Source organism: Coffea arabica, chromosome 11e (genome assembly GCF_036785885.1).
Source record: "Coffea arabica cultivar ET-39 chromosome 11e, Coffea Arabica ET-39 HiFi, whole genome shotgun sequence".
Taxonomy (NCBI): Eukaryota; Viridiplantae; Streptophyta; class Magnoliopsida; order Gentianales; family Rubiaceae; genus Coffea; species Coffea arabica.
In genome coordinates this window covers 54,540,314-54,610,734 of record NC_092331.1, presented here as the reverse complement: position 1 = coordinate 54,610,734, position 70,421 = coordinate 54,540,314, and the positions used below count along the sequence as shown (strand labels likewise).

Below are 70,421 nucleotides of genomic sequence, written 5' to 3'. Positions count from 1 at the left end.
TGACCAAAATCATTACCACTATATATATACTATGTGGCAATCAAATCTCATATTAAGTTTTCAATGCATCAAGTATTCAAGATACGTCTCATAACATATACCAAGTAAATTGACATAATTCATTATAAACTAAAATGTTTTATAAATTGACATTGTTTGACAATGCTTAATTCTGTACTAGTAATATTTCGTGATTAATTATTTTTTCCACATTTTACCTATCACTACATTCTTTAATTTTATTAAAGGTTTTTTCCTATATAAGTAAACAAGAAAAGAGGGTGGAGTCCACTATCAAAGTTTGAGATTAATCTCACCCTTTGTTGTGCATACACTACTATTACGTAAAAACTTTAAACTTTTAAAGACAAAATACACCTTCGCCTTTAGAATTCAAAATAAAAGAATCCTCTATAAAATGTGTACCCTTTTTTTAAAATTTTTTTTTTTCTCTGGAGAGGAGTGAAACTTAAAAAATGGGAAGGCGGTAGACTCGGTACCGAAATTTGAACCAAAAACCCTCTAACACCTAGATCTATATACTTGAAAATTAAGAAAATTAGAGTCATAAATTCTCTACCCCTTGAAACGTACCAGTCTGCTAATATTCACTAACACCTAATGTATATAATTATGTAGGAATTCAAGCAAAAAATGCGACTGAAAATCACCGTATTTTTAAGTGATAGACGCAAAGGGAATTCCTTTAATTAAGAAGGTGAATCATCATCTAATTTGTGTCTGTCTTTTAAATCGAAATGTAGTTTAGCGTAGGATTTTTCCAACTTGTTAGTTGTCACAACCAATGCTCCATTAGCAGTTAAAGAGTTTTCTTGTAATCAGGATTAGAGTTACTCAAACATGCCCTCGTAGACTCTGAGAGCTACTAAAGAGAGTACATTATCAAGGGACCATCAATCTGCTAAATCCAAGGCATCTTCCTAGAAGTAAAGCACATGGTACGGTCCTTTGCATCTTGAATCTTTATCCCCACATCCACAGCTGTGATAATCATCACATCTCAATGCAAAATTCTCAAAAAGTCAAAACTCAGGTCAGCCAACCAATTGAAAATCTGGGCCCACCTAAATTACTCCTTACTATAGCGACGTGCTCCTCAAGTACACCATATCACAAACTCCCCCACCAAAATCCCAATCCAATTGACCCAAACCCGACCCCTTTTACGTGGGTCCCCTCTGCTTCCATCATTCGAATGCGGACCCCAGTTTCACGCACTCGCATGTTAGACCGAAGATCCCTTAGATAATAGTACTCCTCTGCACCCTTCTTCACCCTACTCCAAGGTTTCCTACTAGGCCATTGGATTATCTTCAATCTATCCAATAAAATTTCGACACGTGGCAACGTTGATCAATTTTTCGTGCACTTGATTTCATCGCAATATTTTAAAAACCTGACGTTGAATTCATTAAAATCGAGGAGCATTTTGGTAATTTCAACAGAATAAAAAAAAGATTTTGAAATAGATAAAGAAATGGACAGCCACGTCATCGATCCGGGTAAAGAAAATTGAAAGGAACGAAAACCGTTGGATTAAAACTGCGATAGCCAATCCCCAGCCGTTGGATCAGCTCAGAAAAACACTACTGAAAGTCTGAAGCCCCTTCTTTACTTTCTCCTCAACGATCCCATTTCCGATCTCTCCCTACATAACTCTTTCCTCTCTCTATCTCTCTCGTTTCACAGTTCCCTTTAAATAAATCTCATCCTTTCCTATTTCTTTCAACCAAATCCAATTTTCCTCTCCTCAGTCCTCCCTCCTAGAAGGAAAAAAAAATTTAATTTTGATTTTTTAAAAAAATTTTTGTGTGGCGTTTTTCTTTGAATTTTCTGGAATTTCTCCTGTAGCAGCATGGCTACTGAAGAGCCCAAAAGTAATAATGAAAATATTTGCTCAGCCCCAGTTCCTCCTCCTCCAGCTTCAGCCCCAGCCCCAGCTCCAGCTCTCCCTCCTTACCCTGAGGTGAATTTATCAAACCCTTTTTTTCTTTTTTTTTTCCCTAGAGAAATAACTTTATTTACTTTTTTTTTTCCTTTTTTTGGGGTTTTAAATGGGGTTTTTTTGTTTAAAAAAATTTATGTTAAGTTAAAAAAATTTGAAATTCAACTGGGATTTTTTCCCAAAAATTTTCAGTTTTTTCTTTTTTTTTGGTGGGAAGTAAAGGGAACCCATTTCAACATTTTCCCCCATTTTCCTTTTCTTTTTTGTTCTTTTTCCCCTCATTTTCTGCTAAGAAACCAGCATTTACTCCCGAGATTTACTGCATTTTCTTGTTCTTATCCATTTTTTGGGGGCCAAAATGACCTTTTTTCACCTAATTCTTAGCTTAAAAAACATACTTTTCTCAAAAGAATCTGACTGATAATTTCGTTAAATCTGGATTTTTCCTTTGGCAGATGATCTTATCAGCAATCGAAGCATTGAACGACAAGAACGGCTCCAACAAATCCACAATCTCAAAGCACATCGAATCCACCTATGGAAACCTCCCCCCTGCTCACTCCACGTTGCTGACCCACCATCTCAATAGAATGAAGGCCACCGGCCAGCTCGCCATGCTCAAAAACAACTACCTCAAGCCCGACCCGAATGCCCCTCCCCGCCGTGGCCGAGGCCGTCCACCCAAGCCCAAGCCAGCTCTCCCACCCGGCTACGTCCCACCTCCTCCCCGCCCCCGCGGCCGCCCGCCCAAGGTCACGGATCCCCTCGCACCTCCGGCTCCGCCGAAGAAGAAAACCGCTCCGAGCTCGACGGGGTCCGGGAGGAAGCGCGGACGGCCCCCCAAGGCGGCAAAGACTGGAGCTGGGCCTGTTTCGACGTCCACCGGAGCTCCGAGTGGGGCTCCCAGGGGTAGAGGAAGGCCGCCGAAAGTGAAACCTGCTGCGACCGCTACCGTAGGGGCTTGATTGAAAGGCGAAGTAGTTTTTAGGGGTCGTAGTGCTAATTGTCGGGTTAAATTTTAATTTTTTTTTGAGTTTTCCTTTTTTTAATTTTTTAGTCCTTGTAGTTTGGGTTAATTTAATTTAGGCCGTGTTTTCTGGTTGGATGGGGGCCGAGACAGGAGGGGTGCCCTTTAGGGGGTGTTGTTGTGACTTTGTGACGATGTAATTGGGCCGATGTATGTAAATTTAATTAATGGAGCGGCAGTTGAGGGAGGCTTCTTTAGCCTCTTTTATTTTAAATTAACTTTGTTTTTCCTACTTTTTCTTTTTCTTTTCTTTTGTGTTTTTCATTCTTTGTGAAAAAGTGACATTCTGGGATTTTTTTTTTTTTTACTTTTAACTTTTTGCTTTTTTTTTTTTTTTTAACTTCTGCATTGATTGATAATTGTACTAGTAGAAATTTAAGAGAGGAAGGTTTTGAGGACATGGGTGGACTTGGCTCTTTGTTTGTTTCTTTAATTGGATTTGTCATCATTACGTGAGTGGTTAGATCTGAAATGGGGTTGGTGCCTTGTGTTTATTCAAAAGGAGAAAAAAACACAGGCTGGAAAATGAAGGGGGGGGAGGGGATTTTGTTGGCGGTCTGAATTTTGGTTGAAGCGGGAGAGCAAAGCATTTGAATTTTGGTGAAATTGTTTGAATTTTATGGGACAAACAAGTCCTCTTTTTTTTTTTCTTTTTTTTTTTTTTTTTCAGTTGGGGGTGTCCGGGCCTACACCCGACTAGTCCCCCAACCCTCGAGGAGAGCGGGTCCCACCGATCCCCAGGAAGATACCCCGGTTTGAATTTTAGTACGCTGCTAGGAGTATTTCTTTTTCCTTTTGAGGATGGGAACCTAACCTGGGCGCTTTTTTAATTGGATGGGTACAAACACAAACAATAGAGGTGTTTAATTTTGGGCTGCTGTTATTTTATGATAGAATGTAGAGTATTTTCTTGGTTTATGTCTTCATCTCAGAAGGGTTGTCTGAAGTGATATCATATTTTCAATTGACAGCAATTGATTGGATGGATATTTAACAGTAAAGGCTTATTTTATTCCTTTTTTGACAATTATTCAAGTTGTTTGGATTGTTAGTTTTCGCCGAAAAATTGTTACGTTTGTTGTGAATATATTTCTCAATTAATACAAGTAGTTTGGATTGTTTAGTTTTCGCAGAAAAATTTTTACGTTTGTTGTAAATATATTTCTCAATTACTTTTTTTATCTCATGTACATCAAATCGTTATAGTATATTTTTTTATAAAAACTCTTTAAAATAACAATCTAAACGATCATGCCAAACTCATATAGTTGTATATTATTTTGCTTTTCTCTATAGAAACCCAACTTAGTATAGCCATACAAACAATTTAAAGCCTGCAAGTTTTTGGAGTTTTTAAAGAAAAATATACTGTAACTATATAATATATGTGAGACAAAAAAGTGATTGAAAAAAATATATCATAACTATGTGATGTATGGCAGTTTGAATTTTTTGTTTCCTTTCTGGTTTGGTTAAAGAATAATACATGCTTCAAAGTTCAACCAATCTAATATCATGAAAACTATAATTGCAAAAGTTACAATAATATAGGCCACAATTTATATTTTAGTCATGTCATTAGTTTCATTGGTGGTTTTGTTGATTATTATTATTTTCGTATAGAAACACTACTCATTGCTACAAGTAGGCTTGGGTTTGAGAAGCCATATGGATGCCAAACACGGGTTTTGCTGAAGCAAATTTGGGATTAATGGGGTTTATTTTTTGGCATAATTGAACACAATTAGTATAGTTTTTTTTTCCCTTTTTCAAGATTGAATGTACATTCACGTGCATAACATTGAATTAAGATACGCAAACACACATCAAATAAAACTACATTAGTAGACACTAAATCAAATAATAAAAACAACAAATGTACAACTGTAACAAAACTTCAATCCTAAGTATCGTGAATCCATGGGCAAACACGAATGGGAACTAAACCAAGGAGGCGAAAGTACATCGCTGTCACTTTCCTCATTTTTTGTTGGCTTCATGTCCTAATGGTTGTGGACAAATATTCAAAGTTGGATTGATGAATGACTCATCAGTTGCTAACTGGCTTTTTAGTACACTATTTTGTCAAAACAAGCCATACTGAGATGGATTTAGATCCAAAAACTTGTTTTTATCAGTTGTTACCCGTTTGGATTGTATTTTCCGTCATTTTCCATGGAAAAATTACTGTAGCGATTTGATGTATGTGAGGGAAAAAGATAATAGAGAAATGTGATCACGGAAAACGACGTAATTTTCTGGCAGAAAATGGCAATCAAAATAGTAAATGAATTACTTACAAATCCTACTCCAATCAGCTTTAATATTTACGGTGGAGATTAGATTTCAACGTCATTATGTTAATATGGTCAAATACTGTAGCACTTTTTTTTATGTAAATATCTGTAAAATAAAAAGGTAATTGAGAAATGTGTTAATGACGTAAACAAATAAGTTTTAGCAAATAATTCACTTTCCAGACAATAGAGTTTGGAAGCTTTTTTAATGTTCTAATTTACAAAGTTAAAAATCTTAAAATTCTGCATATATGTATATATATATATATATATCTATATGAGCAAATAATCTTGTATGTTGCATATTGTTTTGCTAACAAAATTCTCATAGCTGACTAATATTTTGTTGCTTTCGGTTTTGTTTCATTTCACATGAATGAAAGAGAACCTTAGTCCAATCAGAAACAACAGTCCCGAGTAGATTCAAATCATTGGTCTTTGAAAACGAGGCCTAGGATATGTTTATTACTGCTAAACTTTAAATGCGCTTAATTGTAGTAATCTGATTTAACCACTAACTCATTATTAAACATGGTCCATGAGTTCATTGTTTGTTTTCTTGCGGATTGAAGTTGTTTTCATAACATTTTGTTGGCTATGGTTGGTCAGGATTTTTTGGACTCGTTTGCTGGTTTCAAGTCATCAGTTTTATCAACAAAAGCGTTTTTATTCTACTACTACTATGAAGATATGTGGGGAAGGACTGTTTACAATAATAAATTCGGCAAGCTAATTATGTGTTTATTAGATGGAGCTAGATTAAACACATCATAATTTCATCAAAAAACGAAATCTGCACTAATAACAGGTCAAAAAAGGGAGCTAGATTGATTACACCATTTATCTAGTGAAGATTTTTTAAGAATGAGTATTTTTTCACTGATTGTAAGATCTTTTTTAACAAGGTCTGTCTAATGCGTGTATTCATGTAACAGGGTAAGCAAATAAATATTTTGAAAAAAAGAAAGTGAAATTGGATAAGTTGATTAATACAAAATGGGTAATAATTATTGAATGTTTCTAATGAATGCCTATTAGGTACATGTTAACACATCTAATATATTAGTAATAATTATTACCCTTCATTTCATTAAGATACTTTTCCTATTTAATATTATATACCTTCCCTTATATTTATTTATTTTCCTTTTATAAATGAGCACCCGTCAGACAAACCCACAATTATTAGTATGTATATTCATATAGTTGGATAAGTGTGATTTAGATAAATATTTTGGAAAAAAAGAATGCTAAATTGGAAAAGTTGATAAATATAAAGTATGATAATAATTATTAATATGTATATTCACGTAATAGATTAAATGTGATTTAAATGTGTTAACGAATACACGCCGACATCAGTTAAATAAACCCTTAAGAGTTAAATGCTTCCAAATAAGTTAACAAAATAAAAGGTAGCATTTTGCATTTGGACTCCAAATCGTTTTGCAGCCGTGACAAAGTGTTATTATTATTATTATTTTTTGCCCAATACGATAGATTTTAATCTACACCTACTCCTACTCTATATTAGACAGACCTTGTTATTGGATTGGTCTTTGAGTTCGCTCTAGTACGGGTTGGTATCTGATTGGGTACTTTAGGCTGTTTACGTTTTGGATCTTCTCGAATCTCGATGACATGTCCGTGTTCTATTGTCAATTTCTCGTAAACTGCCATGACGCAACGTTTGAAGCTTTAAACACTGCGTTTCATGTTTTGATTGGATAGCTCATAATTTGGGAAGAAATTTGTTTTAGTGCATTACAGGCATGTTTTTATGCAGTTCGTGGATCAAATTGGACAATCAATGCACGTAATTCAAGAACATGCTACGAGAACTTTTTAGTGTAAACCAGTTATATTTTCCTAGTCAGAACTTTTGTACCAACTATCTGGATGAGTAAATAAGTTATATTTTCATTTCAAAAATAAGGGATAATTTCAAAAACCTTACTTGAGATTTTTTAACAATTTTACTTAGTTCTCTTGAGGTTTGAAAAATTACATATACCTCTCCTAAATTTACTGTTTTCGTAACAAAAACTATTTAATGGTCAAATTTTTGAATGAATAACCCAAAATGCTCTCATAAAATTGTGAAGTTCATTTTACTTTCTTATAAAATTGTTTAAAAATTATGGAACATGCACAAAATCTCAAATTTATTTTCAATTCTCATATCTATTATTTTAAACCTTTCATATTACCTCATTTCAAATTAGTACCATTATCAACATGACCATTACTACCATCAATAACTAAATTCTAAAACCTCAGTCGAAATTAAAGAAAATTGTATTGTTGAACTCAAATAATTTCAATAACAACATCAATAAAACATCCTATCCCTCAAATATTGGATTACCAATACCAACCCAATCCTTTTTAAACCAAATTTACATCTTCTTCTATTCATCTCTAGATCCTTCAAGCAAACCTAAATTTAATTTTTAATATGTTAAAATTGTGTTTAGTACATAATTAGTTATTCTACAAGTGAATTGTATTTTGTTTCCATTAAATGTCTAATTATGTGATACATTCATATGAACGAGATTAAGAGTGGATTGTCTAATTACATGAAAAAATATTAATATGTTAGGGCTATTATGGTAATTTTGTAGGGCCAAGGGAGATAAGTGCATTATTGAAAAACACAAGGGTACTAGATGTAATTGTCAAAAATCTTGAGGGAGATTTTCAAAATTATCCCCAAAACAATTGACATTTATTATGATGGAATTAAGTTTTTTGTTTTGGTAAATAAAGATGCATTAAAATAAAGTCAAGTCAACAGAGTGCAAATTAAGGTACAGTCATCCGTGAGGTGGTAACTCCCTTTAAGTCATGCAAAAGTAAGGGAAGTACAAAATTAGGACATAATTTAAAAAAAGTGAAGTCTTGAGTGTTGCTTCTTCCCTAGTTGGCAAGGATGTCTGCACATTTGTTTGCTTCTCGATAATTATGGTGAAAACATACTTTCCGGAATATAGTCAACAGCTCCCTGCAATCAAGAATAATAGGCGAAAGTTCATGAGAAATAAGGTTATTTAACTTACACAAGGAGATGATAATGGAAGAGTCCATTTCCACTTCGAGAGAGTGGATGTTGAGGTTTTTTGCAAGTTGTAAGCCTTCTCTAAGAGCCCAGCATTCAGTAGAAGGAACTGAACAGAAGCCTAAATTTCTTGCAAAGCCTGCAATCCATAACCCATATGAGTCACGAATTATGCCGCCAGCTCCTGCCTAGTTTGTTGGTCCAGAGACTGAACCATCAGTGTTGAATTTGGCAAAATCTATAGCAGGGGGGATCCATCTGATGAATTTTTCTTGTCTAGGGGATCTGGAGATGTGAGAACCAGGCCTTAGTAGGTAAAATTCATGAGCATGGTGGAGGCAAAACTTGATAGGATCATCAAATTTTTTTTGAAAGATTTTGGCATTGCGAGCTTGCCAGAGGCCCCCTAGGTGCTTGTCTCTGGTGATATTATCCCAACTGACCAAATGAATTTTTTGCTTATCATCTGTGGAGCCCCAAAGGAATCTTCTTTGCTCTTTATCAATCTCATGACAAATTTTTTGTGGTAGTGGCAGACATTGAGTGTAATAGGTTGAGATTGCGGAGATGGATTGCTAAGCAATTGTTTTTCTGCCTGCTAGGCACAAAAGTTTGGATTTCCAACCTTGAAGTTTATTTTTAACTTTGTCAAGAATAAAGGAGAAGTTGCTCACAGAGGACCTGAAGATGGTGAGGGGGATACCCAAATAGGTACCAAGGTCTTCAGTGGTGTTGATTTTGAGCATGTAAGAAAGAAGAGTTTTCTGGGCAGAAGGGGTATTGGGGGAGAAAAGGACTTTTGACTTCTCATAGTTAATGGTAAGTCCAGATTTGAGGCAAAAATCATTTAAGGCTGCTGTGACTGCCTGAATGGAGGAAGATTCAACAGTGCTGAAGAGAATTACATCATCTGCATAAAAACAGTGGGAGAGGGTGGGGCCCTGTCTACCAAATTTAATTGGTTTCCACAGCTTTTCTGAGCATAGGAGTTCTATTTTTTGAGATAGATACTCCATGCAGATAATGAAAAGGTATAGGGAGATAGGGTCTCCCTGTCTAATACCTCTAGAAGGGGTAAAAAATTCTGTGGTTTGGTCATTTATGATTAAGGCCAGCCTAGAAGAAGAGATGCAATTCAGGATTAGATTGATGAAAGAAGGAGGGAGTTGGAAATGGTAAAGGGCTTCTCTAATAAATCCCCATTCTAGTTTATCAAAGGCCTTTTCAAGGTCAAGCTTGATTGCACATAGGCCAGTTTTCCCACCTTTTTTTTTTCATCCTAAAGAGAGTTTTTTGCACAAGCAGAATATTGTCCGAACAGCTTCTGTTAGGAAGGAAACTTGCTTGAAGCGGGGAAATGATATCAGAGAGGATAGGTCTTAGACGGTTGATAATGATTTTAGCTAGGACCTTGTAGGCAGAGTTATTTAAGCCTATAGGTCTGAACTGTTTCAGGGTTTTAGGGTGTTCCACCTTCGGAATAAGGCAGAGTAGTGTATCATTGATACCAAGAGGGAAAGGTTTGAGCTCAAAGCAATCAGAGATCATTTTGATAAGGGATGGTGAGGTTTTATCCCAAAATTTTTGAAAGAAATAGGAGTGTAGCCCATCAGGTCCTGGGGATTTGAAAGGTTTGAGTTCAAAGAGGGCTTTTTTTATTTCTTGAGGAGTAGGTTTAAGTGCAAGAGTCCTAAAAAGTTCAAGATTTTGGTTTGCAAAGAGGATGGGAAAAGACTCAGGTTCTAAGAAGTTTAAGGTGAAGTCTGTGGTGAAAAGATTGGCAAAGTAGTTTTTGCAGATGTTTTTGATAAGAGAAGGATCAATGACCCAGTTACCTAGTTCATTTTTAAGACAAGAGATTTTGTTCTTGTTTCTCCTACACACTGCAATGGTTTGGAGAAATTTAGAACTGAGGTTGTCCCAACAGAGATAATTCATTCTAGATTTCATTGCCTAAAGATCTTTTTCTTGATTAAGGACATGATTATAATCACCTTGAAGAGAAATTTCCAGTTGGGCGAGAAAGTTTGAGTGATGGTTTTGAAGCGATGATTGAATTCTCTTCAATCTATTGAGAAGCTTCCCTTTTTTTTTGAAAAGATTCTCGAAGGTCATAGAACTCCAAGAAGACACCAAATCAGTAAACCGTTTAGTGGTATCAGGAAAGGGTTTGTTTGGGTTATTCCAAACTTGATCAACCAGGGAGGCAAAAGAAGGGTGTCTAAGCCAAAATCTTTCAAGCCAAAAAATTTTTAGAGCAGGACAAGAGAGATGGGGTTTGAGATTAATCAAGATGGGACAGTGATCAGATCTAGTGCGAAGGAGGTGCAACACATTGGCGGTATAAAAAAGGGTGCGCCACAAGTGATTGCAAAAAGCTCTATCAAGTCTTTCATGGACAAATTTTCTATTGAATCTTTTCCCAGTCCATGTGAACTTTGGACCGGAGAAGCCCATGTCCATGAGTCCACAATAGTCTAAACAACATTTAAACAAGGCAACTCTACTATTAATTAAAAGTTTCCCACCAAATTTGTCAGAGGGATTAAGCAATTCATTGAAATCACCAATGCAATCCAGGGGAGATTAACAGTATCAGAGGTGATTTTAAGATTTTTTCAGAGAATTTTTCTATTATTCAGAGAAGGGCTAGCATAAATAGCACTAATAAACCAAGGGGTATCATAAGGGTGTACCTTTGCCATAGCACGAATAACCTGGAGGTCATTTGATATGCTTTCAAGCTTCACTTGAGCATCATTCCAAAGTAGCTATATTCCTCCTTTGAAATCTTGTGCATCTACAATTTTGTAGTTGTTGAAGGGCAGGCTGTTACACATGGCAATTGCTCTGTCTCCACTCAATTTGGTTTCAACCAAAATGACAATACCCGGCTGATGAGTGTGAATGTGTTGAAAAAGGTGATTTCTAAATGCGGTACTACCCGCACCACGTACATTCCACATTAGTATCTTCATTAATGAAGAGTCATGTAGTTGAGTTGGAGAGAACAAAGATTTGTTCTTTCAAGATGGTCCTTGACTGGGTCCTACCAAAGCAGGAGTCCAAGTGTGCAGGCGAGATGCCCTTGGTTGAACCTCCATTTTGTAATGAAAGTGTTCTGGCAGAGGAAAGTCTAGGGGTGTGGGGCATGCAACAAATATCCTTGCCCCTTCGACCTCTCTTATAAGAGTAAGAGCCACCACCTTTTCTTCTAAAGAAAGGAAGTTTAAGATTAAGTGGGAGATAGAGAGGGTGTAATTTTCTGCCGGCGCTAATATGAGGACATGGTCTTCTACATGCGATTACGTTAGAAGTCTGCGATTCTTTTCTGGCATTTCTCTTATCCTAAGAGAGTGGTAAATTGGCAAATCATCTGTGGGATTTGGTCCTGAGAGGTTTGTGCTGGTCAGGTCGAAGTTGATGATGATTCTTGCACTTGTATCGTTGCTCCACATCTGGAGGTGACCCACGGGTGAACCCAGATCCATGGTTTCCTGGAATTTTTCTGGTCTTTGGTTTGAGACTGCCATTCTTTGGATAGGTTGAGGGGTGGGAGCAGTCCCCAGCAGGTGATTTCTTGGGCACCAAACTTGACGCATGAGAGGTTGATGTTGAGGGCGAGAGAACCAGTGTCTCCCTGGGAGGTAGGATGTCCCGTTTGGGAGTCTTTCCCCTCTTCTGGCTTCGTGACTGGAGGGGAGAGTGGTAGAGAGACGATCCATTGGATCTCTTCGGTGAAGTGGATTGAAACTGTTTCTTTGTTGGTGACGGCGATGAGAAAATGGAAAGGTCATGGTTGGCTTGAGTGCTAGGCGTATTTGTTGCGAGAAGATGAAGGTTGTGTGAAGGTGAAAGCTTTTGGAGTGTGTTTTGGTTTTGTTTTGAGGGGGGTGAACGAGGAGCCGAGAAGGATTTTTGAGGTAGCATATTGTATATTTTGCAGGTGGTACAGAGGGTGGAGAGAGAGTTTCTGCTTCCTATCTCAGGCAAAGGTTGTCTATTTTGGTGTAAAGTGCTAGCTGGAGAGGATGGTTTAGGTGTAAGGGAAACTTGGGGTTGAGAGTTTGACTTAGAAATGGGCGGAGTATTGGTATGCGTAACAGCAGAGTCAGAGATTGTTGTAGTCGAGGAAAGTTAATTTTGTGTAAAGGTTGGGATAGCATGTAGGTAGGAGTGAGTTGGTCAAAGAACGGATTGATTTTGAACCGTTTGAACTGGCTCGTGAAGGTTTTCGGCCCAAGATCGGAAAAATTTTTGGTTTCGGTGGGAGATAGTGGTGTTGTGAAGGAGAAATGACAACTGAACGGGAAAGCTCTGCTGCCTTTGTTGAGAAACTAATGCATTTGCCTTCATCATGTCCCAATAACCCGCAAACAGAGCAGAAATTTAGGCCTTCATAGAGAAGAGGCTGAAGGAGTTGATCAATTTTTATGGAAATTTTCAGGGGTCTGTCAAGGTCAATTTGGATACAAATTCTCGTATATCTGCGCCAATTCTTCGCGCCCAAACTTCTTAACTTATTTTTCACGAGTTGCTAATTTGGACAGCCAGCCAAAATGATCTATGTGTCAGCCCAACAGTATCCAAAAAGACGGATTTAGGGTTAACAATTTGTGTTTCATACAATTTTGCACAAATTGACCTCTGATGTAAATCAATAGAATTTTTATGTAAATCAGGTACAATTTAGTATAAAGTAGGTGTAGTTCGACGTATGTTGATTTGGTATCATTTGTTGTAAGTCAAATACAGTTTAATATAAGTTGATTACTACTAATTTAGTGTAAGTTAAGTGCAATTTGGTGCAAGTTGAGAGCAAATTATTAATTTACACCTAATTTGTGTGAAATGGAACTTGTGAAACCCATTTCCCAAAATGGCCATCTTTTGCCATTCATAATCAAAAGAATTCAAGAACATGTAGTGAACATTTCTATTAAAAACTATCTATCATTCACTCGAAAAAAAAATCCATTATGAATAATACATAACAGCTCCACCCCTTTTGACAAGGATTCACAAATTGTTTGCAGTAATTCAAATTTTACATGAAAAAATTAAGGTTCTCTTTGGATTGTGAGTTTTCTATAAAAAATTTTAAAATACTTCCTCAACATATTTTACAATTATCTTTTCACCTCACGTATATCGCAGCATTATTACAATATATTTTTCGCACAAAAAGTTACAATCCAAAAGCTTTGTCAATTGTTCAAGCGCAAATTCATTAGTGTCTAAATCCACAAGCGATTGATAACTTGACATTGTGGGCAGCCAGACAAAAACCATCTACATGTGAGCCTAACGTGGTCTAAAAATACTGCAAAAGAAATTGGGATCTATTCTAATACAAACTGAAGAAGAGGATTAAATTGTGGAATATAGCAAGGCCATAGAATCGCACGCAGAATAATCCGAGTCACTTCCCTAGTTTTCTTCCCCATCCTCTTAGCTGCACCTCATTCCGTTCCTTTTTCTTTGCGTACATATTACTGCTCTCCCTCCTTTTCCTTTTCCCTCTGGATTCTCTCTCACACCCGTCACTCCCTCATCTCTTCTAGCTCAGGTGCCACGTGCTTTCTCTCTCTCACACACTCACTTCAACGGAATCCTTATATATACTCTCATGCGTATAAATCAGTAGGGATATGCTGATTGGAAACCTCTGATTCATTTTGCAGTTTTGAACCTAATTCAACAACAACAAACAAACCAGGACGACAACAATGGTGGTTTTCCAGGTAGCTCGCGTTGAAACTACGCCGCTCGACGGCCAGAAGCCTGGCACCTCCGGCCTCCGCAAGAAGGTTTGCTTAATAATTTTCTTTTCTTCCTTCTTTCTTCGCCCAAAGAAATGGAAACGAATCCAATCATTAACCGTAATAGTTTAATTCTTATGAAATTTATTGAAAAATGTATCATTTTTATCGATGATGATGATCTTAGCGTCTTAGTAGTATCGATATTTCTTTTAATTTGATCATGTTTTGTTCATATTTGAACTTCTATTTTTTCTCTTTTTGGATCCGTGAATCATATGCATTTGTGTTGATTATGATCTGTTACTGCATCGCATTTGCATTGCATCGATTTGAAATTTGGAAGATTACCTGAGTTTCTGTCTTTTTCTTTTGCTTTTCGGCTTCTAAGTGGTCGGTTTGGTTGATTCGTGAGTTTTATTAATCAATGGATGAATTGCAGAATATGCTATAGAGAAAGTTGATTTTCTTAGTTGAGTGGTGTAATATGTTATGTAATGCAGATCTCACGGACTGCAGTAGCCTGGATTTGTTTTGGATATGAACAAATAAAGCCTTTCACAATGTCTTTTATTCCGTTTGGCTTGTTCTGATGTAACGTGATCATGATTGGATTGTTGCAGGTGAAGGTTTTTACTCAGCCTCATTACTTGCACAACTTTGTGCAGTCAACATTCTATGCCCTTGGAGCTGATAAAGTCAGAGGTGATTTGGGTTTTTACTTTTAGTTTGTTCAATTGGTACCTGTTGTAGATTGCTGGGTTTATGTTCAAAGTTTAAATGTCAAAGGCTATATGTCAAAGGCTCCAAGGTTAACTTTTTGTGAATTTGATTGCAAGGAAGAAACTTTTTATGATTTCTGCATTTATTGTGTCTTGTCTTTGTTGAGTGAAGGCAAAATGAGATGCTTCTGTGCATGTCACCACCAAATTCAATAGAATCTTGTTCACGCACGAGGCTGAAATGTAGCAGCAATAGGTACACACTTAAGGAACGCAGATTTTTGATAGTTTTCTGGTGGGAATGGTGATTTAGAGATCCAGTGGCAATCCAACCTTACTGTGGTATAATCTAGATAAAGCATTCCTCAATATTAGTATCAAATCAGTGCTTACTTCAGAACAGTGTTCAGATAAACCATCTGTTAAAGCATTCATGATACAAGTATCCGTATCATCTCAGAGCAGGTGAAACATGATTTTGGTCTGTTTTTGCTTAGCGATTGCACATTTTAGGGATACAAGAGGTGCTTGTGTTGAATGTTTGAAAGCTTCAGGAGATTGATATTGCTGGAAGCAAGTATTATGTTCTTCCTTTTGTCCAACAATGCATGCCACCTGAAGTTTCTGAGGTGTAATAATAATTGCAGCAGAAAGTTAGCTTGACTAACTCCAAAACAAGATTGTATGCTTTGCTCTTAATTGGTGTTAAAAGGAACTGTATCTAATTTGTATTGTTTCAACTGTAACTGAAGTTGAAGGAGACTGTAAACTTTCTTAATGAAGTACATCTGTGTCTCTGATATTTGTTTTTGATTTATCATCTTCTTCCTGCATCTCTCCATGTTCCAGGTGCTACACTGGTTGTTTCTGGTGATGGTCGATACTATTCAAAGGATGCAATCCAGGTAAAGTTCTTGAAAAGTGTGCAGCTTTATGCATGTTAAAGTGCTTTATTTTAGGATGATACTCTTTCGATTCATGAATTAATTAGCACTGGCTAGTGTTGCGGTTACAAATTTTAAGTTTTCAATTATCCAGCCACTGAATTCACGAATGGTACTCACTCAGAGCCCTGCTCTTTTCTATTTTAGTTTGAATGGTCTATGTAGTACGTTACATGGGACCTGCCACACCATGAACTATTCAATAGAAGACGATTTTAACATCTCAGACTCTGATGTTACTTCTTGATGTTAAACATGTCTTGTTTCCTTTGCTGTGACTTTATTATCATGAGGAGATGAGTCTTGTTTTGAAGGTGTATTTTAATTGATTCTCTGAAAGGACTTAAAAAGTCAGTGTTGCAAAATATAACTAGGCTTATGAGTTTCATGCTGCAACAACTAATAATGTATGATTTTAGATGCAGAATATAACTTGCATTTACATGTAAGTTCAAACATTTTGCTCCTCAGTGTGGGCTTTTTTTCTTTTGCTGGGCTAGAAAGTGCAGAACTGCGGACCATGCATGGCTTGCTTTTGGAAATGACTCTGTTGTATATGTGTCAGATCATTATTAAAATGGCAGCTGCAAATGGAGTAAGACGAATTTGGGTTGGTCAGAATGGATTGTTGTCTACTCCTGCTGTATCGGCTGTTATACGTGACAGAGTTGGCCATGATGTGAGTATCTCCTTTGCATTTCTCCTATGACTTTTTCCCCCAATGTTCCAGAAATGTATAAGTTATTTCAATGTTGACACTGATACTCTTCTCTCTCTCTCAACTGAATATAGGGATCTAAGGCAAACGGAGGATTTATTTTGACTGCAAGTCACAACCCTGGTGGACCCCATGAGGTTAGTTTGTGCTGTATTTTCTTAATGTACTGATGTTGTACATGCCTTGCTGAAAAGAGCATTTCATTCATAAGGAGTCTATTTATGCATTCATTCTTTTTTGCTTTAGGGTTTTCTTTAATGGTTTTGGTGATGTGCGTGAGAGAAAATTTTTTTAGCTTTCGTCATCTTAGGTGTTAAACTTTCTGTTCATGTTGATAAGAAATTCTTTCAAGAGCCTCATTTCCATATTTAATAATCTTTTAGTCATTGTTGAGCAAGGCTTTTCTGTATAGGCAAATTTACTAGGATAGAATCCACCCACTTAAAAAAAACCTTAGGGATGTAGAAAACTTGAAAACTTAATTTAGGCCAACGTTTATAAATCTCACTGTACAGTTATACAAGTCAAAAATGCTGGAGAGATGAAGAGGTGCAGAGTTTGTCAATTGACACTTGCGAAGAGTTGGAGACAGAAATTTAATTTTTGGAGAAAGGGAAATAACTTGTTTAGAAAATTCTTTTGGAACTAATGACTACAGATTTTTGATTAATTTGAGGGAGGAAAAAAAGTGTTAAAAGCAAGGTAGAATTGTGAATGTTGTCTATGGCATGTTCTTGTCCATGTCAAGAAATAATAGAATTTGGCTCTTGTTTTCTTAGTGTCTCTTTATCTAGTTGATGAGAATTGGATGGGAACACAAAAGATGTCAGGATTAGACTTAATACTTACAAGTATATTAGTTACTTGGATGAGAATTGTAGATACCTGATAACACGTTGCAAGGGAAAAGAAGGCATATGACCTAGGAATGAAGACCTTACTTCTGTATTTTGCAGTGAAGTTCTTTGATTTTTGCAAATACCTAATTTTCTTGATGGTTCTGTTTTAGCCAGTAATAGTTGAATTGTAATTTGAATACTAGTGAAGGCATGTCATTATGGTTGCCTAGTTGGAGAATGATTTTTGTAGAACTCATATAACATATATCCTGGAATAAGGAATTTCAGAAACAAATTGAATGATGATTAAGTCATCTCTTGTTGTGTGGACTATTTTGACTGCAGGATTTTGGAATTAAATACAACATGGAAAATGGTGGACCTGCTCCAGAGTCAGTTACTGATAAGATCTATGAGAATACAAAAACAATAAAGGAGTATTTGATTGCAGAAGGATTGCCAGATGTATGAAGTGCTTTTAAATCTTGTCTGTTTTCCTTGGACTCAATTTACTTTTTCATTGATCTGATATTCCAACATGATTTGAAATTCTGTCAGGTGGACATCAGTACAGTAGGTGTTTCAAGCTTTACTGGTCCAGAGGGGCAATTTGACGTTGATGTTTTTGATTCAACCACTGATTATGTGAAACTGATGAAGTATGTTATCTTCTTAGAGTAGTAGAAGCTTATGACTATTTTTTTTCTTTTTTTAAAAATTTCAAAGACATTTGTGTAGTGCATTCCCATCCTTTATGTCCTGAAGATGAGTGGTATTTCTGCAGCTTGCATATGAGATTTCATTGAATTCTATATTAGCATATCATGCATGCCATATTATTTTTAGATCTTTGATGATCTTATATACAAGTTAAATGTTAATTCTTGTTTAAGTTTGGGGTTGTACTTGAGTCAATAATACCTGTAAGCAGTTAAACACACACCACTTTTGTGGGATGTTTTTGAAGCATTTCGAATTGTTTTAGTTGTACGAAGAGTGAATGGTTTGCTTGTATGCTGCAAACATCTCTCTTTACTCTGAATCTAGATCTGTAGTAGATAGGAGATTTACCTTATGTATTACTGCTTTACCAGAGATCTTATATAAATAATTTATGCTGCCATCCTTGCTGCTTCTGTGAGAATATTCAAAGCAGCTTTGTTATGCTTGGGATTCTTCCAGTTTAGCTTTATTTTTCACTCCTTTTTTAAGTTGTCTATAACTTGTTTTAATCTGATAACAGGTCCATATTTGATTTTGAGTCTATTCGGAAGCTGCTATCATCTCCAAACTTTACTTTCTGGTATGCTTGTCATACCCTTCTTTCATATGTAAAATTCTGAATGCTCTGTTTCCCTATTCTACGCAATTGTTTGGATGCTTAACGGCTGGTCATGTTCTGCAGTTATGATGCACTTCATGGGGTTGCTGGAGTTTATGCAAAGCGTATATTTGTTGAAGAGCTTGGTGCAGAAGAAAGCTCTCTTTTGAATTGCGTACCAAAGGTCTTGAGTTTATTTTCCTGCTACTGTTGCATTAAATGAAAATGTTAAACCGTTGTATATTTCCCGCTTCTTTTAACAGAATTACATTCTTCGACTGACTTGTTCATAACTTCTGCCCGAGCAGGAGGACTTTGGCGGAGGGCACCCAGATCCTAATCTTACCTATGCAAAAGAGTTAGTTGCTCGCATGGGATTGGGTAAGACTAACAATGAAAGTGAGCCACCAGAATTTGGTGCTGCTGCTGATGGGGATGCTGACCGTAACATGATCCTTGGGAAAAGGTAGCTTCGTACTCATTTTTGGTGACAACTGTCATGTTGCTCAAAATTACATTAAACTGTATTCATTTGGTGTCAGGTTTTTTGTCACTCCATCTGATTCGGTTGCTATTATTGCTGCAAATGCTGTTGAAGCCATCCCTTACTTTTCCAGTGGTCTAAAAGGAGTTGCCAGGTTTTGCTCAGACTTGCTATTGTCTGATCTTCATGTACATTGAATGTGTCCCAATCCTGCTTTTTCATGATTAAAATTTTCTCCTGGTACATGTATGTCCTTTTGGTATCGCTGGATGTATATCCACACGCATACATGCTCTCACTTCACACACTATGTATGTATACAGACATGCGTGACCTTTCGGTAAATTTATCAAAAAAGGTTTTAATTGTGTTTAACTTTTCTTTTGCAGGAGTATGCCAACATCTGCTGCTCTTGATGTTGTGGCTAAACATCTCAACCTGAAATTCTTTGAGGTGCTTTAATACATTCCCTTCTTTTAAGTTTTCCATTTTTTGAGTTGGATTGGGGTGGGAGGTTGGTAATTGAGTGAGGTTCCTTGCCTATGCAGTGAATCTTTGTGAATTGAGTGTAGTTCCTTGTCCATGCAATGAGTCTTCTGACTATTATTTTTATATAGGTGCCTACTGGCTGGAAATTCTTTGGTAACTTAATGGATGCTGGAATGTGTTCAGTTTGTGGTGAAGAAAGTTTTGGAACTGGTAAGCTCTTTTTCATATCCTTTAAGATTTAACTGTTCAAAAAGAGCTATATCTGTTGTAAAACAACTAAAGAGCTGAATAACAATAAGCTACTTAATTGGTTCGCTGGTAGGCTCGGATCATATACGCGAGAAAGATGGAATCTGGGCTGTTTTGGCTTGGCTATCCATACTGGCCTACAAAAACAAAGATAACTTAGGTGGAGGGAAGCTTGTGACTGTTGAAGACATTGTTCGTCAGCATTGGTCTGTCTATGGACGCCACTATTACACTCGATATGATTACGAGGTACATGCAGTATGTAGAAATGCTTATTCATTTCTTGCAACCTGCATATATGGTATTTTTTGATTCGGACTAAGTAAGTTGAACGATATAATGGTAATATATTGTGTCTAAAACAATGTGGCTTTTTTTCTACAAGAATGTTGATGCAGGTGGTGCAAAGGACTTGATGGCACATTTGGTCAAGCTGCAATCATCCCTCGGTGAAGTGAATGAGTATGCTTCTTTCTTTTACTCTGTCTAAATAGGATTTGTTCTGCTTCTTTTTGAAACACTAAAATGAATATGACAAGTTTCTTAGACTTAATGTAAATGGGTTGAGAGTCTTGTGTAACAACTTTCTGACATTAGATATCTTCTACTGTCATGGTTGATAACCTCTGAATTTGAACACGTTTAATCTAAGTAACCAATCGCTTTGTTTTCTCCACTTCTTCTCAGCATTGAAGGGCATCAAATACTTGTTTGCGTGAGTCAATAGTATCAATAAAGTGAACAAACTACATTTCTCTTAACTCTGCCTTCTGAATCAAGTAAAAGAGTCTGTTGATGGGCAGATGTTCTCCAGTTGAGAAAATGTGTCATCATTCTATATCAACTGTTTTTCAGAGTTTAGCTAGGGCTATCTGTGATTGGAATCAAAAGATGGCTCTGTAATGTTGTCAGAAGATAATGCTCTTAGTATCTTCTGCTTGCCTTGCTCGTGTCGAAAAGTTTGTTTGTATGCTTATATTCTGCAGTTAAGTTAAAAGAGAAAGGTAAGTCCTCTCTGGCGTTTCATGTGAAGATTCTGTAGCTTTCACTGAATATGTTCTCATTTTAAGGAAACTCTTGCCTATCTTTGAGGAAGGCAAATGTGACTCTAGTTATTGTTGGACAAAGTTGTCTTCATCTCTACTGCTGCATCACCCGGCAGGAATTTCTCATCAAAGGAACACTGTCAAAACTCGATATGAGCATTGGATGCTAATTTTAACGACTTGAATAAAGTTCATGAATCAGAGATTATCACCAATTAGCCTGACCCTTTTACAGGCGTGAAATACATATATAATGTTTGACAAAAAAGAGAAAAGATGTGGGAATTGTCAGTTGATGGTTTCCAATATAATTAGCTCATCACTTGGGAGACATGCCAAAATGATTTGTGTGGCACAAGTGTTTTAGCATCACTTTTGTTTGATACCTTGCGTTCCGATGATTTGGATGAATGCTTGAAACTTGAATGTCAGTGTTGAGGGAACTTCTACCAGATGATATTCAATTGCTAGTGTTGGTTTGAGGTAGCGTTTTTTTTTCTGAAAACCTTGCCTGTTCATGTAATGCAGAATAATAAAAGGGTTACGTTCAGACGTTTCAAATGTTGCTTGTGCTGATGAGTTTGAGTATAAAGATCCAGTGGATGGTTCCATCTCTAAGCATCAGGGTATCCGATATCTGTTTGAAGATGGTTCGCGATTGGTAAAGTCCTAGCCCTTGAAGCTTAAAAAATGTCTAAATTTGTTTCTAATAATTAAATGCATTACTGCAACGAGGTAGTATTTCTTATTATGTTTCAAGTAGAGTACAATGAACACAGAAGGAACGATTAATCAGGATATGAGCCTTGTTGACTATTTCATATCGTAGATGTATCTTTCTCTCTCTTCACCACACCTTCCTCTTGCATCAGGTTTTCCGTCTTTCTGGAACTGGATCAGAGGGTGCTACTATTCGTGTTTATATCGAGCAATATGAGAAGGATTCTTCAAAAACTGGGAGAGATTCTCAAGAAGCACTTGCTCCTTTGGTGAGATATTGCAGCGCATGTTTTCATACCTATCTAACATGAATCTATTTCAGCCTCCTCGTCTCTAAAACTGGTTTTTTATCGCCTCAGGTGGAAGTTGCTATTAAGCTCTCTAAGATGGAAGCATTCACCGGCAGATCTGCCCCCACAGTCATCACATAAGATCATACTGTTACGCAGTTTAACAAATTGTACGTCTTACAGCACAAATAAATGGTATAACTGCTGTTATGAGCCAGTACTGCTCCAGTCTATGGATACTCCCATGTATCGACTTGTGTAATTTTTGTATTTTTGCGGCCTTAATATGGTGGGCATATTTTTGATGAGAATATCTGTGGACTTGGGTTTCCAGTTTTGCACGTAAAACTTTGGATGGTCGGGTAACTTTCGGCACCTCATTGTCTTTAATATAGCGTCTCTTTTACTGTAGTTTATAATTTGTTCTTTTACCCTATCTTCCGCATTGATTTTACTTTAAAAATTGTATATACAGTCGAGCAAATCTACTTGAATTCTTTCTGCTATCTTTTTTTTAAGGTGTATTACTCATTTGAAAAATTAATGTCGGTCGTCAAATTCCTTCAGATTTAAAAGTAACTCAGGCAGGGTATCGGTATGCATAATGAATTATTGCATAACGTCTGTTTGGTACAAGCCAAAGTTTTCAACTTTGCGACCATATTGATGATGACAATGATGTCCTTGAATTCTTCTCCATTGGAATTAGAATCCTTCTGGAGACCATGGCATTTGTCATCAAGTTCGGAAAGTACAAGCGCCTGCACTTTTTGCTCCTCCACCAAACGCTATGAATAAGGAAGGTGTTGGAGGAATGTAAACCCAACTTTAGTCATGCCTAGCCTGGAGATGGTTTCAGAAAATACTGGTATGGTAATGGAAAAGGAACAAAAGTTAAACTCTTTTAATCATCCAAAACGGTAGGGGAAGAAAGAACTGTTTTTCTATCATAAAATCCGAAGATTTGAAGAAAATAAAAAAAAAAATAAAGAGTTTTCTTTTAAGAAAATAGTTCGGAAGACAAATGAGCTGGGGCCAAAAAAATCAAGATTTCAGGAAAAATATAAAACACTCATCCATGATCACACAGAATCAAAGAACAGATACTTGGGACCCTCGAAAGTTTTAGTTACCCATATTTTGAAATGCATCAAAAAATTCCAATCTTTATTCTTTTTTTCATAATTAAGTATGACATTATCTCCATACAATAATGCAATGCAAAGGGTATCTGAATAATCAAGTCTTATCCCAAACTTATTTTACAGGAAACCAAAGGCAACATGATTAACATTCCCAGGTAACTCACTATTGAGATAGTAAGTGTATTATGACATGAATCAGTATGGTTCTTTTGGCTCTGGTTTCGGATCAGTATGGTATTGGCTCTGAATCAAATATTAGTCCAAGTAACTATTGCGATAGTATCATGACATCAATCTTGAGTTAGCCAGATTGAAGGGGTCCATTGTCTTGGGTGGAGTGAAAGCTCTGCTTCACTTGTTGCAGCATTGTTGAATGCTCAAATTTTCCCAATGTCGGGGCCAACTGAACTCCAATTTATAACTTGTTGGTCACACCACATCAGCGATGGAAGCAGCATCTTATATGGATAAACACTAAAGTGCATACTTTTGTCGTACGAATTAGAGAACAAATTAAAGGGTCAATTCCCTAATCTCTCGTCCATAGATTACTTTTCACAGGGTCGAAATCCAGTTCTCAGTGCTCCATTTCAAGTGGTCCTTGTATGTGGTCACGTGAACGTTTGGATCACTGCTATTAAGCAATCCACAAGAATAGTTTCGCATTGCAACCCCTTCAACAAAGATGTTAATTACAAGAAAACAAAACCTTAATGGGGCAAAACAAAAAAAGAAAAAGAAAAAGAAAGAAAGATAGATGCTGCAAAACATTTCGTCCATCAGCTGACCCAATATAAAAAACCAGAACGGACCCAATAATTCAGAAGATGCTTCTACCTTTTTTTTTTGTTTTGGAAGGGTTGGGGGGGGGGGGGGGGGTGGCTCTTTCTTTTTCCATTCATTTCTTTTCAGACGAAGACGAAAAAGAGACTCGATGACTGTGAAAAGCTACCCCAAAGACCACGAGAGCCCCTTAGGATAGTCCTAACCTGGAATTAGGCCAGCCATGCTTTGGAGGCTAAGTCAGCGTTTATCTGACTTTGATACCTCTTATAGGCATATATCCCCAATTGAGCAAAAGCCAAATACCATTTTATGCAACTCTGATTTCATACGTTTCTTCCCTACATGGAGTAACTATCATCTTTTTCATTTCTTTTCCTTGCTTTTTTAGTCCTATAGATAAGATCCATGCCTTTTCATCTTGTTAGATCCACACTTGTAAGACCATTGAGCTTACGCTATGAATCGAAGGCAATTATTGAAATTTGGTCCACTAATTAAGCGAGGTAGTTAGGCGATTGAGTGTGGTTGTTTGATAGCTGAGCTTGATCCATCAAAATAATTTTGATGTAGCTTGATCCAAAAAGCTTAATTTTTACCATACTAGTACTAAATTTTATTGGTACTAATTGAGTGAAGCATGTTGATGATTTTTCTTTTTGTTAGGACCACCTAGTTAGGTTTCATCATTAGAGTGGAAACAAATACCGGAGAAAAATTGCTGTTACTTGGTTTGACAAGTCAAACCATTACTACGCTAGAGGTTGTTTAGATTGCATTAGTTTAGAAGAATTTGTGAAAAAAAGTCCTATATATATTTCATCCCTTTTAAATTTAAATATTTGGTCCTGTCCCTGAATATATGAGATAAATTGATAGTTGAAAAATGTGATGTGGAAATATTACTTAAGAACTCGAAAATTCTCCCCAAAAAATGACAATCCAAAAGCTCTTATTCCTTATTCTTTAAAAACTCAAAATTTTCTCCACAAAAGATGACAATCCAAACAAGCTCTTATTCCTTATTGTACTCTACAAATTGGTTCGTCCAATCCATTATTTGCGCAGAAGAAATTAATCAGGAAAAAAGGACTTTATCAAATCTTTTGAATTGCTTTTAATGAAAATTAATCTTTTGAATTCTACGTAATGAAATTTTACGTGATCGGTGTGCTCAAAAGGAGAAATGGAAGGAAGATGTGATGCAACTTAAAAGAGCGCTTGTGGAGAAGATTTTACTTCCTACAACAACATTAAGATGTCTTTTGAATGACATATATAAATCTATAAGGCAAACACAATCTCACCATCACCATATTATTGTGCTTTTCCATGAAAAGAAAAGCAGTTAGACATATTTACCTAATTGAAGTATACACACTCCAATTGACGTAATACTTTAGCTTTTTCCTATTGTTCTTCATTACTTGAGAGCCACTAGTATTTTTACTCATTTAATTCCATTTATTTTTGGTGAATGATGGAAGCCATATAATCATTTGCTAACATAGACAGTCATATTTGCGTCTAAAAACAAGGATATGACATTTTTAGTCAATTTCCAGCTACGAGAAACACACTTTCAAATTCTAACCACCTCTCCTTATCAAATTTCTCAATCTAATAAAGAGATGGAAACATAAAGTTTGCGCTTTTAGCGAAAAAGCTAAACGTATAGCCAATAGGATTAAGGAAATACATGACAATGTGGTACTAATCAATTGCGACTTAAGCAAGAATGAATGGTGGAAATTTTTTGGACTGTCATTTGAGAAGGGATGATATCATCTTCATTTTCCTGCCCATTATCCTCGAAATCCAGAAATCATCCATAGCTTCATCTATCACATATACATCCATGCATAATTCATTATGCATGTCTGTATTAAGTCATCATGCAAACCTTTTTTTACGTCTTACTTTTGAGGAAAATCTAGCTTATTAATTATAGAGAAGATAAGGAACTATTATGTAGAAGTTTGATTAACTAAATCCCAATCTATTCTTTTACATCTTTGTTAAGATAATAGCAAGATCAAATGAACTAAGATATAAATAGATGAGAGTTCACTCACACAGTTGGAAGTTTGGAAGGAACAGATTAGTCGTTTACAGTTAGATTGTTGAAGGTTTAGACCATTGCTGATAAATTCTTAGATGGTTCAAGAGTAAATTGAACTCATATATTTTCTCCCTTTACATTTCCATAAAAGGATAAAAATTAAGAGGAGGAATTTACCAAATGACGGTGTGAGGACATGCGAAGTACGGGAAAGTGTAAGGAAGAGGACGACTGAACATTTTGTCAATTCTCTTATAATCAATATTCCATGATATATGACCATCGAAATCAATTGTCAGCAATGACCAATCCAATACACAATTTGCAATTTCTCTTACCCCACAATCGTTCTTTTTTGTTAGGATAGATACATCTAAGTCATAATCCACTACTGGCTTACAAACAAGCATTATCTCGTTTCAATTTGGATTTTACATTCTGAAACTACAAAAGCTGGAAAATTGCAGGAAATTGATGGTCCAACAAAAACTAGCTAGAGAAATAATAAGAGAATTAATTCCCATTTGACTATTCTTGTCTATGTTTTCTCCATATTATGTTTTCAGAGGATGTGTGAAATGAACTTTTATTTCTCTTAATTTGCGATGGCGTAGTTTGTTTAGACAAAATATGAAAGTGATTTGCTAAATATGTCCTAACTAACAAAAAGTATACACTTAACTATTTGATAGCACCTTAAGTAATAGACCAGTAGGTCAGAATAATGTATGGCTTACATTCGAAGATAGAGGCTTGTCATTCTGTTTCTGTTCATTTTTTTTTTTTCAAACAGAAATAAATGTTTGCAGGACTAAGTTTCTTTTTCATAATTTTTTATATGAAACCATGACTTCCCGATAATTTGTAGACCTATGATTTATGTGCTAATATTTTGGATTTTTAATTACATGGAAATGTTATTAAAGCTTGTCATCTTGAAGACAAGGTTAAGTTGGAAGGAATTATTCTGCCATTAAATGCGGATTAGGATGCAGGGATGATATGTTCACCCGTAGCCCAAATAAATAAAGGGTGATATTATCAATAAAGATCATATCCTTCAAGACAGACTCACAAGCTAGACACATGTGTAAGTGAATCGGCATGTGAAAAAAAATAATTAACTGCATATATAATTTCATCAAAATATTTATTTCACAACGAGATCTCAAATACAGCATGCAAAAGTATAGATATGTAGTTTCATCAGAGCCTGGTATAAATTTAAATAAAGGAAAGAGTTGCATGAACAATATATCCCTACAGAACATCCAACAAATTGTACAGCGTATGTAGAAAAAGACATAACATTAATGATGAATGGTGTTGTCTACATATCTTGGCATTTACGCTTTAAGCCTTTGTCAAGATGAAGAATTGATCAATTCTATTCTTCAGTGCCAGTATGCACTTTTGTATGGCTCATAGTACCTTTGTCCTTCAGTCATTGGACCTTTGTCCATGTATCATATATTTTGGGCATTATTAACACAATCATCCTTTTCACCAAAAAAATAAAAAAAAAGAGTATGTTTACAATTATATATAATTTTATTCATAATATAAACACCAGATATTTCTTTTATTTGAGTCTCACGAATAAAAAACTATATACACCTTATAATTTGCTACATACAAGTTTAAGAACTGCCATTTTAAGACAAATCTAACTTAGAAATCATTTAGGGTAAGATTGGATTTGATGGTGAGATGAAAGGAATTGTAAGTAGAGCGCTTGAACCGTCCTCCAACCTATCAAAAAAAAAAAAGGGAAACCCATAAATCATCTCTTAAACAATAACAGTTGCAATCGTTGGTGCCATTGTCTTGAATATAAATCAACTGCAGTCATTGTTTGTTGGCATGTGCTGCACCTTGACTGCTTGTTCGATGAGACTGCGATATGGAAAAATACGTCGTGTGGTGACTTTTATGGGCTCCATTATGTGGTTCTCCCTTTCACCCTTTACTTGACGTCAAGGTTATTTAGCCAATGAGTTTCCTTGGCCTTGATTTTGTTACTAAAAAGACGTAAAATAACTTTTGTTTCCTTGGCAATTAAAAGTGTAATTATTTGACAAAGCTTTCAGGTCGCAACTTAATAAGAACAAGTCCAATTGGTACTCCTAGCTACAGTGTCGCTCCACATAACACGTTTATTGACTAATGCCTTATCGAAAACTTGCTGAGGAGAAGCTGCGCCAGTCACTTTCCAGGAGTCTCGTCTTTACTTTTTGTTTTGTTATTTTTTGCTTTTTTTTTCCCCATTAATTTGGAACAATTATGATAAAAAATAATTGCATCTAATTAAGTTGAACTAATTCATTCAGGGCCACACAAATTATAATTTCCAAATTACAGAAAACTAGTGTTTTTAAAAAAATACAAAATATTGACGGGACTGGATTACATCTTGAAATGTTCCTGAACTTTCCATGCATGCAGTGAATATTTCTTGAACTCTTAACAAGACAGGCTAAGGCATATTTCACTGGAAACCCCGTTAATCTTGTTAATAATCAAACGTCTTTATTCAGAACCATATGTGTCCAAAATACACAGGATAAAAGTTTAATCCTTCGAGTTACAAATTTTAAATAAAATCAAACTATTTAGAAGCACATAAATAATCAATCATTCACTTGTCAGAAAATTGTCTCTTTATGACATGGTAAAATATTTGGTGAATTTTGGACGCTTAATTTTGGTGCCAGGCCAGTAGAAGAAGTCACAAGACAGAGAAACAAGAAAAAATGGAGACTCTACAATAAAATAGAGTTCTTTTGGATTAGAGTCAGTCTGCGCATTTTTAAAGTTAGTTTGGATTAGATTCAGTGTGCTATTCACGAAAATCACAGTTTTACGTAAAAGAAGGAAAAAAAAATGGAGACTGAGAATAGTCAATACTTTCTTTTAAGATGCCCAGTGTTCACTGGCATAGACGAATGCAAGTCCCGAATGATAGATTAATAATTTTCTCATGGCTGGCTTTTAAGATTTAAAGTCAACTCACAAAAATTTGGATGATTACTGGTTGAACTGTTGCCTTTCTTTTATAATGCTATGGTTGCTCTCCTGATAGGTTTTTGTTATTGTGGGCACAGTCTTTGTTTATGTCCCATTCAGCACATCATATATCCACAATGATAATGAAACAAATTAAGCAAAAGTTGCAATTTTATTTGTTGATTTTCATTCTATGTTACAAGGAGCCTTTGGCACACCATCTATACAGCTAAACCAGAGCAAACTTATACTATTAACAATTGCATGAAATCGATATGCTAGTCTAGTAATCTTGTTCTGATAAATTGACAATGACAATACCTTTCAGTAATAGCTTAATGAAAAAAGGAATAGACGTGACTTTAGTTTATTTTACAGGCCTGATGTGAAAGGCACTCCAGTTCCTGGAATCCATGAATTTCCGGCCAAGAAGTTTCCGACAGAAAATTTTCCAGCTTCTGCAGGACTTGTTAAAATATGAAATCCCCCCCATTTTACCCTTCCGCCAGTTGCTGCACCAGGTCCAGAGTTCATATACTCAGCATAGTAAAGTGTACTTAGAGCAAAGTTGCCACTCCATGGAAGCCAACCTGCTGGATCAATCACGTTATCTATGGAAGTTGTCATGATTACAGTCCTTGAATACTTTTGCCATGGCCTTCCAAGATAACTCCTGATTGAACCCTGAACTGATTTCAAGTCTGAAGCTGCAGTGATTCGTGAGTTATGGATAATTATTCCAGTATTTTCATTAGGATCAGTTCTTGCTTGGGCTGTGAGAGTGTTCATTTGATTACCTAGTGGCCTTCTTAGGTTAAAATTGCAGTTTTGAAAGACAACTATTGCATCTCCAAAGACGAAGTCTTGGGTTCCATACACATCGCAATCGCGATAGAATTGGCGTTGGGCATACACATAGAGGGTATCTTGATAGCCTTTGAAGCTGCATCTATAGAAAACTGACAAGTCTGACCCTGAGCGCAGAGCAACTGCTTGGTGTTTTTGAGGTCCAGCCGTATTTTCAAATGTCATATCTCGAGCAATGAATCCACTTCCAGTAATAGCTGTGGAGAAAGTGTATACATTAAGTATATTGTTGTTTCATAATGAGATGTCAGTTATTTCCTCGAAGGATAAACTAGTGTGAAAATTATGATAAAAGTAGAGTAGGGTATATATAATATAATAAGATGTCAATTATCTCTTTGAATGAAGAACAATTGCAGAAGTTCTCTGCTGTTGACATTTGCAACAAAAGATAACTTAAGTTAATGCTCAAGTTGACTACAAAAATATTTGTTAATATTGGGTTTTGACACCAGAGCGTAACGACTTGGATTGGTTGTCTCGTGAGTTGAGACGAAAATATTGTGCATGGATGTTTGACAAGTTACTTTTCATGCTATATGCAAATTGCTGAGTTCCAAACGTTCAATTGTAACTGGAAGAGGATTAGAAGAATCCTCCAATGAAATAAAAAGGAGAAGAAATAGTGACTTAAATGTTGATTTTTATGTCAATCATCTTAATGGAAAAGAGGAAAAGGTTAATGAATGTGACAAATAGAAGTCTACGTGGAACAATGACTGATGTAGTGATTTTTTGTTGATTGAATGTTTAAATTTGCTATTTTTGAGTTTCAGTGGGACTTTGAATGATGAAAACCTTTATGATGAACTCACCGAATGTTGCTGATCGAAAAGTTGTTGAGCCATCTTGAACATTTTTGTTGCCTGTAACAACTGTAGCATCGATTCCATCTCCTATGAACATTATATTCTTCATGGTTACCACGACATTTTCTTTGTAAATGCCTTGTTTAACGTATATAACAACTCTGCCACCCTTCCCCTTAGCAGCAGCCAAAGCTTCAGCAATGGTTTTGTAGTTGCCAGAACCATCTTGGGCTACAGTGATATCAGCTTTTGTTGGTCCACCGGATGATTGAAGAAGCTTACGATCACCAACAGAAAGCCATTCTGGGAAGCCATTAGAACTCAGCAATCGCCTGCCTTTGATTTGTTGAGTGCTGGAATGTGCAGCAGCTGCTGATAAAGCAGCCTTGTTGATGGCAAGTGAATTGCTAAGGTGCTTTGAGAAGGTGCTGTTCACAAGAAATGGGAAGGATTGCAAATTTGAAGACAATTGGAAATCAAGAAAGCCATTTTGGCAGGTTTGATGATTTGCAATAGCAGCGCTTAACCATGTTTGAGCATCATCCAATTTGGTAGGATTGGCAGAAGTAATAGCACGATTGAGGTTATCAATGCTATCTTCATAGAGTTCTACACAATCAGCCCAAGCAGACTTGCCTAGCTGATTGAGAGAACTCAAATCCATGGTTGAGAGGAGCTTTTGGACATATTGAGCCTGGGAGAGAGTGAACTTAAGGGCAGCATCACGAACATTGAAGGAAGTTTGAGGTGACATTGTGTTAATTGAGAGAGAATTGCACAGGTCTGGATAGGGGGTTTGGCTACAAAAGGATGATGATGTTGCAGCATTTGCCACCCCAAATGATGCAACAAAAATATGAAAACTAAAGAGCGCAAAGATAGCTAGCTTATCCATGCAAAATCAATTTTTTGCTTGCTATGAACTATTAATTGGTATCTTTGGATGATGATTGTGTAAAGGATGCCTAAATGAGGTCCTTTATATAGGCAAAAACTTGGCTGGTTGAGGGGCACACAAAAGTGATTTGCATGTAAAAAAGTAATTTACGTATTTCAAGATTTTTCAACACGCTTAAGTTTATGAAAATGCCACGGCCATGCAAAATGATACCTACTTTAATTAGCAGTGGAGAATCTTAGGGGTTTTATGTTTGTTTTTGAATGAAAATCTTGGGTTTTGCAGGAAGCGGCTAAGCCACGCCAATTGATTGTGAAACCACGTCGTTATAATTGTGCTGGTTTCTCAACGTGCAGATGGGGTTTTAGGAAATGAAAATGAAGTTTCATTTTAATCCAAGTGAAAGAAATGTTTGAAAAGTATAAATATACATCCCACCAATGTCTTAAGTTTTTTGACCCCTAAAAATGATGCTTCCGTGCACATATACGGATCACAAAGAAACAAGAATATAGAAACCATTCCAATTTTCCAAACATGTGATGTCAAACATATGCATCATAGCCATTACATTTTCAGACATCCATATGTATGTATGCATTATATACACATATTATATTATGCATATTTACCTAGACCACACATACAAGAATAGACTCGTGAATGTTACATTAGCTGGCCTTAATTTGAAAACGATGCAAAGTGGCCTTTTTGGTTAGCTTAGGTGAAGTGATATGCACTGTTTGGTAAATAGGTTTTGCAAGTGAGTTCTTCTTCTGCCACTTGGTAAGATATGGATGGATTAATGCAATGGCTTTGTAAGTTATGCCAAATGTCCAATATATGTCAAATCATGGTTTTGCTGGTTTTAGAACTTGAGACCTTTTTTGGAATTTACGTTTGACGATTTGGTATAGCATTCTAGAATATGCCTGTAGAGCAATGGAGAGAAAAGTAATTAGTTGGAAGAACCTTAAACACAAAAAAGTTTAAAGCTGGAGTTTCACAGACAACTGTTCATAGATATTAAAAGTTCAGGTTTTAATTGTCTTGAATAGTACATGTAAGTCGGTTAACAATTTCCGGGAAAGTTTCACGAAAGTTTCACAAAAGTATCTATACTTTTGTATGATCACCTGTTTATAAATATCAAATTTCCATCTTATGGTAGTCTATCAGTCATCAAACACAAAATAAAGTATTAAAGTTATGTATGGTTCTAGTAGCAGATATTGTTAACTCAATTGAAAAAGTGCTAAAAGGCACGTATGGTTGACGTAGAATGCCAACACAAGTTGGCAAGGATAACTCATTTTTTTCACAAAATATTATGTGTCCGAATTGCGCTATTTATGTAAGGGCTGTTTTAGTAGACGATTTGTAAGGACTCTGTAAGCGAGCTATGATTCCGAATAAGTCATTTTCTCATAAAAGGTCATGTGTTCAAATTCCAGTAAGGACTGTATTGGTGGACGATTTGTAAGAATTTCTGTAAATGACCTATGATTTCGGAAACACGTCCTTACCTGTGGTGATAATCGGAACTGAACCAATTCAAACTAAATATTCACAAACAAAAAAAAATGGTTGACATAGAACAATCTCAAAATTATGCATGATTGTAATACTAATCAAGATCCAAATTTATACTTCTAGAGAAGGATGAATGACATTTCAACACTCTTCTTCTCTTGCAATTCTAGATCACACATCTCGATCATGTTGGATATTACTAACACGCCATTACATGCAGTACTCCCGTGACCTTATTAAATAGCAAGGACCATGCTACATGAACAGATCTTCTGATTTATTTGACTTGGGATTTCTCACTTGTATCCAATTCTTGGCTTCTTTTTGTTTTGGTTAAAAGATAAAAAGAAAGAAAGAAAGAAAGAAAAGGAAACAGACTAACACATAATTTGGTCCATCACAAAATATGGAAACTCGCTGTGTAACATAATATGATTAATGTATACTTGACCTAATAAATGAATATGGATAAAATCTAATCTCCTGATACCCCAAATTTGCTCCTGTTCTCAACGCCTACTTGCAGTGTAGAAACGGGAAATATAGGTGTCGTACTTAGCAAACTTTTTGAACGGGCTTAGGTTCAGCCCGCAGACTTTATAGTAGAGTGGGGCTTTGTCTGACTCCAAATATGATTTAGTTAGAGCTGCAATAACTCCAAGAATTGACCCAAATGATGGACCAAAGTTACAAAGGAGACAAAGAATTGTAAAAAGTAAAAGATTGACCCAAATATTCCGGATAAACAATAAATTGCTCCTGACTACAGCCCTTTGCCAGTTGTTCGTTCAATTTTCAACTTCGTCCATCCGAGGAAACAAAGCAAAACTAGTAGACAAAGCTCATTGGTTTTGTGGTGAGTTGCCAGGTGAAGTTCTCAAAGTTTATGGTCGTGATAATGATTTTTTTTTTTGGGGTAAATCATAATAGTTTCTTATTATTTGTTTATTTCTCTAATTTTATGTATATTTTTCTAAAACATGGAAAGACTACCTCAAAAAAAAAAAAAGAAAGAACGAAAGAAATTTGATTCCCTAGACATTAGTTTAGGATTGATGTAAATGGATAATATGACGTGTTCATTCGAGCATCTTTTGAATTCAAAGGAAAATCCTACCAGTTAATCACCAACATTTGACTTTTAGAATGCAAAAAATGATTTCTAATTGCCAAACTTTGATTTAAATATACATTTTTTTTCCCTTTTGTGGGATCTTCTGAGACTCTTGCAATATCTCTTAAGCCAATCCACTTAAATAGGGAGTCCTTTTTACCAAACTATGATAACTACAATTCAAGATTAATACACTAAACCATACATCAAAGACGTTAATTAGGTTGGTGTGGACAAAAGTTAAAATAATGGCAAGGAATAACCCATTGGCACAAAACAAAAAGAGGAAAAAAAACACATAAGAACATGACAAGTCAGAGAATTTGAATTTGAGATTTCCATTAAGAACATGAATTCAGAGTATGTCCGCTTCTTTAAGTATTGACCACAAAAAAACCCATATCATAGCGTCTTAATTAATTACTTATAATTATCGATTGTATGTAGACATTTAAGCAACTGTTGAAGCAGATTGCATGCAATTGTAGATTGCGTCATTGCTTGACGTGGATACATTCATTATTCCAAATTTTATTCCAAGGGCAGATGGAGGGTTGCCATCTCCAGCATTAGAATATTAGTATGTACATAAATTGTGAGGCTGTGAAGTCTCTTTGCCTCCAAGGACTGCTTTGCACCACTGGTTTTTTACTTCAATGTCCACCTCAGTCTAGATACACGCATTCCTTTCGTATATCTGTGCTTGATCAGTATCCTTAGACAGTATCTCCCTACAAATTGAAATTTAATCAATGAATAGACTAATAATATGTGTTTTTTTTTTTAATTTCTATTAGGGCACAGGACTTTATACACCAAAAGCAAGTCTACTACAAAATATTTTTTTTTTTTCACAAGAGAGGCGTGAGATTTAAGAAATGAAGAGAAAAAAAAATAGAATTTGAATTCAGAACTTTTAAGTTTTAGAATCTTAACCCTAACCAGTAAACCAACCATTCATCGACTATTGTAATATTGTATGCCCTTTTTGAGAACAAAACTACACTTGTACTTGAAAAAAAAAACTTGAAAACCATCTTTTATTCTATAAGTCCCCAGTGCACAGAAGAGAAGGATACTTTAAAATATTAATCTTGTATTATTTACTAGATGAGAATAGAAGGATCCTTAAAATATTAATCTTGTATTATTGACTAGATGATGATGATGATGATGAGCTGTAGTCAAGGTATGATTAAGAAACACAGTAATGTGGCGGCCTTATCACTTCATATTTGGGATGCAAATCCGAGTAATAGGCAGACTAATGCCCAGGTCGTCACCCAACCCCCCCAAATTCCAGTCCCAACTCCCTATCCTCCAGAAAGGAGAAACCCGTCTTTCTCTTGCTTGAAAAGTAAATACTAAAACTTTGGCTATCAGAAACAAATATTTGACTACTTCCAAAGCAAATGCTTAGGCCATGCTTGGATTGCTTGTTTCCGTTGGAAAATATTGTCGTTTTCCGTGATCACATTTCCCTATTACCTTTTTCCCTCACATATATCAAATCGCTACAGTAATTTTTCCATGAAAAATGACGGAAAATGCAATCCAAACACAACCTTAGTTTTTCCTACAACAATTCTTTGACGTCGGCTATCTGTAGTTTCTCCTGGCTTCCTCCAATTGATATGCTTTCAGCATGCATGGTACCAAAACAGAAGGGGGAAAATTGCTTAAATAAGAAGAAATCGACATGTTTGTATCGAGAGTAATTTGAAAACATTTCTTATGTTAAATCATAAACACATTTAGTAGTATTTTTTCTTTTTTAACATCTTTTAATCTACCTTTTTATTTTACATACTTCACATCAGAGAAAACTGATACAATATCAGATTTTTAAAATTCTTTCCAAATAATATTCAACCTTCATCTCTATGTGTTGACCCATTAGTGTTTTTTTTTCCGGGATATATGTTTTTATTATCCAGATGTGTTACTAAGAGTTCTTGTTTTGTTTCTAGAAAAAGCACTATCATGTGGTGTACGGTCAATACAAGAAACATTATAGCTCGTTTGGGTGGGTAGATATCATCCATGACTTTAGGGGTTCAAGTTTTGTAGTCAGAAATTAATAGAGGACAGCAGGTCATGGATTACAAAGACCTCCAAGCTCTAAGCTGAATAGTGGGGCATATGATCTCCAGCTCTGAGGAGCCATTACTGGAGACCCCCAATTTTACAAATAGGAGATTACAACCCCACAATCGATCACTAATATTAATTAGTTAATGGGTCTTCTCAAAGTTGTGGCCTTTTAAATCCTAGCAAACTACGAATATACCCATTGGGCTTGTTTGGATAGGAAATTATTTGCAAAATTTACTTTTAATAATTTCGTAATATTTTTTTGTGATATGATGTATGTGAGACAAAAAGACGATTCGTAGTATAAAAATAATTAAAAAAATATAATTATGATGTAAGAAAATAAAATTTGGCAAAAAAAAAAAAAAAAAACTTGTATCCAAACACACTCTATATACTTTTCCTCATGATCTGAAATAAGTCTGAAACATTATTTGCTAAATTCTTAAAACAAGAACAAATATTCCAAGGTGTGCAGTTGCAATACTAGTTACCAATTGCACTACAACTGTGAAACAAATATTCTTAACTGTACAATTATACTTAAGAAAAACAAAACAAAACAAAACAATTTGTCATAAACTGTAAATTTGGGAGGTTTGGATCTGCATAGTAATTACCAACACAAGTTATTTTAACTCATTCTACGTGCGTGCGCTTAATTTTAAAAAGTATCTCTCTTTTCAATGGAAATGGTTTTCAAAATTTATAGTAATCTGCATGTAAAATTGTACTAAAATAGAGCAACATCAAGTACTATGACACTGAAATTTAATACTACATTGGTCTTGATAATATTCTTGTAAACGTGCTGTCTAAGAAGATGGAGGCGATGGAAACCTTGAAATTTTGTTGTTCATGGAAAAACAAAGAAGAGACCTGAAAAAAAAAGAAAAAAAAGGACCCAAGCCCAACATGTGGGTACATTTCATATTACAAAATGTCGACCAGACAAAAAATATTTTTCTTTTGGTTAACTTATAGGCTTCTAGCCCTTGGAACTGTTGTGACTTGTTGGATTGATGTAGAGTGGGCGCCAAGGGGCTTCTCTTTTCTGTGAATTTTGGCCCATTTGTCTGTTTAGAACAGTATCCTGCAATATGCCGCTTTTGTCTTTTTGTTCCCCACCCAAATTTCTTGCCATCCCATTTATGTTGGGATGTATTCCATTTTTCTGCAAGTACACCTAGGTTTCTGCAATATGATTGATTTTTGGGAATTTTAAGGTATACGTTTAAGTTATACTATGTGTTCTAAGGGTTTTTTTTTTTTTTGGGCAATTTGATCAAAATGGTGTTTGCTAGAAGTTTATGGGCTACAATCCTGTTTCTTTAGTTGAAGTTTAAAGGAGGTATGATTAGCTGTTTGCAATAAATATTCTCGTTGATGAAATCATTGATATGTCAATTATTGTATTCATGATCAAACAGCAAATTGCTGCCTGATACAAGTGACATATGGGGGATTAGCTTAGTTTCTTCAATTATTTGGAAACTTATTTGCTGCTTGAGCAATTGAAATTTGCGGCTCCAAAATGTCTGGAAGCTGTTGAATGGGCTATTCAACAAGCTTTTCTGTTATTTGTGCTTGCTACCTTTGACAAACCATGTCTAGCATTTGAGCTTAACGATTAGGGATAAGGCTGGTTTAGAACTAGAAAGTAATCTCATTTATATGCTTTGTTTTTAAGCTAGATGTTCTGTTTCTAAAGTAGAAACTTCTTGCCTGTAAATCTCTACTTGCTTATATCTTTGTCAGTGACTAGATATCATATTAGCAATACTATGTTAAGTTCTTCTTTTTAGCAATAATTGTGCGTCTTAGATGATCTGTCTGCTCATGTTTATGAAGTTTACCTTCATAACAGAACAGGTGAAAGGCGGATTTCCTACTGCTGCTGTTTCATACATACCAATGGGCTGTCAATTAGTCTATCTTAAAACCCTCATGATTTAGCAGATTTGGCCTTAAAACATCATGGCCTAAGCTCGACTCCTCTCTTAATAGTTATTGTTTTACTTGCAGCCCTCAGAAACAGCTAAATACTTCTCCAAGTAAAGTATGCAAAGATAGCCGAGCCAGGAGTTGTATTTGCCTTGAAGGATTGTGTGGCCATGTTCAAAGACGCAGCGGAGCATTTACGTCGCTCAGTCCATCAGCTGCAACATCTAGTTGGCTCCTTCCGATGAGAGGTTTAAATGTCTAGTTTACCTTTTCCTTTGAGATTTCAAAGTCTTGTTTACCTTTAAAGAAAGGCCAAATTTAATTTCTCAAGTTTTCGAGATTCAATCCAAGCATCTGCAAATCATGGCCAAAATAAAGTCAACACGACGAAACACATCTGTTTTAGTCGGTCCACCGTGATGGATCCAAACAAATAAACACGCATGAACCCACAGAAAAAATGAAGGAAAACGATATAGAAGCAAAGGGAAATTTTTTATTAATCAAACGAGGCTTTGGCTACACGATACAAAAAACCAACGGAGGTTGCTACTTCTTCTTAAGGCTAAAAGACAGACGCAGAGGCTATACTCTAGGACAAAGCTAGAGGCCACTTCTGCTTCGTACAATAAGTCAATAACCCAACACAAGACTTCTAACTCTACTATAACTAACATTATGAGATTCGATCCTGATGCGACTGCCAAAAACGAGATCCGAGCTGAGCTGTGGTTCTGCCGAGCTAGCTGATAGGGAACAGGGTGGCCGTGCCGACCTATAAGCAAAGATGCGGCGGGGTTGGTCCCTCGGAGCATCTCCGACGATCAAGTCAATAAAAGCTTGGAATCGAAGTGAGTATGTGTTCAAAAGAAATAGAGTATCTAGCATCTTCGCAATGCGTTGTATTTATAGAGTCGGAGGTAGTAGTTTCCTAGCAGGACAAGGAGTCTTCCATAGCGGGACTCCTTCTAGGGCTCCGCTAACTAGTTCCGATAAGTTCGGACGGCGCGGCCCACCAGGCCCATTCATTCTCAGCTCGGTCAACCTAGTGGGCTGCCATATGACTATCCCGAGCTGGCCATCGAGACGGATCAGCTTTTCTCTGCCGAACTGATACGAGAAGGAGACGGCCTGACAAATGAAAGGCAGAACTGACGTGAATGTGGGACCCACTACACTAGCCCCCACATTTTGGTCTAGAGTCACCGAGTAGTCGAGGGAGTCTAGGCCGAATTTCAAGTTCGTCGTGGGGCCCCCGCCTGGCACGCGCTCGAGTAACCGTCGCGTCGGTTCACTCACCTGTCACTTCAACCGTCACCACGCCACATCACGACGGTTCCCGATAAATTCGAAATAAATGCGCGCCTTTTCATTTTCCCGCGCTGTCGTTGCCTATAAATAGGACCCCCCAGGCATCATTTTCACTCTCCTTCTTTCATTTCACTAGCTCGCTCCCTTTGCCTCCCGGTTCGCTTCTTCGTTTTCTTTTCTTCCAAGAGTTCATCCTGCTTTCAGAGCCTCGGGTTAGTTCGCGCACTTCTTAGATCAGCCCTTCACCCGATCTCCTCCTCTCACCAGTAAGTTCCCTTTTTCCTTTTTATGTCTTCCTCTTCTTCCGATCGCTCTGACGTTACCAGTTCAGCCATTGGCCGTAGGGTAGCTTCCCCCGTTCTCGTAGATATCAGTTCGTCCACCTCTTCTAGTTCTCTTCCTTCTTTTAGCTGGTCCGGGTCAGAGTTCGTTCCTTCTCCCATTTTGTCTCCTGCTAGAACAATGGGTTCGTCCGAGCAACCTATTCGGCAGCTCCTGACCAAACGGCCACAGGGGCCTCTGGGGGACCTAGTGGCGACTTTGGTGAGGTCGACACTATTCCTCCGGCCCTGGAGCAGAAAGATGTTGACGAACTGGTAGAGAAATATGAAATTCCTGCCCAGTTTGAACCCAGGGCCGCCCGTCCTGGAGAGGTCGCCAGCCGACCTCCTCCCGGGTTCGTGGCGATCTACAGGGATCAGCTGATGGCCGGTCTCCGTCTTCCCATCCCCAACTTTCTTTTTGAGATCCTCACCTTTTGGGGTATCCGTATAACTCAGCTCATCCCAAACGCTGTCCGTTCCATTATAGGCTTCTTCATTCTCTGTCGGGCGCTTGAGATCTCTTTTTCCCTTGACTTGTTCCGAGCCTTCTTCCAGATGAAGGTCAGCGGAAAAGTGCCCGGGTGGTTCTACTTCGCTCGCCGAAGTAGAGCAAAAACCCCCACCCGCGAACTGTTCGCGGGAGCTCCTTCATCCATCAAAGACTGGAAACCCCAGTTCTTTTTCGTAAAAAATCTAGGTCTCCCTCCCCCGACCTGGAGAGTGGAGACTCAAGTGTCTGATCCCATTCCTTCTCCGCTTCCTGCACCCGAACTTACTCGCCTACTCAACTCGGACATGAAACTGGGCGTGAAGGAGTTCAATAATGCCCAACTCTGGGCCTCAGGAGTGATCCGAGCTAACACCTCGGATCCGTCCTCCGAAAACACAGCTCTCACTCCGGACGAGCTGGCCACCTGTAATCTTCTTTCCCTTTATCATTTGCTTACTGTCTTCAATTCGCGTGGTAGTTTTAACCACTTGAGCCTTACTTCTGTGCAGTGAAGAGATTTTCGCAGCTGTTGACTATTGGGGGCAGTTCGTCCACTCCCGCTCAAGTTCCTTCCAGCATCCCAGCCAGCTCGACACCTGTTCCACCAATCCAACTAGCCCCGGCTCAGTCATCCAAAGCTGCGGAGACTGGGAAGAAGAAAAAGAAGAAAATCACCGTCAAGAGAGCCAGAGTGGAGACGATCTCGTCTCCAGCTCGGGAGGAGGGGTCGACGCCTGAGTCTGCACAGGCCGGCCACTACGGCGTGAACACCGCCGAGGAGCAGGCCCGGGCTGATGCTCCTCCTAACCTATGGCAACCTCAGAGCACCTTACTCTTCGACTCCCAAGTTCGGCCGGTCAAGCACCAACACCCCATGCACTTCTGCCCCCAGTGGAAGCTATCCATAAACGACCGAGCTCAGTTCCCACGGCGCCATCCTTCCACAGGACATCCGCAACCAAGCTGAGTCCGTTCGAGTTGGTCAACGGGCAACAACCTCTGACTCCGCATGAAGTTGCACTTCAAGGCGGGAGTCGTTGCCCAGCTGCGCACCGGTTTGCTCGTGCCAAGCACGAGTTGGTGGACGAAGCAAGGGATAGCTTGCTGGTGGCGCAACAACGCATGAAGAAGTATGCGGATCAACATAGACGGGACTTGGAGTTCCATGTGGGAGATCAAATGATGCTGAAATTGACTCCCCAAATTTGGAAGAAAGTAAGCAGCAAAACAGTCCATCGTGGGCTCATTCCAAAGTACGATGGACCGTTCGAGGTGGTCAAGAAGGTGGGTCGTGTAGCCTATCGATTGAAGCTGCCCGACAGGCTGAAGATCCACCCGACCTTCCATGTGAGCTTCTTGAAACCCTTCAACCAGGACGAGATGGATGAAGGACGGAAGCAGGCAAAACGTGCTCCACCAGTGATCCGCAAGCAGTTCCAGAAAGAGGTGGAGGCAGTGCTGGATCATAGAACCATGGGGCAGAGCAAAAAGAATAGACGGACAGATTATCTAGTCCAGTGGAAGGGTGAGACCGAGTTGGATGCTACTTGGGAACGAGACGTGACCTTGTGGCAGTTTGAGAACAAAGTTGCTGAGTACCTGAGAAAGGTGCGGAGCAAGCCAAGTTGACGAGGGCGTCAACCTCTTCAAGTGGGGGTGGTCTGTTAGCCCCTTAGAGCGTGGTCCAGACGGAACGCGCGCGTCCGTGGCCAAGTTCAGCCAGCCATGGCCTAGGTGGGAAGGCTGAAAGTGACATTTGTTGGGAATGCGTGGATAAGTGTTGGATAATGTTTTCCTAGCCTATGTATGGGCTGGGGAAAGTTTTAGAGGCATCAGGTGCCTCTAAGTTAGTTGGGGAAAAAGGAGTGCCTCTACTAACGGTTGTAAGTTTCCCTCTAAGACATATATAGAGGGGTAACTGTAACTAAGCCAAGTCAAGGCCAAGGGCTAGGGGCCAAGGCCCAGGGATGACTATGGCTCAGTGGGTGTTTCGGGTGGTTCCAAGGGCAAGGAACCACGGTGCCTAAGATTGCTAAATGTTGGGGCAAGCTGGGCGCGGAACGTTGCCGATGGCGGGAAACAGGGCGCGCGGGATTGTGCGACAATTGCCTGCGCGCGCCAAAGCTAGACGTTGGGCGGTTGCTAACCGTTGCTGGCAGTTGCTGGGAGTTGCTGGCGGTTACCAGCCAACTCAGTCTTGTTCTTGGTGGATTCCTAACTTTGTGGACGTTCAGATAAGACCAGCGGTTGGGTCTCTTGTCAACCGTAAATGTGCCTATAAATAACGGGCTAGGCAGAGACTAAAGGGCGGAGAGTCTCAAATAGTGAGAATCACCTTTAGATGTTTTGCACGCCAAGTGTTTGTAGAAATTCCTTGTAACCGTTGTGGTGAAATACAGGGTTGGCCTTGTTGGTTGTAACTTGTGCGTGTGTTCCTTTATTTTGCCTAAGTGTTCTAGGTTCTGAATACTTGTGTGCAAATGAGTTGTGTGGGCTGACTGGTAGCGGCTACCAGTGCCATTACGTGTGTGGTTTGCTAGTGTAAGTAAACACCTGGTAATAGCGTGGTATCAGAGCACGACTCTGATCCATTAGACCGTGCTTTTGTTGTGTTTGTTTTGTAGGTAATGATGGTTGGACACGGAAATACTGTCCAAGATCGGTTGCAATGTCAGGAGCTTGCCTTTGAGGACTTGATGCAGCGTCTGGGAGACGTTCCAGAGGGCTTCAATGTCGTGGACGCTTTGTTGCAGACCCGAGAGATGATCAACACCCTGACAGTGCAGATAGAGGAAACCAGGCAGACGGTCTCTTTCGTTGGGGATGTTGTGGCATTGAGGAACGAAGTGGCTTCGTCCCATGCTGAGATCGCGACTTTACAGTCGGAGATCGGTGTGTTGAAGAGGGCGGTTGGCTCTTCCAACACACAGCCCGCTCAGAAATCTTCGAGAGGGAAAGTTAAAGTCCCGGAGCCGAAACCGTACCAAGGGAGTAGGAGTTCGAAGGATCTTGAAAACTTCTTGTGGGATGTCGAACAGTACTTCAAGACTGTTGACGTTCCAGAAGGAGAGAAGGTATCCATTGCATCCATGTACCTTAGCGGGGATGCAAAACTGTGGTGGAGAACGATGCAATCAGACCCCACCAGGCCCAAGATTGAGACTTGGGACGTGCTGAAGGAGGAACTGAAGAAACAATTCCTTCCCACGAATGTTTCGTGGAAAGTTCGGGACGCGTTGTGGAACTTGAAGCAGAACAAGAGCATACATGAGTACGTTGCTGAGTTTCAGACCCTGATGTTGGATGTGAAGGAGATGTCTGAGGAACACAGACTCTACACCTTCATCCGTGGACTGTAGCCGTGGGTGCAGATGGAGTTGCGGAGAAAAAATGTTCAGACCGTGTCTCAAGCACTCGCTGCCGCAGAGAAGTTGATAGACTTCAAGTCCATGGGATCCAACGACAAGAAGAAGGAGAAGGGCAATGACCTGAAAGGTGGACCGTTCGCGAAGAAGAAGAAAAAGAAGCAATCGATGACAACAAACGAAACCGGTGGTGCTTCTTCTTCTAAAGAAAAGCAAGCACCGAATCCAAAGAAGGATGGCTGTTTTAATTGCGGCGGACCACACTTGGCCCGCAATTGTCCCAATAAAAAGAAGGACCAGAATGTTAGTGCCTTAATAGCGGAAGATGATGGTGATCGGTTGGAGATGCAGGACGCACGGGTCAACCCCATGCAGTTCGTGAATGCCTTCACAGGTACTAATGGTCGTATGCCTTACAATAGTTTGATGTATGTGCAGGTTACGTTGAATGGTAACCAGATACTGGCGATGATGGATACTGGAGCATCGCACAGTTGTGTGACGGAACGCGTGGTAAAGCAATTCCGGCTGAAGTTGAAGGACTTGGGCTTCAAGTTGAAGGCTGTCAACTCTGAAGCCAAGCCAGTGTTGGGCGTATCAACGGTGAAACTGGAGTTGGAGCCGTGGAAGGGATGGTGCAGCCTCATGGCCAGTCAAATGGACGACTTTGACTTGATCCTTGGCAAAGACTTCATGGTCGCAAATAGGATCTACCCAATTCCCCACTTGGACGGCGTCATGGTGGACGACGACCAAAACCCAGGCTTTGTTGCTGCAGTAAGGTTGCCGAAACAGAAGGTCAACCCACAGAATAACATGGTGTCGGCTGTACAACTCGAGTCCAGCCTTAGGCGCGGCGAAGTGGTGTATATTGCTGCGTTGGTGGAAATGAAGCCCGACATGTACCAGGAGGTGCCAGATGCCGTGGCTCATGTGTTGGAGGAATTCGCAGACCTGATGCCTGCGGAGTTGCCGAGACAGCTGCCTCCTAGACGTGCTGTGGAGCACCGAATTGAGTTGGTGCCAGGAGCCCAACCCCCTGCCCAGGCTCCTTACCGCATGTCCCCGATGGAGTTGGCGGAGCTGCGACGCCAACTGAACGAGTTACTAGAAGGCCAGGCGTTGAGACCGTCGAAGGCTCCGTACGGTGCCCCAGCGCTGTTCCAAAGGAAGGCGGATGGAACACTTAGATTCTGTGTGAATTATCGTGCCTTGAACAAGATCACGATCAGGAATAGGTACCCGATCCCAAACACCTTTGACTTGTTCGATAGGCTAGCAAGGGGTCGATTCTTCACAAAAATTGACTTGCGGTCGGGATACTGGCAAGTCCGAATTGTCCCAGGAGATGAGGAAGAGACGACGGTGGTGACAAGTGTATCTAGATGACATTGTTGTGTATTCGGAGTCCCTAGAAGAACATGTAGGGCACTTGAGAGATGTATTCCGCAAGCTGAGGGAATACGAGCTCTATGTAAAGAAGGAAAAATGTGAGTTCGGCAGGGAGCAGATCACTTTCCTTGGCCATGTGGTGAGCAATGGCCGGATCGAGATGGATCGCAGGAAGGTTGAGGCCATTCTTGATTGGCCCGCACCCCAGAAAGTCGCAGAACTGAGGTCGTTCCTTGGTTTGGCCAACTATTACAGACGTTTTGTCCAAGGATACTCCAAGATAGTGGCCCCTTTGACGGATTTGTTGAAGAAGGATAGACCGTGGATGTGGGATTATGAATGCGAGGATGCGTTTCAGAATGTTGAAAGAAGCAGTCACTTCTGCGCCAGTGTTGCAACTTCCAGACTTCTCAAAGGCGTTCGAAGTGCACACTGATGCTTCCGATCGTGCGATTGGAGGAGTGCTGATGCAAGACAAGCACCCAATTGCATTTGAAAGTCGAAAGCTGAAAGAGTGCGAGCAGAGATATAGCACGCACGAGAAGGAGATGACGGCCGTAGTGCATTGCCTGGAGACATGGAAGCACTATCTGTTGGGAACCAAGTTCGTGGTGGTGACCGACAATATGGCCAATACGTACTTTAAGACGCAGAAGAAGTTGACCCCGAAGCAGGCTCGTTGGCAGGAGTTTCTGGCCGAGTTCGACTTTGACTGGCTGCACAAGCCAGGAAAGGAGAATGCGGTTGCCGACGCACTTAGCCGAAAGCACGTCGAGGAATACGTTGCTGCACTTAGCACTGTGGAAACGGACTTCCGGGACAAGATCAAGGCAGAGTCCCCGAAGGATCCAGTGTACTAGACCTTGATCACCCAAGTCCATGAGGGCAAGGTTCGTCGTTACTGGCTCGAAAATGACCTACTCTTTGCCAAAGGCGGTAGAGCTTATGTCCCGACAGGAGGGGGACTTAGGCGACAGTTGCTGCGAGAGACCCACGACACTCCTTGGGCTGGTCATCCAGGAGTTGAACGAATGAGGGCATTGCTGTCGCGGAGCTTCTACTCTCCAAAGATGGAAGCAGATATTGAGGCATACGTGAAAACATGTCTTGTGAGGCATACGTGAAGAAGGAGCCAGGCTTGTTGCAGCCTTTGCCGATCCCTGATCGACCATGGCAATCGGTCTCAATGGACTTCTTTTCGGGATTTCCTAAGGTCGATGGTATGGCTTCTGTTTTTGTAATCGTTGATAGATTTTCTAAGTATGCTATCTTTATCGGTGCGCCGAAGGCGTGCCCGGCTGATGTTGCCGCAGATTTATTTTTCAGAAATGTTGTGAAGTATTTCGGATTACCCGAAGACATCATAAGTGACAGGGATACCAGATTCACAGGGAGATTTTGGACCGTGTTGTTCGGATTGCTGGGATCCGAACTCAAGTTCTCTACTGTCGCACATCCTCAGACCGACAGGCAAACGGAGAGGATCAATGCCTTGCTGGAGGAGTACCTAAGGCATTACGTGTCGGCAAGCCAAAAGAATTGGGTGGAACTCATTCACGGCGCCATCCTTCCACCGGACTACAATCTAGTCAAGACCATGGACTCGTCCGACCTTCTCAACTATTATTACACCGGAGCAGCTCAGGTCGGTATCCTTTACTCCCTACTATTGGTAAGAGGTGACTTCATCATAGTGTTGACCTTCTTTCTAAAATTGACCCGCCAGATGAACGTGGTTGGACCCGAATTGGCCAGGCGCTACGAGAGCCTGCTCCCACTGATGAGCGAAACGAAGGCCGCTAATGAGAAGCTGCTAAGCCAGCACGAAGCTGAGGGCCTGAAGAAGCAGCTCGCCCAAGTCCATACGAACTTCGAATTGGAGTTGAAAAAGAACTCCGAGCTGACCTCCCAGCTGAAGGAGGAGCAACAGAGGGGAGCTGAGCTGGCCGCTCAGGTGGAGGCGGCAAGGGCTGAGGGCCGCCAAGAGGGCGTGCGGAACTTCCTTAGGTCGGAGGGCTTTATAGGCGACCTGGCTATCTTGAATACCCCAGTGCTGCAACATGGATATTCCCAGGCACTGAAGGAAGTGCAAGGGTTAGGTCTGCCTGGGTTCGATCTGGGGAAGTTTCCCAAATACAACCCCCAGGCTGTGGAGCAGATCGACCGCCTGGTGGAGGGCTACACACATGGGCGGAAGCTGGCAGATCTGGTTGCTGATCCTCTGCTACCAGTGACCACCCCTGAACCCGAACAAGAGGAGGAAAAGGGGGAGAACTAGAGTAGGACTTTAGAATAGGAATCCGAACTGTCAGAGCGCAGTTCGTTTTGTATGAGCTCTGCTCTTTTTGTACAGTCCTCTTTTGATGGAATGAAAAATCTTTCTTTTGCTCCATACTTGGTTGCATTCACAGTTTAATATTAAGTTACAATAGCACGGTCTGGTACCGACCTTGATAAGCACGAGCTAACTTTTAAGACAAGATAGCTTATTCCTAACTGAACACATCAACATAAAAATTTTGATCTTGGAATGACCTGGTATGTGCGAGCTGGACTCCCTAACGGAAAATCCTCAAGTTGGAATTATGCCAAGTACGCGGGACTTCTTCTCCGTCGAGGTGCGCTAACTTACAGTATCCAGTTCGATCTGCCTCCTTCACCACATAGGGGCCCTCCCAGTTAGGATCCAGCTTAGACGTACCCCGGGCTCGACTTACGCTATTCTTTCGTAAGACTAGGTCCACGCTATTCTTTCGTAAGACTAGGTCCCCCGGTTTGAAGTATAAGTGTCTCACCCTGGCATTGTAGTGCTGCGCGACCTGTCCCTTGTATTTAGCCATGCGTATAGCCGCCTCCTCCCTCCTTCGTTCGAGCAGATCCAAACTTAGCCGTAGCTCGTTCTCGTTGTCCTGAACTATAAAATTCTGGACTTTGCTTGAGGGAACACCGATCTCAGCCGGAATCACGGCCTCTGCCCCGTAAGTAAGGGCGAAAGGAGTCTCCTGGGTGGTAGTTCGAGGAGTGGTTCGGTATGCCCATAGTATTGTAGGCAGCTCGTCCATCCATCCAGTCTGAGCAGACTCTATCCGAGTCTTCAAGCCGTGCAGGATGGTTCTATTGACGTTTTCTACCTGACCATTGGCTTGGGGGTGACCTACCGAGGTGAAGTGCTGACTGATCCCGAGCTCCGCGCACCAACCTTGGAGGGAACTGTCAGCGAACTGGCGACCGTTGTCCGAGACCAGAACTCGAGGTATACCGAATCAACAAACGAGGTTCCTCCAAAGGAACTTCTGGACCGACCTACCGCTGATGTTGTTGAGCGGCTCAGCTTCTATCCATTTGGTGAAGTAGTCAACGGCCACTATCATATGCTCATAACCCCCAGGAGCTCGGGGAATGGACCCAGCAGATCGACGCCCCATTGAAAGAACGGCCAAGGGCTCTGGAGCAGAATCATCTCCTGGGTCGGGGCGTGATGGACCGGGGCGTGCAGTTGGCACGACCTGCAAAGCGCTGCCAGTTCGGCTGAGTCTCGAAAAATAGTGGGCCAGTAATACCCGGACAGCATCCCTTTCTTGGCCAACATCCTAGGGTCGACGTGATTTCCACAGAGACCCTCATGCAACTCACGCAAGATGTAGTCTCCTTTCTCTGATGTTACGCACTTCAGCCAGGGACGCAAGTAAGATCTCCTATAGAGCACCCCATCCGTTAGCACGTACCCCCGCGACTTGAGGAGAATCTTGCGTGCCTCTACCTTGCTGGAGGGAAGCTCTCCCCTAGCTAGGTACCGTACGAGGGGATCCATCCACGAGTTCAGTACCTGAATAACTGCCGAGCCCACCTGATCGTATGCCCGATCTCTGACGACATCTACCAACACTTCCTTGTTCAGCGTGCCTAATGAGGTGGAGGCTAGTTTAGACAACGCATTTGCTCTCTTATTTCGGTTTCGCGGGATTTGTTTGAGCGTGAATAGCTTGAACTGAGTTCTCAACTCATGCACCTTGGCGACGTACCTCCTTAGCGGTTCCTCCTTGACTTCATAGTTTCCCCCACTTGATTTACTATCAGTTGCGAGTCGCTGTAGACCTCTACTGATTCGGCCCCCAATTTTTGAGCAATCATCATCCCCGCAATCAGGGCCTCATATTCAGACTCATTATTGGAAGCCCTGAAATCAAATCTAAGGGCGTAGGCCAGCTCCTCCCCCATGGGGCTGGTCAAGAGGAGTCCAGCTCCGCACCCTTCTTTGCTTGACGACCCGTCCACAAACAGTGTCCAGGTCGGAGTAGACTGCCCTGTTTTCTCGGCGGCCCGTTCGGGCTCAGCAACTCCTCGTGCCTGTTCGGCCCTCGCTGCTTTGGTGGCCTGTGTGACCTCGGTAGCTTCTCCGGCCTGTTCGACCTTAGCCGTGTCTCTGGCCAGCTCGGCCTTTGATGCCTTGGTGGCCTGCGTGACCTCAGCAGCTTCTTCGGCCTGTTCGGCCTCAGCCGTGTCTCCGGCCAGCTCGGCCTTTGATACCCTGGTGGCCTGCGTGACCTCGGCAGCTTCTCCGGCCTGTTCGGCCTCAACCGTGTCTCTGGTCATTTCGGCCTGAACTTGTCCGCAAGGGACCCCCTCTGCTATAAAGTCTGCTAATGCTTGGGCCTTAATGGCCGTACGAGGTTGATAGCCTAGGTCGTACTCGGATAGTTCCACGGCCCATTTCACCATTCTCCCCGACGCGTCAGGTTTGGAGAGAATTTGTTTAAGGGGCTGGTCAGTCACTACTATCACGGGGTGAGTCTGGAAATACGACCTGAGCTTCCTGGCCGCGTGAACTAGTGCTAGAGCATGCCACTCCACCGCAGCGTATCTAGGCTCTGCTCCTTGCAGAGTTCGGCTGACGTAGTACACAGGCTTCTGGACCTTGTCCTCCTCTCGAACTAGTACCGCACTGACTGCCTCTTCCCCCACCGCAAGGTATATAAATAAAGTTTCCCCCTGCGTGGGGGAGGTCAACGCTGGCAGCCGAGCAATATGGGTTTTAAGTTCATCGAACGTCTTCTGGCACTCGGAGGTCCATTCGAACCGGGGACCCCTCCTCAATGCTTTGAAAAAAGGTGAGCCCCGAGCTGCCGACTTGGACAAGAATCTGCTTAGGGCCGCCATCCTGCCAGCTAACCGTTGGACCTCCTTTATGTTTCGAGGAGGGGCCATGTCAATAATGGTCTTCACCTTTTCGGGGTTGGCTCTCACCCCGTCCTTGGATATCATATACCCAAGGAACTTACCCGACCTAACCCCGAAGGTGCACTTCTTGGGGTTCAGCCGCATTCGCGAGCTTCGCAAGATATCGAAGATTTCTCTGAGGTCATTAATGAACTGCTCCTGAGTTCGGCTCTTCACCAGCATGTCATCCACGTAGACCTCCACGTTTCGGCCGATCTGATTTTTGAACAGCTTATTGACCAGCCTCTGATAGGTCGCGCCAGCATTCTTCTACCCAAATGGCATGGTGATGTAGCAATAAGTCCCGTATTCGGTGATAAAGGCAGTCTTCTCTTGGTCCTCCTCATCTAGGGCTATCTGGTGATACCCATAGAAAGCATCTAGAAAGCAAAAAATCTCGCACCCCGTAGTTGAATTCACCAACTGGTCGATGCGAGGGAGAGGATAACAATCCTTCGGGCAGGCTCTATTCAGGTCGGTGAAGTCCACGCACATCCGCCAAGCCCTGTCCTCCTTTTTGACTAGCACAGGGTTGGCCAACCAGGTCGGATAGTAGATTTCCTTCACAATTTTGGCCTCCAATAGCTTGCCCACCTCCTCCTTGACGACCTCATTTCGCTCGGGCGCAAAATTTCTTTTCTTTTGTTTTACTGGTCGGATGTTCGGGTCTACATGTAACTTGTGGACTGCCAGCTCGGAAGGGATTCCGGGCATGTCATCAGCACTCCACGCGAAAATCTCGGCGTACTCCTTCAGGAGAGACTCCAATGCCCTTCGCGTCTGCTCGCTTAAGCCAGATCTGGCCCTGACCACACGGCCAGGTCGCTCCGGGAGGATGGACAGCTCGATCAGACCCTCGTCCGTCTCCAACTTCTCCTCCTTCTCAACAGGCTCCCAAGGCTCTAGGTAGGCTGTTTGGGCTACCAGCTTCTCCTTACCTTTGAGGGTCGCAATGTAGCAGGCCCTAGCTACCTCTGGGTCCCCTAATACCTCTGCCACCCCTGCGGGTGTGGGGAACTTCATGCTAAGGTGTAAGGTCGAGCAGACAGCTCGAAGTGCGTTTATGGTCGGCCGTCCTAGTATCATGTTGTAGGAGGACGACTCTTTTACCACTGCAAAATTCACCTGGACAGTTCGGCTCCTAGGAGACTCCCCCACAGTGACCGTGAGGGTTATCATTCCTTCTGGCCTCACTGGCGGGCCTGCGAAACCTATCAGGGGAGTACGGACGGGATGAGCTGCTTATCTTCCAGTTGCAGCTCTCGGAAGATCTTGTAGTACAGCACGTCAATGGCACTCCCATTGTCTATGTACACCTTCTTCACTTTGTAATTGCACGTTACGACCTCTATCACAATTGCCTCATGATTATTAGAGGCAAGGGGTACCGTGAATGAACCTACGCAGCGGAAATTTGACACAACTAATCCCTCGAAGTCACGAACCATTTTGATATTATCTCAACCCGTAACTACTCGAATTAACGAACCAAATTGGAGATAGTAGAACGCCACAATCAAGGAGATACTCGATTGATAAGTTCGGGTGAATAACTTGAGAAGATTCTCAAGTATTCAAAGGCAACTCTATTGCCAAAGAGAAAGTGTAAACTCACTAATTGTATTTAATAGTCAAAAACTGATCCCAAACAAAGAGGAAGTGGGGCTATTTATAGCCCTTACAAGCATTAACCCTAATCCAAAGGTTGACCAAACTACCCTACATATTTGAGAAAGATTTGGGTCTTACTTACTAACAATGGGCCGCAATTAAACTATCTTAATTACCTAGACTTTTTAAAACGAGAAATAACCAAAATCAACGAGGAAAATCAAATAATCCAACTAAACTCAAGCATTCTTGCAATCAACTAGTCTTCACTTGAATCTTCCAATTCCCCATGTGCTTGAATGAGTCTTGGTCTTTATATTCTCATCATTCCTCTCCTCTTAAAAGCAATTTGCCCAAAAATTGAAGCACAAATGGTGACAAGACGAGTTACATGCCTTCGACTCAATCTTGTTATGATGGCTACAGATGGCATCCAATGCAAAGCCCATGTGCTAAGTTGGAAAATAACCCCCGTCGAACCTTGAATCTCACAAACCATCTTCAATGTATGCTCAACTTTATTGTTTGTGGTCATGAGGTAAGGGTCCTCAAAGTGGTATGAAGTGTATCCCGTGAAATCGAACTCCGGCTCGAACACACTTGCAAGGCACCAAGGCGGATTTGGTGATGTTGGAGCTGCATGTGGACTAAGAGCAAGACGAAAATCATAATGGTCATTGAGGTACTTGTTCTTTAAACGAACCCTTGGTACACAGCCATCCCTAAAATATGGAGTGTTCCCTTCAAGATGAGCTCGAATCAACTCCCTTTTGGTGTGGACTGATTTAAGTTGACATTGTTCCATGAATGGATACCAATGGGGTTTAACTCTTGGAGTACCAACTCCATGGAGGCTTGCAACGTCTACAATTGATTTTGGAATGGAACACACCAAGATCAGCTCAACTTGCCTTTGCTTGATCTGTATAAAAGAAGAAACACTAAACAAAGCAAAGGTAAGTTTGTTAAGAAAATAATAGGCCTTCACCGGGTTGCTCAAGATCAGCCCACTTTCTCTTCTTTCTTTCTTTTTACCACCTATCTCATTAGATTTTTCCATCTCTTTTTCTAGTTCAACAGCTGACCCTTTTATCTCATTACTTTCAACTTCCTCGGATTTTACCTCTGCAGGCACAATTCCCTCATCTAGCTTTTTCTCCATTCTATAACGCTCAAGCTCACTTTTCATGCATGCTAGATCAATACAAAGTTGGTCATAAGTAAGTGATACAAGTGCAAGACGACGACTATTAAATAAGAAGGAATACTTATTAGTATGTCCATCAATTTTAACTTCTCGCCTCGACATCCATGCTTTGCCCAACAACACATGTGTCACTTGAATTGGGACTACATCACACAACACATCATCCACATATTTGCCGATTTGAATAGGTACAAGTGTGTGCTTAGTAACCCAAACATCCCCATGAGTGCTCGTCAACTTGTACGGTTGAAGATGATCAATGGTTGGAAGATTTAATTTCTCAACCATGATAGCACTTGCAAGATTGACTTCACAACTACCATCAATGGCCAAGCTACAAATTTTATCTTTGACACCGCAACGAGTATAAAACCAACCAAGCAATTGAGATTTGACGAGGTCCAATTGCTCATCTACACCACGTAATGCCACTTCTTTGACTCCCTTAGGATCAGGAAGACAATGTTGTGGGCTAGCTTTTATGCGTCTTATACTCGCCATGACGTATGGGGGAACCTGCAAAAAGTTAGCAACGAAACCCAAGATATTGCCTTTCACGCTCCCTTACGTGTATCCACTCGCACTCGTGTATATGGATATCACTCTAATGAACTTACCAAATACCTTTACCTGTTGGGTTAGGTAGTTGAGAAATGCTGCTCAAGTCCAACAACCGTTACCAACCTTTCCACAAGTGTAATCACAAGAATGTAGGAGAAAATGTAGGAAAGTGTTCCTAGAATCTAGGAAGAGAATATAGGAGAGTTTCCTAAAGTGGATGAGAGAATATAGGAAAGGTCCTAAAAATGGATGAGAGAATTTTAGGAGAGTTTCCTAAAAAATGGATGAGAGAATTTAGGAAAGTTTCCAAAAAATGGATGAGAGAGTTTAGGAAAGTTTCCTAAAAAGGTAGGAGAGAGAGTGTCCAAGTGAGTACAAAGAGTTATCCAAGTGCTTTACTTAGTTCCCTAATTGATTTTGGAAACAAGTTAGTTTTTGGAAACCTTTTGAAAATCCTCTTCCTCTTGAACAACTTTTGGTAACCTTCTTGAAACAACTTTTGGTAACCTTCTTGAAACAACCTTTGATAATCTTCTTGAAACAACTTTTGGTAACTTCCAAATTCTACTCCAAGAAAGATTGCACAAATCAGATTTGGTTCTCTATTCAAAACAATTTGGTTGCCCCTTTCTTTCCTTTCCTTTTTTTTTTCTCTTGCCAACCAATTCCTCTTTTTTTTCTTCTTTTTTTTTTGTCTTTTTTTTTTGACTACAACTATCAACCACGACACAAAACAAGGAAGTCCACAAATAATAACAACCAAGAACTCCAAAATCTTTCAAGAACGTTCAAGGAAGTTGTCAGGAACTTCAGAAATTTCAAGATTGTGATCAAGAATGCAAGAAGCTCAAGATTATTGTAAGTTCTCTTCAAGATTCACAAAATTCCAACAAATTTTGCCAAAATCCAGATTTGAAAACCAAGTAAACAAATTGGATAACACAAACAACAAGGCTGGACAGATTTGTATTCGTATGAACAGTAACTATGAACAGTGTCGGTGAACAGTAACGATGAACAGTACAGTGAACAGTACCGGTGAACAGTGACTCTTTTTTTTTTTTTTTTTGTTCTAAACAAACGAACAGATTGGGATAAACATTTATGACTCGAAATAAACGAAAAAAAAAGATATAACCCGGTGGTTGTCGACTAGCTCTGGTACCAACTGATGTGAAACTCCGATCTAGACAACCAAAACACCATGGCTTAGGCAGCGGAAATTTGACCCAACTAATCCCTAGAAGTCACGAACAATTTTGATATTATCTCAACCCGTAACTACTCGAATTAACGAACCAAATTGGAGATAGTAGAACGCCACAATCAAGGAGATACTTGATTGATAAGTTCGGGTGAATAACTTGAGAAAATTCTCAAGTATTCAAAGGCAACTCTCTTGCCAAAGAGAAAGTGAAAACTCACTAATTGTATTTAATAGTCAAAAACTGATCCCAAACAAAGAGGAAGTGGGGCTATTTATAGCCCTTACAAGCATTAACCCTAATCCAAAGGTTGACCAAACTACCCTACATACTTGAGAAAGATTTGGGCCTTACTTACTAACAATGGGCCGCAATTAAACTATCTTAATTGCCTAGACTTTTTAAAACGAGAAATAACCAAAATCAACGAGGAAAATCAAATAATCCAACTAAACTCAAGCATTCTTGCAATCAACTAGTCTTCACTTGAATCTTCCAATTCCCCATGTGCTTGAATGAGCCTTGGTCTTTATATTCTCATCATACCGCGTCCTCAGATCCATAGACAATCTCCTCGTACATCTTCAGCCGTTTGCTCGAGCTTTCTCCGCTGGGAGGGGACGGTTGTGCCGCCGAGCTATATGACTATCCCCTCCAGCCGGTCCTCTGGCGATGGTGTTGATCACCCCAGCCAGATTCTGAGCTTCTTGCTCGGGAGTTCGGCCGCGAGGCCCTTGAGGTCGGTTACGGGGATAGCTCGGGTGGTCTGGCTTGGGCCTCGCCCGTCGCTGGTCAACCCGTTCGTCCCGTACGAACTGCCTGAGGTGGCCTCGTTTGATCAGCTTTTCAATGTCCTTTTTGAGGTGACGACAATCCTCCGTATCGTGCCCCACATCTCGGTGATATGCACAGTACAGGTCCTAATCCCGTCTGCTTCTGTCCCCGGCCAAGGGTCGGGGAGGTCGGGAAAGCCCTTCCTGCTCCATCACAGCAAGGACCCGAGCTCTGGGGGCCGTGAGGGAAGTCCAAGGCTTATCTCCCCCCAGGGGCCGACTTCTGGGCGGGTGGTCATAGGTATTCTTTCGCCCCTGGTCACGTCGCACGTCTCCCTGGTCGGTAATCCTTCGGTGTTTGTCATCCCTCTGCCTTTCCTGCGCGCTCTTCAAGCGATTGGCCTCCTCAGCATTGGCCTTCTCGTGAGCTCGGTCCAGCATCTCCCGAACTGATTTGGGCGGTCTCTCCACGAGCTCAGTGTATAACTTCTGCTTCCGCAGCCCGTTAATGAAGGCAGCCATGACCACCTTGTCGTCTCGGTCGCGGACCTGGAGGGATTCGTTATTGAATCGCACCATGTATTCGCGTAGTGACTCCTCAGCCCTTTGCTGGATAGTCATGAGGTGAGCAGTGCTTTTAGAGAAGGCTCGTGAAGAAACGAACTGTGCTGAGAACAGTCGTGCGAGCTGGGTAAAAGACTGGATTGACCTGGGGGGAAGTCCCTGGAACCACTGCCGGGCCCTTCCCTCCAGGAACATTGGGAAAGTCTTGCATCTAACCGCATCCGCGACCGTTTGTAGGCGCATTTGCATCATGAACACGAACAGGTGGTCTTCCGAATCCGTAGTTGCGTCGTAAGATTTCATGTTTGGAATTTTGAACTTCGCGGGCAGTTGGTAGTCCTTAATATCGAGCACAAAGGGGGAAGCAATGTACCTGTCCGCCTCAGGGTCCAACAGTAGGTCCAGCTCGTCCTGCACCTGTTGTCGCTCTTTCAGGGGGGAGAGTTCTCCCCTCGAGAGCCTCCGGACGGGCTCCGAGTGTTCAGTTCGGGAGTTCTTGTGAGAGGGTTCTACGACCTCGACCTGCTCACGCGTGAGTTCCCGGTGCGACCGCTTGGCCCCGGGCTTGGGACTCCCGGTTCGGGACTCTGACGGGTCTGCTCCCTGGACCTTAGGTTCTTTGTCCGGATGACCTTCCGACTGCCCTTTGAGGTAGTTCATGATCGCCTCGAAGGTGGGCAGGTTTTCCGCCACCGTCTGAACCAGCTGTTCAGGCGGGATTCGTGAGGGCCCCGCCCCTCCTTCTCCAGGTGTTGGACCCCGAGGGGAGTTTTGGGGGCCACTTCGCTCGGTCCCCTTGGGTCCGCCAGCGTTCCTCTGCGACCTAGTCCTCGGCATGATTCGCAAAGAAGAGTAACGTGTTTCCCACAGACGGCGCCAATTGATGCGACTGCCAAAAATGAGATCCGAGCTGAGCTGTGGTTCTGCCGAGCTAGCTGATAGGGAACAGGGTGGCCGTGCCGACCTGTAAGCAAAGATGCGGCGGGGTTGGTCCCCCGGAGCAACTCCGACGATCAAGTCAATAAAAGCTTGGAATCGAAGTGAGTATGTGTTCAAAAGAAATAGCGTACCTAACATCTTCGCAATGCGTTGTATTTATAGAGTCGGAGGTAGTAGTTTCCTAGCAGGACAAGGAGTCTTCCATAGCGGGACTCCTTCTAGGGCTCCGCTAACTAGTTCCGATAAGTTCGGGCGGCGCGACCCACCAGGCCCATTCATTCTCAGCTCGGTCAACCTAGTGGGCTGCCATATGACTATTCCGAGCTGGCCATCGAGACGGATCAGCTCTTCTCTGCCGAACTGATACGAGAAGGAGACGGCCTGACAAGTAAAAGGCAGAACTGACGTGAATGTGGGACCCACTACAGATCCCATGTGGCCAACTTTAGACTTGCCATGAAATTCCTTGTCGGGTCTGAGATGATGCATTTTATTCAACGCGTTGCGCAGTTCTTTCACCGCATCATCGAACATCTCCGCGCAGACGTCCACAGCCTGTCCGACTAGAGGGTTACTGGTTCTGTAGCTGGCATCTTTTGACCTCTTTGACAAGTAAATTGCTAACGATTTGACTCTAATAGGGCTCACGGCAAAACTGGGTCTTGGTGAATCCTGCTTGCTTGGCGGACAAGAGATTTGTAGCATGGTTCGGGGCATGGAGTGGAGTCGCAAGCCTTTCGGATGAAGTTAGTGTTGTTTTCTACAATGTTGGGGAGCGGGACTGGGGCAAGGGCAGGGGCAGGGGCAGGGATAGAGGAGGATGAGGAGGTGGTTGAGGAGGACTAGAGATTTCATTGCTTGTTTAGGAGGTCAACGATTGAAAGGCAAGGGAAGGTCTAAGGGAGTTTAAATAGATTGAGTATTATCCAAATACGAATTGTGCTTGGATCGAGTGGAGTTTACGGTTTATTTAAAAGTCCAAAATGGATTTTGCAATCAAATTGCGTTTCTTTGGGTTTTTTTTTTTTTTAAACAAGAGTTAAAGTATATTAGGATCATTCATGTTTGGGATTTTTTAGACATCCAATGACTCTTTGTCACCTAAGGTTTCTTTAAGTGTGGCTGCATTCACACAATCATCATATTTGCTATTTTTTCTTTTGTTTTTTTGTTTAAAGTAATTTACCCAATTTTTCCATTTAATTTTCTTTATTTACTCAAAAGCAATTGTTCCTTTATTGTGCTTAACTTTTTCTATTCTTTTTTTAAAATGTAATTTAGCCAACTTTTTCCTTTTTCTTTAAGCAAAATAAAAACACCATTAATTCTTATAATTGTGTGAATATGGTAGCTATCCCAACTATAAATGATTATCCAAAATAAAAAAGAAAAAAGGATAGTTGGTGCATTTACACCATCTAACACCTTTGCTTGTTTAATTTACTACTAATAGTAACCAAATATTGTATTATGTTCGGAATATGTAAACGCTTTTTTTGGATAACACTTTTTTATGATGTGATGTATGTGAAATAGAAAGGTGATTGGAAATATAAACAGGTGAATTGAAAAGTATGTTTATGATGCAAGCAAAAATTTTTTTTAAAAAAATTTGCTATCCAAACATAGCAGAGAATAAACATAAATTCTGAGTTTGAGAATAAAAAGGTGCTTGTTTGAGAATTGATTTTTTTTTCACTAAATTTATTTTAATCATCAGATCGTAAATTCTGAGTTTTGGTGCAGCTTTTTTAACTTGTTTAGTATTTGTGTCGTGGCCCTACCGTATCTGAATCCAAGTATGCAACGACTTGCGGTGGGAAGAAGGAAACATCGACAAGTCAAACTACGTACTTTGTTTTAGATATGTGTATATTTTTTTCAATCTATGTATAATTTTAATAACTCTTTACAGTAAATTTTTTCTTGTTTCATTCTTTTTTTTTTTTTTGAAGTTCAAATCGGTTGGATGCCATGTTCCTTCACAAATCGATAAACTTGTAACTGCAAAAAAAAAAAATTCTAATTTCACAAAAATAAACACCAAATTTGTATTCCACGTAAGCTTGTTAATGAAAATTTTATTTTGGCCAAATCATTCCGCAAAATACTAACAGATTCACATAATTAAGATCTATTTATTCTTTTTAGTGTTTTAATGAATTACCTCGATTGTATGTGAGAAATTCAGATTTTGTTCAGAACGAATGTTGCTCCATTCTGTCTGAACGTTTTCTAATTTCTCGTATAACTATATGATTTGTATTCCAGATTTGCCACCTAAACTGGTTTTCCCATCAGCGGACGGCTTCATTTGATTTGAAGATCGTTGGTTTTAAATTTCTTAATTTAATCCAATAGGAAATTGAAGTAGGAAGCGAAAACAAATAGAATCCTAGTCTGATTACCTCAACTAAGCACTAATTCTCAAGGAATTAGAAGGGTATAAGTTAATTAAAAGAACAAAACCAGAAAAAGGGTTGATACATCAAGAACCTATTCTCCTCTACTTTTACCGTTTTACGTTGCATCAAAAACTATCTTCAACAACAAACTTCCCTTTTTACGTATAGTAATTAAAAAACCATCACTAGAACGAGAAAAATAAATAACATTATTTGTTACTTGTTTAGCGGATGAGTTGAACTCCGTAAAAGTAATTCAATGTTGCTTTTTATGGTTTAGCTCGTTTAAGATAACTTTTCTGTATGCCAATCTAACTTGAATTTTGTTTTTCTTCTAATTATTTTGCTGTTTTTAACAGGTTTGCCACGAAAATTTTTTTTGCCGCTGTTGATTATCGCATTAATTCTCCCTTCTTTCGTGGTGACAAAGTCTGATTCATCATCAGTTCACAATGTTCGTGATTATGGAGCAGCTGGGGATGGCAAGACAGATGACACAAATGTAATAATATGAATTCAAAAACCTATATATGATACTAAGATTGCCCATACCTTAAATACTAGCTATGCTGATGATTATAAACGTAATTAACTATATTGCATGAGCAATTTATTTTTCTTAATGTCTGAACTGATTTAGGCTTTCATGGAAGCGTGGAATGCGACTTGCACGTCTTCATCATCTTCTCCTCCAATTATGGAAGTTCCTGCAGATGGGATGTTCTTGATCCATCCTGTGTTATTCAGCGGGCCTTGCAAATCCTCAATCATCAATGTTGAGGTGAGGTGTTTGATTAGAATAGCACTTTCTTCTTTCTTCCTTTTCGTTCCTTATTTTATCTTCATTTTTTTTGGCCCTTGAAATTTAAAGAGCTAATTGCACTTTGGTAGAAAAAAAATAAACAATTAGTAATTTCCAGGCTTGGAATGTGTAGTATCTTCAAATTCACCTAAACTATCTCGCCAACCTTTACTGCCTATGCATAAACCGGTTTTAGTAAATAGCCATATATGATACCCATATTAGAGTCAGGTCGATACTTTTCTTGCATTGAACCCACTACAGCCTAGTATCGTACACACTCAAATTATACTCTCTCTCTCTCTCTCTTTTCTTTTTTTGGTCCGACCCAAATTATATACTCTCAATTACTATAGGAAAGCACCTATGTATGTCTATGTTTTCAGACTCGGACCGGGTGTTGACTCGACCGAACTCAGGGGTTAGGGATCAATTAGTTCGATCGGTTCGATCAGGGTCCAACCGGATGATGTCATCATGATATCATAAACATATATTAAATATATAAAACCTGAAATACCATGAAAAGTATATACATTTTGGTGTTTTTCTTTGTCCTATACATTTCCTACATATCATGCCCATGAAGTAAAACCGACTTTGAAAACTCAAACAATACAATCCAAAGAATAACTTCACAAATGAAGAACAATAACCTCCAAATCCATCCAAACTAACAAACTAAACTAAATAGAAATCTAATACATGTTAAAATCTGAAGACAATGAAAAGTACACCTCTATTTGTATATTCATCAACTCCCTCAAGTTGAAATACTGTAATAACTTGTTTCACTCTGAAACTTCGACGTAGCAACATCATCTAAAAGAACAAAAACAGAACAAATTGAAGTATAACAAGTTTTGTTCAGTTGAAAACATACCATAGTATTTATTTAGGTATTCACATATTAAGTTTCTATACATTGAGTTATTCAAGAAATTTCTAGGCCCAATATATACATTTTAGTTCTTTTTCTTAGAATTCATATGTCACAAATTATTGCAAAATATAACCTCGAGCAAGTTCTTACTTCTGACATGCGAAGCTTAATCTAAATACAAATGCCAAAAATGAAAAAACACTAATACAAAACTTCATTCCCAAATAGTAGTATCAATTATTACTATTCTACTTATTGTATTGATGCCCGTTTTTAACTACTACTAGTATGAAAACAAACAATATGAGTACATAGAGGCGATCCCTAAGAGCAAAGCAGATGCCAATTAACACTTTTATACTTGCAATAAATAAAAATTAAAAAAAATTTAAAAAAAATTAAAAAAAAAAGGACAAATGAAGAGAAAGAAACTTACCTTAACAAGATGAAGTCGCCGGCGTAGGGAGATGAGGCTACTGTCAAGTCTCTGTGGAGTGAGGAGGAAAATTGGATGAGGAAAAAGAGAAGTGGGGTGTGATTTTGATGGTGATGGTCGGTTGAAAAGTCAAGCAAAATGAGAAAATAGAAATTAACCCGGTTTGCACAGTTCACGGTTCAACCCGATTTTTGACCGAGTTTGACTGAACTTCTTCCAATGGGGTTTTTAGAATAACTCAGATCGAATACTTGACTGGTGTCCAATTCGATCAGTTGAACCGGCCGGTTCAGTCCGAATCTGAAAACAAAGATGTATACCTCTCAAAATTTTAGGTAAGAAGAAATAAGATGATTTTTTTTTTTTTGGTAGTGCTTCTTATTTCCATATTGAAAATCATGGTATATGTGTAATCGTCCCAGATGTAAAGTAAATATATACAATCCTATCAGGGAATTACATTGAGTTTTTATTTTTTGACTACATAGGGTAAGATATCACAATCTTTTTTGTTCATGTGGAGAAATTTAAGAACTTCTAATCACATTGATTAAACTCCAGGGTACAATTAATAATATCTTAGAATCTTACTAGAGAATTGGATTAAATTAGTTTGAGAGACATTGATATATTTTTCATAACATGGCCATGGTGATACTACAGTCTACTGGTGTATATTGAAGTATACACCACTCAATACTTTTCTCCTCATCTCTTTTTTCTTTTTTATAACTAACCTATTATTATCAAAGTTACTGATTAAAATTCATGCAGATTAAAGGAGAAATTGTAGCACCAGAGAATCCCTCAAAGTGGAAATGCTGCGACGAAAATTGGATGAAGTGGATCCATTTCAAACATGTACATGGACTAAGACTTTATGGTGGTGGCAGAATTCATGGTCGAGGAGACAAATGGTGGAATATCCATGTAAGGAGTACTATTATATTTTCTCGTCAGGTTCACTATTGACGTATGTTATTTCATTGTCTAGAACTAACCTTTTTTTTTTTTTTTTTTTTTGTCCTTTTACAGAGTCTCAAGAAACCAGCGGTGAGTTTGGTGTCCTTTGTAAAACATCTTTTATATATAAGCTTGGAGAAAGAAATAATAACAGTACTAGCTATGAATATTTTTTCAACAGGCTTTGCAGATTTCGAACTCGGAGGATGTTCAGTTGATTAATCTGAATTTGAAGGACAACCCTCGAATGCATATTATCCTGAATCATTTAAGATCAGTTTTTGTCTTAAGGATAAAGATTGATGCCACAAATGCTACCATTGTGGATTCCAATAAAAGTACAGGCACTTAATTCCTTTTGCACATACACTAAACTCCAAAGAATTAAGTATTCATACTGTAATGATAAACATTATTTTAAAACGTGATACTAATTGAACTCTGCTTGGTAAACAGAAAGCTATAGAAAATTATTGATATGATGATTAAAAGTTCAGCTTGTTTACTTATCACGTTGGTCTTATTTATTTTTTGCACAGGTGATGATTGCATCTGCATTGTTGATGGATGTGCAGATGTGAAAGTCAACAACATATTGTGTGGCCCTGGGAATGGTATAAGGCAAAACAAATTTCCTGCTTATTTGGAATAGAATCTATTGAAAAGATCCAGGCATGAAATATATATATATATATATATATATATATATATATATATATATATATTTTGGTTTTTGGTTAAGTTGATTTGGCAGGTTTTTTGCTTGGTTTTGATGATTCGAACTATATGCATGTATGATGATTTAAAAAACAAAAAAAAATCATTGATTATTCAAATTGTTTGAAATGAAAACCATAAAAAGTCTGCAATATTTGAAACATTTTGTTGTCAGTTTATATTGTGATCCTAAGGCTGATTTTATCCTTGTGTAATGCAATCTAGCGGGTGTGGAAGAACTGAATCAAACTAAGAATAGTGCCAATGCTTTGTTTCACATTATGAAGCCTTTTTCTTTTCTGTTTTTTCTTTTCAAAGATAATATTTCAGAGGTTGCTTGTTGCTGATTTATTTATTTATTTTTCTTTGGCTATAAATCTTAATACAGTATTGGGAGTTTAGGCAAGGATGGTGCAAACCACAAAGTCGAAAACGTTTACGTCGGTGATATTGTATTCACCAAATCAACCAATGGTGCTAGAATTAAATCATGGCAGGTACTTAATCAGTTGCTCAAGTGCATTAATACAGGCTTTTTGGAAATTATCCATATTCTTTTACAGAAACATGGAGTCTAAATTACGAGTTATTTTGTCAATAATCTCTTGAGTATCTGTTTATAATTTTGTGCTATCAGGGAGGAAGAGGTTATGCAAGGAACATAACCTTCGAAAGAATTTGTTCTCATGAAGCAGCAAACCCCATCATTATTGATCAATTCTACTGTGATCACAGAAACTGTACAGATCGGATACGTTATTTCTTCTTTTCTCTTCAGAATATTCATCTTTCCACTGATGCAAATATGCACTTGTTACAACTTATAACTTTTGTTTTTGTTACGATTTTCAAATCACACTGCTTAATCTATCACCTTAATCTATCAGTCAGGAGCACACCATTTTAACGTTCTTGTTTCAGGATTCAGCAGTGCAAATTCACGACATCAAGTTTAGACAAGTGCTTGGGACATCAAAGAAAAATGTAGCAGTTTAAGATGCAGCGAGACAGTTCCATGCAGGGACGTAGTAGTCGAAGGCGTCTACCTTCTTTCAGGTGATGAGAAGAATACTGTTTCCAATTGCTCCAACGTTTTTGGAAGAATACAAGGATCCCATGTTTGACGCAACAGTAGATTTTCACGCCTTTGATCACATACAATACAAGGACTCCAAATCAGAAGGTCTCAAACTATACAATGACAGGACTCCAGATCAAGAAGGTTTCAGACTACGACATTTTTGAGCAAGGGATCAAGGGGAATATTATGTTGTAATATATGGTTGTGTACAGTACCATAGAACAAAATTTTGAAATCCATTACTTTCTTATCATGTAGTAATGTAACCATAACAACATTAGTATTTAATTACCATTGAGTAATGTAAATATAGTACACTAACTATTTCAAGTTGGAAACTTAGTCAATTACATTTGTTGATGCCATAAAGTGCACTAACCATCTGTTACTCAACGACGGAGCCAAGGCCCGAGGGGGTTGAAGAGGATCATGCCCTCCTAAGTTTTGAAAATTTTAATTCATAGTATATAAATGTATGTATAAAATAGAGTTGACTCCCCCGACCTCCCAATTTTTTACAATTTGAGTTTACTCCACATGCAAGGTCACTCTTGGCCAACTGACGTGGTGACCTAAAATAAGTTTAGGTGTAGAGAGGGGGCTGGGTGGCTTTAAGTAATGGCTTTTAAGTGAACAATGAAACTTTTAGAGATTAATAATTTGAAATTACATCATTGCAATTTTGGGAGTTTTTATGGGAATTACTACTGTAGTGATTTTTTGAAATGTGATGTATTAAGAAAAATGATTGTAAATCTTTTAAGAAAATATTCCTAAAAAATCCAAATAAGAAAAAAAGAAGAAGGAAATTCCACTAAATTTGCAATACAAACAAGCCAACTTCTTTTCCCTTATCTAAATTTGGAATACAAACAAGCCAACAAGCCCAAATTTCTAAATAGGTTATTGATGGACACATACTTCAGGGTTGGTGTAATGGGCTGCTTTGGGCTTTCTGGGCTTAAAATGGGCTTCTGGGGTCTAAATAAGTGCTGAAATGTGCAGCATTTCATTTTCCTTGGTCTTGTCAGGAGATTGATGTCAAGTTTCACAAGCCGGCTTCTGAAAAGAAAATCCAGTCAATTTGTCATTTTGTAGATTATCCTGCTCTTTTCATTTTTTTTTTCTTTTGAGGTTTTGAACCGTAATCTCTTACTTACAATCCTTTCCACCTTACAATCGAATCCTCTCCTGCAGAATATCATACTGATTATCTGCAAAAATTAAGCATTTCATGTGCCCAAAATACTATACTTCCAAAAAAAAATTAAAAAACGAATAATAAAAATAAAAAATAGTCATGTAAATGTTTCCTCAATTAGATGTCCTCATGCAAGACTCAATTCATAGTGTTTTTCTTCAATTGTTATCCTTTCAACTTCTTTCCCTTTTTATATACACATGTTCTAGGACCATGAAAGTATTATCATTTTCAAAGCAGAAACGTCACAAAGAACTGATAATATCCATTAATATTGGTACAATCATAATTACCCATTTCAATGTGGAAGTGAATTGAGTTTGGCTTAGGCTTAATCAACATTAGTACCATAATTCTTAACATTATTATTTCCAATGAAATCGTTAGCTGTAATTTTCATTGAATACATATCCATGCATTTTCATATCAGCAAAGGGGGAACTATTGATTGATTGTAACATTGGACCCATGATATCACATGCCTCCAAGCATCTAGCCCTCTATAATCATAAACTGCTAAAATCATATCTGCTGGCAATAGTGATGGGGGCATTAATGAACAATTGTCCCTTGCATGTATGCATACATGATTTGAATTGCATTAAGGACCCACGAAAAGTATATAGAAAAGTGCTACATTTTGAGACCCAAAGAAATTTGTCCACTGCTAATGTACCTGTATTTTTTTTTTTTTTTTGTCGATACGATAGAATTCCTATAACCTAAGCTAGCCTAATCTAGGGGGAGGGGGGAAGGGACTCGATGTGAGTAGAAACTCCGTCGAAGTTGGTCAATGAAGACCGTCACATAATGTGACAATTTTTGTGGGAGGTAATGTCACATAATGTACCTGTATTTTGATCACTCTCTTTCTGTCCAAACCGTCACTTCCCACTTTCACATGCTGAATATACTGATGAATGTCTCTCCTTTACGTCTTTCCCTTACAGGCTTACGAGGGTATTCTGAAGTGATGACAGACATATACATGTATGTGATATATAAACGGACAGGACAATTGATCAACATAAGTATTTCAACTCATAATTATTTCATGATCTTGATGAAAATAAGTTATGCAAAAGTAAACAATTCACTGGAAAGGTGTATGTTTGATCCCTCTCATCATATTCACGTTCATCTCTATAAATTTCTTATTTGTGGTACAAGATCCAAGAAAACTCATAGTTTTAAGTGTAGTGTACATACAAGCTTCATGTTGCTCTTGAGGTTGTTGTATACACCTACTTTATTGATAGCTGACGGACAAATTGGTGATAAAATTATTCTGGAAATAGATGCTGAGAAATTAAAGTAAAATGATTTAACAATTTTAATTATTCTTGTAAGGTCAGAGGCTCTTTTTTTTGGTGGGCTCATACCATTTTATCCCATCAAAGTACTAGAGCTTGGTTACTCTAAGTTTTGGTGAAATGTGGCATTAGCCCCAGAACTGTTTTGGTGAATCAGATCAACAAACTGAGCCCTGACGTAAGTCGAATCGTATTGAATGAATGATTCCCAATAATTTGTAGGTTTTTATAAAAATTAAAAATCAACTGGTGAACAGAAAATACAGAAAACCCTGCGATTTTGCAGCTATTTAGTCACCACCAAAATCAGATTTGGTCCAGCTTAATTAGGCAGACAAATCAAATGAAAGTGTTAGATTAACAATTATTGGACAGAATTATTGTCCTTGTTCATCGTTCGCATAGACCACAAAACCAGAATTTAATTGTTTACGTGCCGTGTGCTGATTTGAGACATGAACCAGACATATATATATATATATATATATATCTTCAAGTACAAGTAAATTACAATTATTGATTGAAGAATAAATCCAAAAAGAAGAAAAGAGAAAGAAGTGAACTTGAAATCTTTAACATAAGAAATCTGGGTACGACTCTTCATGTGATCCGGTATTTGGTAGAAAGCGATTCATGATTCATGCACGCTGTCCGTCTGTCTCCCTATTCTAACCCATAAAATATGGTTCGTACCCAACACAAAACAAAAAAAAAACCCCATAAATTATGGTATCATAAGCATCTCTTTGCTTTGCTCCAATAATTCACTCGCGGCTTATCTCCAACAAAATCATGCTGTTGTATGCGTCTTTTGTCTTGATGCAATTTCTTTTCCTTTTTTATGAGTTTTCTTTTGCCCTTTTTACCCAACCAAGGGATGAATATATTGAAGGAGATTTCTCACTAGGTAAACATAAATCGAGTCATGTGAATGGGTCAAAAAAATTTTCTTTATTTGACCTTTTTGCTCCTTTAAAATTCATCAAGTGTGTGTCCCGTGAAAAATCTCAGGTGAATTTGAAACCAAATAGGTGCATTTTAAATTTTTGAGGGAAGTAAATGCATCACTTTAAAATAAGAGATGAAAAAATTTAAACCATAAAATGTAAGAAACGTTTTCTTAGAGTTTTCCTTATTCATATTATATACTTTTCCGAGATTTTTTTTTTATTATTTTTTGTCGGCTCAACTCTGATCATCACCATGGTCAGGGCATATTTTTTGAACCACGATTCATTTATAGGAATTCTCATAAATTACATCAACAACAGAATTCCAACGCACGACCCTGAAATTTGATCTCATATAGAAGTGATGTACTGCGGCAGACATAACTCTGAGGGACTCTAATTGCTTCAATTTCAATTTAAGAACCAAAACGAGATTTCACAAAATTGGACCTAAAATAAGCAGAGTTTCGTTTGTTATTTTTGAGAGACGAGGAACATATTGGTTGGCGTCAGATGTAACCCGTCGAAGCGTGGAATTATAAATTGATTAATGATGGCAATGTGCATTAACACAAACACGTAATATATCAAACGGTGTATTCCATCCTGGATAATATGCAACTAATAATTTCTTCTTCATTGGTCGATGTATATCAATTTGATCTGAAAGCGACAATGAATCACCTTAGCACAGAAAAGTACACACATGCATTTAATTGGACGGTGCTCTGTTTTTCCAATTACAGTCAAAGTTTATTTTCCTTTATAACGACAGTTATGATCTAAGTTGAAACAGAAAAGCGTTCATCTCAGCAAGGATTAGAATTTGTACAAAAAATCATCTCCAAATAATTGATTTTAAAATCTAAGAAAGGCTGGGCATTGAGTATGAAATTAAAAAATGGACCGAAGCCAAAAAAAAAAAAAAAATTTCTTTTAAGAGTGAACTTTTAGGATTTGGGTGGCAATGGCTTCTCTCTGCTCCCTTTTGGTTCCATCCTTGAATCAAAGAGTATGTAAGAAAATTTTTACGACGTGGAGAAGAATAATCTCAAGAGGCGCACTTGAACCACCAATAATCTTAATAAAAAAGAAAAAAAGAAAAGGAAAATGGATATAAACTCTTTATGGCCTATCCTAAGGAGAGTTGATTCTTGGAAGCAGACCCACAATATTCTCAATGAGAAAAGGAAAAATAGATATAATGTGTTTAGAGGAGAATTAGGTTGAGACGTAAAGTGAGAGGGATTATAAGTAGGAGGTTTTGAGTTTCTATATATTAATAAAAAATAGATTAATGTGTTTAAGGTTATCCACATTATTGTGATGGTTAGTTTGAGTGTAGCCTATAACTAAGGAAGGTTGATTCCCGACAAGGATTGAAGTTGGTCAAAGAAAAAGGGCAATTCAAGAAAGTTTCAAAAATTCCAATATCATTGTGAAGATAACGTATTAAGGACAAGACAGACTATTATGAAGAGCCATTTCTATTATGCGATATGATCGAACTAATAGTGAAATTATTAATTTCATAGCAGAGATTAAGCAGTTGGAGGAGCAAGTTAACAAGGGTATGTAAAGTGCGAGGTAACTTTTATTTTCAGAAAAGGTGAAATTTTTTGGATAAAGATGAGAGAATTTCTTATTTTCCATTCAGGGAAACTGATTAAATTCTTGTTTCTGTTGTTGGAAATGTGCAAGAGAGCCATGTAAACTACTAGCAAAGTTGATTAGTTGAGGATGCAAACAACGATGGAGCAGCTATACTTCATATTGTTAACTCGCATCTGGAGACTTTAAGCAGTTTGATGATCCATTTTTCTTAAATCAGTAATAGTCAAATTGGAAAAAAAGAGAAAGGAAATTCGTGATCCTGTTGACATTCAAGATTACATGGATCAACCCAGTATGCATGTCTCTTCTTGGTTAGACCCGATTATATTGATTCTGTGATTATGACTCAAATGATAAAGAAAATATTATTCAAGAAACGATACTTCTCAAATAACAGCAAATTGCACCTCTATTAACAATTTACCAATGCGAAATCAACAATACCTCTATTTCATTTCTAGATTAATCAAAATAAAGTCATGATTACTTTAGACAGTGATTTCTAAACTACCCCGACAATGAATCATACACATGTACCTTTTTATGTTTCTCATACAATATTATCTTTCCCTTCTTTCTTCCTTTTTATGATCGAATGCAAAATCTTACTACTTAGTTGGAGAAGATCCTCAAATATTCATTAACTTAAAGCCACCAACTAGGTAGAAAATGGCCGAATCATGGCAAATCATTGATCTATGGTGTAAAAAGAGTGGAGCATAAATTCACAGAGTTCCATATGATAAGGCTGTTACTATTGTCGTGGAAGTACGTGTCTAACAAGTATAAATACATGAAAAAATGAAAGAATTTTAGCCTTCCGAACAAGGGATTTGTTAGTTCTCTAGTTATAATTTCACTAAATGTTAGTCGCATTTTTGTGATTAGAATAAGATCCAAATAGAGCT

General features: G+C 39.2%; 6 protein-coding genes and 1 long non-coding RNA gene across 7 annotated transcripts; 4 read left to right on the top strand and 3 right to left on the bottom strand.

Annotated features, from left to right (window-relative positions):
- The first annotated feature begins 1,633 nt into the window (after positions 1–1,633).
- On the top strand, positions 1,634–3,207 carry LOC140021668 (HMG-Y-related protein A-like). Its single transcript, XM_072072957.1, has 2 exons — positions 1,634–1,987; positions 2,422–3,207. Exons 1-2 carry the CDS (start codon positions 1,877–1,879, stop codon positions 2,929–2,931), a joined length of 621 nt encoding a protein of 206 aa, XP_071929058.1. The 5' UTR covers positions 1,634–1,876; the 3' UTR covers positions 2,932–3,207.
- Positions 3,208–13,707: 10,500 nt separating this feature from the next.
- LOC113718928 (phosphoglucomutase, cytoplasmic) lies at positions 13,708–22,346 on the top strand. Its single transcript, XM_027243862.2, has 19 exons — positions 13,708–13,920; positions 14,036–14,161; positions 14,737–14,818; positions 15,685–15,740; positions 16,345–16,458; positions 16,572–16,634; positions 17,682–17,801; positions 17,895–17,995; positions 18,580–18,639; positions 18,742–18,841; positions 18,966–19,123; positions 19,200–19,295; positions 19,531–19,594; positions 19,759–19,840; positions 19,953–20,128; positions 20,265–20,341; positions 21,454–21,586; positions 21,798–21,914; positions 22,005–22,346. Exons 2-19 carry the CDS (start codon positions 14,081–14,083, stop codon positions 22,074–22,076), a joined length of 1,752 nt encoding a protein of 583 aa, XP_027099663.1. The 5' UTR covers positions 13,708–13,920; positions 14,036–14,080; the 3' UTR covers positions 22,077–22,346.
- A 6,738-nt stretch (positions 22,347–29,084) lies between these two features.
- LOC113718774 (pectinesterase-like) lies at positions 29,085–31,546 on the bottom strand. The gene is made up of 2 exons (XM_027243689.2): positions 30,614–31,546; positions 29,085–29,995 (listed from the first exon to the last, which is right to left on the bottom strand). The coding sequence occupies exons 1-2, from the start codon at positions 31,500–31,502 to the stop codon at positions 29,304–29,306; spliced, it is 1,581 nt and encodes a 526-aa protein (XP_027099490.1). The 5' UTR covers positions 31,503–31,546; the 3' UTR covers positions 29,085–29,303.
- Positions 31,547–37,402: 5,856 nt separating this feature from the next.
- LOC140021498 (uncharacterized) lies at positions 37,403–38,520 on the top strand. Its single transcript, XR_011825319.1, has 2 exons — positions 37,403–37,472; positions 38,272–38,520. It is a non-coding gene; the product is annotated as an uncharacterized lncRNA (long non-coding RNA).
- A 9,109-nt stretch (positions 38,521–47,629) lies between these two features.
- Positions 47,630–48,947, bottom strand: LOC140021394 (uncharacterized). Its single transcript, XM_072072161.1, has 3 exons — positions 48,898–48,947; positions 48,379–48,599; positions 47,630–48,225 (listed from the first exon to the last, which is right to left on the bottom strand). The coding sequence occupies exons 1-3, from the start codon at positions 48,945–48,947 to the stop codon at positions 47,630–47,632; spliced, it is 867 nt and encodes a 288-aa protein (XP_071928262.1).
- Positions 48,948–55,792: 6,845 nt separating this feature from the next.
- On the bottom strand, positions 55,793–56,452 carry LOC140021393 (uncharacterized). Its single transcript, XM_072072160.1, has one exon. The coding sequence runs from the start codon at positions 56,450–56,452 to the stop codon at positions 55,793–55,795; it is 660 nt and encodes a 219-aa protein (XP_071928261.1).
- Positions 56,453–57,968: 1,516 nt separating this feature from the next.
- LOC113718554 (probable polygalacturonase At3g15720) lies at positions 57,969–66,610 on the top strand. Its single transcript, XM_072072159.1, has 11 exons — positions 57,969–58,032; positions 59,913–60,055; positions 60,194–60,334; positions 62,449–62,604; positions 62,710–62,727; positions 62,819–62,975; positions 63,177–63,251; positions 63,757–63,851; positions 63,992–64,094; positions 66,067–66,212; positions 66,587–66,610. Exons 1-11 carry the CDS (start codon positions 57,969–57,971, stop codon positions 66,608–66,610), a joined length of 1,122 nt encoding a protein of 373 aa, XP_071928260.1.
- Positions 66,611–70,421: the final 3,811 nt, after the last annotated feature.

Bases quoted from the DNA above. Each gene is read 5' to 3' on its own strand.
- LOC113718928 (XM_027243862.2), top strand. From the start codon at position 14,081: ATGGTGGTTTTCCAGGTAGCTCGCGTTGAAACTACGCCGCTCGACGGC. The intron at 19,124-19,199 runs GTAGCTTCGTAC...ATTTGGTGTCAG, and splicing joins AACATGATCCTTGGGAAAAG to GTTTTTTGTCACTCCATCTG. The intron at 21,587-21,797 runs GTAAAGTCCTAG...CTCTTGCATCAG, and splicing joins TTGAAGATGGTTCGCGATTG to GTTTTCCGTCTTTCTGGAAC.
- LOC140021394 (XM_072072161.1), bottom strand. From the start codon at position 48,947: ATGTCGTCAGAGATCGGGCATACGATCAGGTGGGCTCGGCAGTTATTC. The intron at 48,600-48,897 runs GTACTGAACTCG...TTCGAGACTCAG, and splicing joins TGGGCTCGGCAGTTATTCAG to CCGAACTGGCAGCGCTTTGC. The intron at 48,226-48,378 runs GTAGGTCGGTCC...TCACCTCGGTAG, and splicing joins GCCGCTCAACAACATCAGCG to GTCACCCCCAAGCCAATGGT.
- LOC140021668 (XM_072072957.1), top strand. From the start codon at position 1,877: ATGGCTACTGAAGAGCCCAAAAGTAATAATGAAAATATTTGCTCAGCC. The intron at 1,988-2,421 runs GTGAATTTATCA...TTCCTTTGGCAG, and splicing joins CTCTCCCTCCTTACCCTGAG to ATGATCTTATCAGCAATCGA.
- LOC140021393 (XM_072072160.1), bottom strand. From the start codon at position 56,452: ATGCGCCTACAAACGGTCGCGGATGCGGTTAGATGCAAGACTTTCCCA.
- LOC113718774 (XM_027243689.2), bottom strand. From the start codon at position 31,502: ATGGATAAGCTAGCTATCTTTGCGCTCTTTAGTTTTCATATTTTTGTT. The intron at 29,996-30,613 runs GTGAGTTCATCA...CTTTCTCCACAG, and splicing joins TTTTCGATCAGCAACATTCG to CTATTACTGGAAGTGGATTC.
- LOC113718554 (XM_072072159.1), top strand. From the start codon at position 57,969: ATGAGGAGGTGGTTGAGGAGGACTAGAGATTTCATTGCTTGTTTAGGA. The intron at 62,976-63,176 runs GTACAGGCACTT...TTTTTTGCACAG, and splicing joins CATTGTGGATTCCAATAAAA to GTGATGATTGCATCTGCATT. The intron at 64,095-66,066 runs GTACAGATCGGA...TTTTCATATCAG, and splicing joins CTACTGTGATCACAGAAACT to CAAAGGGGGAACTATTGATT.